General features: G+C 39.3%; 1 protein-coding gene across 1 annotated transcript; it reads left to right on the plus strand.

Annotated features, from left to right (window-relative positions):
- The first annotated feature begins 13,979 nt into the window (after positions 1 to 13,979).
- On the plus strand, positions 13,980 to 14,954 carry TASL (TLR adaptor interacting with endolysosomal SLC15A4). Its single transcript, XM_053935408.1, has one exon. It carries the CDS (start codon positions 13,980 to 13,982, stop codon positions 14,853 to 14,855), a length of 876 nt encoding a protein of 291 aa, XP_053791383.1. The 3' UTR covers positions 14,856 to 14,954.
- Positions 14,955 to 72,089: the final 57,135 nt, after the last annotated feature.

Raw genomic sequence — 72,089 nt, forward strand, 5'->3', positions numbered from 1 at the left:
GCAGTCTCCATCTGAAAAAGCTTCCCTGGTTCTCCATGCCTGTCTAATTGCTCAATTTCATGTTTTTCTGCCCCTTTCCAGTAACTATCTCTTTCAAAAAAATCAACTCAGTGACCTTTTGCTTTCAATCTGCTTTTCAGAAAGTTTTCCATTAAAACATTCCTCCCTCTCACTTTTTTTGGCAGGTCTTATGCCCATGGATAATGCTCAACAGCAGCAAACTGTGCTGAACATCATTTCTTAGCAGATGGAACTAGTGATTTGACCACTCTTGATCCAGACCCTCACATTTTCTGCTTTTCCTGCTTTTCTTTACTCATGGCATGGTTAGCCCAGATTACCTAACTCAAAAAAAAACCCTGGGCAATGACGGCTTCTGGTTTGCATGGACCAAAGTACAGGAGGGTTTTCTATAATTATTTCATTAAAAATACTCAGCAGATCAATTGCTTATTCTGTTGCTACTTTCTGACAAAATTTTCAAATGAATGTTACTGACACAGAAATTAGACTAGCTGTAAAAGTTGACTGCTGGAAAGATGGAAGAGTAAGAAAGTGAGGAATGTAGAAATCAGAGTCAAATTAAGAACCAGTACTTGAGGAAAAAAAACCCCATGAAAACCATCCAATTATCATGGGATGGCTCTACCTAGAAATTACAGTCATGTGCCAATGCACCTAAAGAACAGACTGCTCTAACACTTCTTGGATTTCTGCAATTTTTTGCAGTATTTGGATACACTAACAAAAAAAAAATCCCTTCTTAGTAGTCTGACTACTTTCAATTTTATTGTTACACAGATGTGTAGTAAACAAAACTAAAAAAGAAAGCCCTTATCTATTGCTCAGTCTTGTTTTACAGATAACAGCTCTTTGCTCGTAAAGCCTGACCACAAGTGAGTAATTGTCACTGAACCAAGAAGTACATTAACAGCTGGATGCATGATTTATTTTTAATAAAGACCCAATGCAAGCATTGGAATTAGGGTATGTATCAGATGACAGGAATCTGTACAGGTAGGCAGTCTTTCAAACAATCTTTATTGTTCTTCGAAATGGCATTTGAAACTTTTATAATATAATTAACCAGTTCTTCCTTAAGAATATCTTGTTTTATCCTAGAGGGTGTGTGTAGCCTCAGTGGGAATATGGCAGAAAGCCAGGAAGAACATTGCAAGTAGTGCACTTGTCCTGCAGAGATGAATAGTCTTCTTTGTCCTCAAGGTGCAGCCAGGTGAAAGAACAAGCTCCTCCTCTTATCAGCAGGGATTTGCTGAGGCTTAGAGCTTCTTAGAACTAGAGATCTTCTGAGAAGGGAATCATGAGCTCATCCAGAGGCAAGAAAGTAGAAAAAGATTCTTGTGAAAAGAAAGTCAAACTCTCTCAAAATTGGTAAAAATGCTTCAGCTCTGCTGCCCTCTCCCTAGGATGGTCTGGGCTGCTGGAATCTCTGCTTTAGACACTGCATCTGTAAAAACAGTCCTTCAATAAAAGGTGGAGGCAGAAAAAATATTTCCTTCCCAACCTACTGGTTAGTTTTATCAGTAGTCCAATGGTTTCCAAAGGTTTAACACCTTTCTGTCTGATAGGCAGGATGCAATTAGCTTCTACTTAATTAAGTGAGCATGAGTGAGTAATCATTTCAGACTTGTGAAGCCAAGAATGCAGTGTAACATACCCAGGGGTTTCCTGTGGTAGGAAGTGATCTGACATAGTTAGGAACTTAAGCCCTTTTTTATTCTGCAGGAGATGCCTTGGGTGCAGGGATTTGGGGTAGCTGTTTTATTTGTGTGATACCTGAAATACTAATTTTCATCATTTCTATTTGCTATACACACTCAGGTTTATAAAACTTTTATTTTACACTGCTGAAATGATTTATGTGAATTTCAAGCATTTATAGAAGTTTTAAATGTATGGAAACCATTAAATAAATCTAAAACTGAGACAAATTAAACCTTCAGTGCATATGGACATATTTTGAAAATTTAAATATTTACAGAGGAATGATACATCTTGAGCAAAAATCACCCCCCCCAAAAAAAAAGTAATTGTTAAACTTCCTGTCTAAAATTCGACTTTTGAAGGAATGATGAGGCCTACCATAACACAAATTCTGTGAAAGGATCAGAACTAATGTGTGCATCCTGGGAAGTTTAAAAATTATCCCAGAAGACTGTCTAACAAGATCCAGAAAGGTGCAAACATGAGAGTTATAGGTGCTGATAATGCCTTTTGCTGAGCTGGGTGGTGAGTTGGGGAAGAATATGCTTCCATTGCTTGAGGAGTAGTTGTGGTTTGCACTCTCTGCAGTGTGCTGAGAGTTAGGCTCCTCTCTGCTGCTGACTGAAGTGCATCAGACCCTGGGGTACTTCAGTCAGCAGCACAGAGCAAGCTGTGTACAGTATCTGTGGTGTGCATGAGGATTTCAGTAAATATATTTCTATGTATCTGCACACTCTAGACCACCTTTTATGCAGGTTGTTACTTGAGGGTGCTAAAAGTAGGTGGCATTTAGATACAGGTATTCTTGTTGGTTTAAAACCATCCATTTCTAAGTTATAATGGTACTAGTTAGGAGGCAAAAAAAGAAAAAAAAGATAAGAGAATAAAAAAAAAAGATAAGTTTTTGGCTTCTGGCCAGACACAGACAATGGAAAGAGAGCAGTTCACCCAGTCTGCTGCCTTCTGATGCTTTACAGGATGATTCATGATCTGCAGGGCTTAAAGGCTTATGTGCCCATGTGTGGTTATGCATGGAAACTTCAGGGTAGTGTCTGCCTTTAGAGGGATCACTTGTACAATAATGACTTTGTTTAGGATACATCAGTGACCATTTGTGATCACTGAAACAAAAACATATGGGCAGAACAGTTTGACTACTAAAGGAAAATAAGGGCTATGAATTAAGAGAGGTTGAGACTGAAGGAAAAGATTTCTGAACTATGTCAAGATCAATTTCCTAGTTAGTGTAAATTAGTGAGAGAAGAAAAGAACATGAACTAAAAAAAGACTTCACTAATTGGCTACTTGTTACTACAAAAGACCAGTGCTGGGAACATAATGTAGATCAGCTTCAATATGCTATATACAATACTGTTATCTCTTCCCAAAGCAAACTCCCCTTGTCCTTGGAGATTTTATCAGAAGGTGCAATGTTCTTGCTTATAATTTTCTGATATCAAAGGCCTTGCTTTTGTTTCCTTGATTTGTACATAGATTGAACCTGTAGCAATACCTGCACATAACTAAATATTTATGTGATGCACAAAGGAGAAAAGCAATTTAACACAGGAATAAATTGTATATTTAATGGACTAGAAGGAGCATGAAAAGCAGCAAATGTTCCTTATTATTACCCTATTTGTACTTCAATTACAAATGCCTCTGTAGTTAATGAAAAGATTTAGTGATCACTTTTGTGTGATGAAACAATTGCTTCACTTTGAAGTATCATACTCTGGGTGCAGACCTTGATGGATATAACTACATGGAAGGTGCTGTGCTCCTTGAGTTAAGGCTCTGGGCCCCAAGGACAGCCAGACTTCTCATTGCTGCATGGGCAATCACTGGCCATGGACAGCTGGAAACAGCAAATATGGGTGAGCATCAAAACTCCTTCACCTTTGCTAGAATGGGAGGGCTCTCTGTGTATCCATGGTCTTTTTCTCCTCCTTGGAAATGCATGGCCAAGAGAATGATGTCACAACTGCATTTTTTCCCACACAGCAAGTAAAGGGCTGGAGTAATTAATCCAGGAGACTCTCTTTGGCCTGAGATATCTCAAAACCAGACTTGCCTGGTACTCATTTGGAAGATGGGAATCCTCACATTTTACATTGAGAATTCTACTGATGTATTTTCTACTACCAGCAATGAAGGAAGAGGAAAAATAACTATGTATAATGAAGGTTCTTCCCTGTTTAAAGACTGCTGATTTACTCAAATAATTGATTGTACTGGTGTAATGAATGCATTGAAAACTGGGTGTTCAGTTCAAATCAAATTAAATTTCTACATATACTGGAAAGCTTGAAATGTATCTGATTTTGCTGCTGTAAGGAATATAAATCATTCATTATTGTTTTTATGATGGAGTACTGGATAACATGCTTATCTCCTTCCCATAAAATTTTTCCTTCCAAAGATCAAAAGGTTTGAAAATATCCCCTTTGTCCTATTGCACAAATAGGACCTACTTATAAACTAGGTCATAATCTTAAGGTGGTATCTTTAACCTTTTAAATTTCAAAATTCATGGTTAAAGGTACAGACATACCAAATAAGAATAGAGCTAAAATAATTTGATAACCAGAGAGAGCTTACTGTGTACATACCTGTTTGAGTACATGTACAGGCAAATTGATTTATTTTATGCACTTATTCCTACTATTAAATTTAACAAAAAGCTACAGAATATTGTCTTATCAAAAGATCCCAATTCATCATTTCTAGAATATAAACATTTCACCTGCAAATGACAGGTAGCTGCCTTTGCACTCTTGGACCTAACAGGCCCAGGCTAAGCAGAGGCCATCCAAAGCAGAGTTAGGGCAAACAACAGGCACATTTGTCTTGAAGATAAACTCTTGAACTGAAATAGAAAACTATGGATCAGAACTACTTAGGATCAAAATTAAAGCAATTTCCTCAAGGAAATTCCTTGTGAGTATAATAATGTAGTAGAGAAGGAAACATGGTAATTTACTTGATTTTTTTTTTTCAGGGGGGAGCAGGGAGTGGATAGGGATACACAGTCTTGATATATTGGGTTTGCTGTAGTGAATTACACTGACAAAAATAATTTGGCCTCACAATCTAAGCTACATTTGCAGATTAAGAGATTGACTGAAAGATTCCCTCAGGTGCTGAAGCTTTCTTCTCTCTCACATCTGTTTCACTGGGCATGGGAGGCCCAGCCCACGTGGGGATCTTTGCAAAAGGGGTCAGGTGCTGGTATGTTGTACCCAGATCATTCAGATCTGGATCTGGCCCTCAGAGTGCTGCACTCAGAGCACTTTATAAGCCACATGGCAAAAATTTATATAGGACAGTGCTTGTTAGCTGAGGATAACTCTTCCAAGGTCAGGAGTGAATGTGGAAAAGGTCACTAGAATAAGTGGTTGTTGTAAGAGCCTAGACTGTCAGGATGTTAATGTGCAATTTCAGTGACAAGAAATTACAGTTTTATATCTCCCTTCCATAGGTACACAAAGCTACTGTGCAGAAATGCAGACAGTGTTTGAGTTCTTCTAGAGAACTGAAAACATTCCACATGCATGACAAAAAAAGTTCACTTATTTTATGCAAATCTAGGTGCCTGAAGATAAGTCTTAAATCCATACTTAGATAAATCTATGATGGTGGATTGATTTTACACTGCTTCTGGATAGCTGTGCTATTCTGGCAGTAGAAGCACTTTAAAATACCTGTCCATTTGTATCTTCCTGGTTTTGCATGGATTTAGAATATTAAAATAATGTTTTTAAAACTCTCTGAGGACCTTTACAGAAATACTTTTTTTATACTACCAAAGTTTTTTTTTTTCCCAACAGTCTAACTAGAAATATTGAGCTTTGGTGATGTAGAGCTCTCTAGACCTACAGAAGAGGTAAAACCTCACAGAGATTTATTTCTTGCTTTCCTCAATGCAGTTTATCCAGGTAAGGAAACATGGAAAAAAAGTGTTAGGCCAGTATGAACGTGACAAGGCCTGAGATTGGTCCATAGTACAAATGAGAGATCAGAGAAAAAATTACAATAATGTTAATGTTAAGCATAAAAGAGTTGCTCTATTATGACAGTGGCTTTGTTTCCACAGGGAGAACTTATACAGGAAAGGTATCTGGTGAGACTTGCATTAAACTGCCAGTGTTGTCCAATTTTTGTGCAGTTTAAATGCTGTTGATCCTAGAATGGCATATGACTGGGTACAATATCACTTGTTAAACTGCTGTATGAATTAGCCACAAATGCGTAGGTAGGGACAGAATGACACTTGTACTTTTTTCATGCCTGTGTCTAAGAAGACTTTGGAAGAAGTATTTGATATTAGTCCAATCATATGTTGCATCATAGTGAATATTTAGGAAAATGACATTAACAGAATTATTGTTTCTGGCTGGCAGAGTTGGAGGCTTCTGAGAAGAACACATGGTACTGAATAAGGAAGTTAAAATTCACTGAGAATTAAAATATATTTTTAATATATTTATCTTATTATTGCAATGTATGGATGCATAATGATGTCTTTTAAAGCAAATTCTGTATATCCTGTTGGGATCAATTCAAACAGTCCAGTTACATGTTTCAAACAGTATTTGTCTTCTGCCCTTAAGGAATACTAGAACACCAATCTCAAAGCCATATTCACTGCTCTCACACCTCACACTTGGTAGATGAATTCCTGCTTGCCCCAGGTATTTTCATCCACTGCCCCTCCTAAGACAAACTTCCTGAGTATGGTACTGAGTGCTAAAACAGATGAGGCTTAACTTTCAGGTCTAGCTTTTGTCCTGACAAGTGTTGTCAAGTCTGACAAAGCAAAACCTGAGAAAGCAGCTGTGCTGTGCTGCTTGATGGAAAATTATATGTACAAGGGTCTGCAGACAACAAAGTAGGCCTGCTGTGCAATGCATTTCTGCTTTGGAACCTCACTCTTCCAACCTATTTGCCCTGCAATCTTGACCTGTCAGGATGTCTTGCCATGTCAGCTAAAAGGAGAGTGATGGCTGAAATGGGATGCACTGTAAGCTGCCAACAGATGAACAGTTTCTCTAAGATTGTTCTGAGCGTTTGATTCACCAGGGCTTTTTTTCTTACAACAGTCCAGCTGCCTCGACTGAGTGTGTTGCAATCAGCTATTTTAACAGTACACAGTTTCACAATGAAGTTTCATTTGGACATAAAAGAGGAAGCAAGTTCAGCGTGTTGCAGTTCAGTCAGTTATAAAACCCCCTCATTTCCTATGGGACTTTCTTTCTATACTTCTTTGCTATAGAGGATTAGAAGTAAAACAGATGTTATCTTAGAAGTGTAATTAAAAAGGAAATAAAAACAGAACATTGCATTTTGGGGTAGGAAGGACTCACAGGAAGTTTCAAACTAGTTAGAAGACATCAATTTTTCTGTACCTGGTCAGCGGCTGTATCTTTGGAGGTAAGAACTAAAATACACTGCACATTATAGAAATGTATGAAAAAGCGGCTTGGTTCTGTTTGTGTGGCACCACAGCTGATAGCTGGTAGAACGAGAATGCACTTTTTGTGTTTTGAATGCATATGTGTTTGCAGAGTCTCAGCTTCTGCCCACAGACACTTTCTGCTGCCTTAAGAAGTGATGAGAACATTTCTAAGGTGCCATCTTCATAACCATGACCAACTGTGGTTGCAATAAGACTTCAAATGAAAACACGATTTTTCCTCTGGTACTTCTGAAGACTTTCATAAAATCAGACTAAACAGGTTTTTCAGAATATTTTTAAAGTGAGCCTTACTAGCTGTGTTGCTTTTATCATAATTAAGATATTGTTATTGAAATTTCTGTGCATGTTACTGTACTGTCTAAGTAATGTCCTCCAACTGGAGTACTCTATTTGTAGATTATAAATAAAAATAGGCAGCAAAATAGATTAATATGGTCATCATATTAAAAAAAAGTTCATAAGAAGAAAGATGAGATTTCTCTGAGAACATGATGATGTTAAAAATTATAAACAAAGAAACTTTATTATTGCATTTTTTCCAATTCTTAGTGAATTTCCTGGTTTGCTGAAAATTCACAGCTCAACAAGGGTATACATGCACAACATGCCTCCTCTCCCTGCTTTTTTATGCTCTACAACATGACTAACATTTCAATGCCTTTTCGTGGACCATTTCCTTCACTCCTTCTGGGAAACACCTTCAGCCTTTTTTGTCTTTCTTCCTTTACCATTTATGCTTGCTTTTCATTTCTAGAAAGTGTATTCTCTTCTGTAAGAGTTCACATGGATTTATTGCCTCTTTACTTCAAATGCTTAGATTCAAAATGTTGCAGTACACGTAGTTTAGTCGTAACACCTAAAAACTCATTAAAATTAACACAGACATCCAGAGACATGAAATGATTTCAACCCCAGGAAGAAAATTATAAAAGCACAGGGTAGAAATATTAAGTAGTCAAGTCTTCCTTATGAATGTGCAGCCTGATTCTTTCCTGCCTCAGATTTCCTCAGATGCTGTTGTTTACAGCTGTGGATATGAGATGTAAAATGCTATCCAACCAGATTGATGGGGTCCTAAACGAACTTTGTATAGGCATAGATGATGAAGAAAAGTATATAAAATGATGAACCAGGCTTGGTCTGTATGATGTTTCAAGGAACTTGAACTGGGTGGAAAACAAACATGGGTGGAAAACTTTGAGACCTCAAGAAGCTATATTTTACCAACAGTTTTCATTGTATTTTTATGGAAATATGTCCCCCCCCAACTCGATTTAAAGATAAAAATACACTGAGACTGTATTTGTTCCTAAATTAAAGAAGCTGAATGCTCCTGAAACCCATTGCCATCCATTCCACATGATCAAAAATTGGTAGGCGTTTGTATAACAAGAGCATTCAACAGTATGGTAGACTTCTTGGGGAAGATGTCTCCTCTCTTGCTTCCTTTAGTCTGTCCTTCCAGCAGATTCCCTCATACTCTCAATATACGGGATTATTATTCTCTCAAACTTACTTGTTCCCCTTGAACCAGCCCACACTCCCCCATGGGTGAGGTACTCCAGTTTTTCTGCATCTCTTCAACTGTTGACAAGTGAATAAAGAGCTTGACATGTGAATAAAGGGCTTATGTTTTCTCCCGTGGGAAGAAAAAAGATCAGAGTCAAGAGAGATGTGGGGAGGACACAAGCATGGTTTGGCTCACAGTGACTGCTTAAAGAGCCTCTAGGTGCATCTCTTGGGCCCCAGGTCTTCCAGAGCAGCAGCAGGGAGAGGACGTGACAAATGTCGCGGGCAGCATTCAGATGCTTGTGCAAAGCCACCCTCTGGCTATTCATCTTCTCCTCTGCTGTGGGCAAAGTGAGCCATTCCTACAACAAACAGCAGCCACTGCTATTGTAGAATTATAGTTGGAGAGAAACATAAGTTAGAAAGGACCTCCAAATATCATCTGGTCCAATGTTTCATGGGAGAGGAAGCCTAGATGAGATTATGTAGAACCTTGTCCAATTCCACCTTGAAAACATCCAATGAAGGGGACTCCACCATTTCTCTAGTGAGGTTGTTCCAGTCATTGATTGTTCTTCATTGATTGTCATTGTAAAAAAAATTCCTTCTCTTTCCTCTTATCCCTGGGAGCACTGGTGACATGGTTTAGCAGTGAACATGGTGTCACTGGATTAATGATTGGACTTAATGATCTTAGAGGCCTTTTCCAACCTATGTGATTCTGTGATTCTATCCCAATGCAACTTGTGCTCTTTGCCACTGGTTGTCTCCATGTGGCTGCTTGTGAAGAGAGAGGCTCTGTTTTCTTTGAAGCTGCAGACACTGGAATACTATGATGAGCTGTCCCCTTCCCCCTGTCTTCTCTACTCCAGGGAGAAGAGTCCTAACTCCTTTAAGTTAGGATCAAAGGCAGCTTTTCCAGCCCTTTGATCAACTTCTTGGCCCTCCATTGGACCCTTTCCAGTCTGTCCACAACTTGTTTGAATTTTTTGGGACCAGAATAGGATGCTTCAAGGACAGCCTGACAAATGCTGAGAGGGATGCTCCCAACTCTATCTCAGCCAGCTGTGCCCCTGTGGGTGAAACCCAGAATCTGATTTTCCTCATTGCTGTAGCCCTGCTCTGCTGGCTCAGGGACCCCTTGTTGTGCACCAGGGTCCCCAGGTCCCTCTCAGCAAGGCTCCCCAGGCACACGGGGCCTGTGCTGGGCTCTTTGGTTGTGTCATCCAGTGCAGGAGCTGCTACTTGCCTTTGTTAAACCTGATGCTGTTATTGCTGGCCCACCTTCCAGCCTGTGCAGGTCTCCCTGTAAAATGTGTCCATCTCACCACACAATTTGGTGTCATTAGCATTTATCCAAGCCAAATGAAGTTCAGATACCAAAGATCTGTAGGTTTCAGGCATTAAGGAGAGGCTCTACTTACCCATGTGCACAGCTCATTATACTGCCTTCTTCACTATCCTAGTTTCCCCATGCTGGCTGCACTGAGGCTTCCTGGGAGCTGTTCCACACCAGCCCCAGGGGAAGGTGAGATATGGATCCTGGAATATTTGTAAGCTTGCTCTACACACTATCCTGCTTGCCAGAACTATTGCATGTGTGTCTGGCAATCTGAGGTGGATCCCACACCTCACTGAGGGGATCTGTCTGTATCTCCACAAACTGGAAAAATGTCTCTTAAAATAGGGAAAAATTACTACAGACAGATCCATAGGATTTGAGTTCCTTCAAGACAGGGAGACTGTCATCTGGGATCCCATCTAGTAAATCAGCTAGAACTCAAGGTATACCCTGTGACAAGAGCTGAGCTCCAGTCCTCAGCAGCATACCTTTAATGCTATTCAGAGCCCTGGTCAGGGATCTGAAAGCCAGTCATATCCAAGCTTGTCTCTTCTATGAGTTTCCATCCCCTTCTTTTGCAATGCAGAAGAATGTCCCTTTCCCCACTGAGCTGTGATCCCAGCTGGCACCATGTTCTTTCCATTCTCTCTAGCAACTTTTCATCTTGCTTAGGTTTTTGAACAGGACACAATTTATCATATCTCTTTGTGCACACTTCTCAGGCTTTCCATAAGTGTTTTGCTTATCCTGAGCCAAGAACTCCCATTCTGTTTTCCTGCTCTCAGACTGTAATCTGAGGTCTTTATGCAAACACTGGCACTATCTACAAGCATTACAACCTAGCAAATTTGCTGCCACACACTGGTAATTCTCCTGGATTCTCCATGTGACCTTAAACATTCATCCTGCTTTCAGGCTTTTCTTCTGCTGAAGAACTGAACAAAAACCTCAAGCAAGACATCAGAGTTTTTAAGATAATCTGACTGTAATAAAGACTATGTCAGATAGAAAAGAGAGTGTAAACCAGGCAGTCTTCTCCTCTATCTCCAGTAGGCTTAGACGGAATGTAGTCAGTGCCCATTGCTAGGGCAGTAGCAACACAAGAAAAATTCTTTTTGTTCACCTTACATGCAAAATGTGTCAGATCAGAATTGTAAAAGGGACTGGTTTTCCTTGTGCAACAAATGTTAGGCAATTATTTTCAGGCAGATATAAGTGAAATCTGGATTTAAGGAGCATGAAACCCAAATATTGAAATACATCAGATATAATCTCTGTGCCCTTGGAATCCTGGTGTATGTCTGTCTGTGGCATGGAGAGGGGATTAAGAGAAGAGGCGTGAGAAAGCAGAATTAATGAAAACTGCGATCCTTATCAGATTTAAAATGCAAAAATTAAAAGTGGCACAGTTGCGTGACATTTGGAGTGATGGGATAATAACTTGTCAGAGGTATATATTATACTAAGTACTAGGACAAGAAACACCAGAGATACATGCACCTCCCTTTTGCATTCATGCTCTCAGCACTGCCTATCAAAACTTCTGTCAGATTTCCTTGCAGAGCTGGGAAGCGCCAGATTAGTCTGGCAGCCTTTGCCAGCTTCAGTGGGTAATCCTGTAACTCAATCAAAACACACAACTCTGAGCACAATGAGACCCTAATATTTCTGAATTTGCCAATTCTTTTGTTTCCACTCCTGTCTCAGGAGTGGAAATAAGCAAAGCAGAATGCAGTGCAAAGAAATGAAACCAATGGTTTCATTTCCCTCATGTAGCACCTTATGGCAGAAACAACTCACATCTGGGGAGCAGGAAAGACCAAAGTGTCACATGCTGCCTGAACAAAACTGCCTTTGCTTATGTTGGTTGAGCAGTGGACAGGCTATATGTTACATTTCCACTCATTTCTCCAAATCCATCTTAAAAATAACATACATGTAAATGTACAACAGTTCCAGATTCAAGTTAGTCACAGTTAGTAGTGACTTTGCAATAAAGACATCTGGGCCATGGATGGTGGAGGGAAGGGAAAGCCTTTGTAAAAGGGGGGAACAGAAGCAGAAGAGAGAGTTGATAACCTGAGCAGCTCTAACATTTGGCTAAGATTTCTATGGGGGCACCTTAATTACAGCTAAAAGCCAAAGCAAGACAACAGCATACTACAACTGCCAAGCCCCAAACAAGATTTTCCCCCTTTCTATGTAAATAGGTCACTTTTAATTAAATGTTACTGCCTGTGGGAAATCTCACACAACTAGCAGCAACAGAGAGAATCCAGGGTCACCAAAGCAAGTGTTTGGACACATCTAATTCCCATTAATATTTCTGCCTGAAGGAAGGTAATTTTCTCTTCACCTTTCTCTTCAACCTTCTTCATGGTGTGGAAGAGATTCCCTCCCCCCAAGGAAAGTATTTTCTCACACTGTCTCCTCCATAACATTTATAGGGAGTCTATGTCTATCATTTATAGGGAGTCTATATCTATTATGCGAAGTCTATCTCCATGCTTAGACAGGATTTAGCCAACAATTATTAGTGCAGCATTTTGCACTAGCAACTATGACACATTAAAATTTTACTAAGAAATGAGAGTCCCTTCACTCTTAGAAAAGACCATTTGTAGTATATAAAGAAAGAAATTATTTAAATAATTTAAATTTTAATTTATTTTTACTTTAAATCTACTTTCTCTTTGCTGGACCAAACAATTTCTTTAGAACATCTTTCCCATTGATTGTATCCTTGACATCTGTTGAAAAAGAAAAGACAGAGGTGGATTTAAAACAATTTTTTTTGTAGTGGAGCTGCCAAAGCTTGGGCAGAACATTTACTGATGTGCAGCATGTGTGTCCTTGCTGGCAAATCCTGTCTTTAATTACCAACATTTCTGTGCAGCTTTTGGGTCTGAGCTGCCTGCTCAGAGAGTGGAGAGAGTCAGTGACTGCTGGAACCCGAGTGTGCCTTTGCAGAATGCAATGAAAACTGATTCCAGAGCTGTGGTATGGCTAATCCCACAGTGAAAGAGCGAGCTGGAGTACTTCTGAAATGTGTACTTTCCTATGCATTGCACTGAAATCAGTCTCTTCAAAAGTACCCTGCAGATATCTATATCTAGGATCTAGTTTAAGATCCTGTTATAGCAACTGGAGAGTGATAAGCAAATCTAGGACACAATTCATTTAATTTTGATTTAGGTGTCTAAACCAGGCCAGATGAATCGTGCCTCCAAAACATTTTGCTTTTTCCACTAACATTTTCATGTATAAAAGGTAGAGACAATTAATTCTATCCTGATTGCAGTGCAGAAGTGCAAAGTGCAAATTTAATGATCTGAGATTTTTTAATGAAAAAGGAACCACACCTACAGTTGTTGATTAGTCTGTAACAGAAAGGGTGATACTCTCAATATGAATCTCAAATCATCATAATTCAGAGGCAGCTGACAAACCACACACAACAAAAGTTACTTCAAATCATATGAAAGAAAGGGGGAAACCCCAGGCTTCTTACAAGCATATAAGAAAAAGGGTGAAACCCCTGGCTTCTTAATGCAGGGCAAAATTAGATGTGTTTTAGTGTAAGCTATTACAGCAGCTATTCCACAACAAAAGACTTCTTGTCCCTCTCTCCACAACTCACTTGCCATTGGATGCACTGGACGTGCCATATATTGTGTTATACAAGATATGCTTTGGTGAGATTCAGCACAACAGGGACGCTGGCTGATCACTTCTCTCACTGGCTCCAGTCCACTAGTAAGGCAGAGACATTCTTGTTCATGTCCAGATTGGAGACATCTCTCTGCAGCTAGTAACAGACTGGTGAGTCTAATCACAGCTCAGGGAGTTTAAAATGAACTTTTTGTAACTAACTTCTTTTTATCATTTTTGTGTCTGCTGGTGGTTCCCTTCCCTTGGAGAAGGATGCTGTCGGAAGGTTACCTTCATAGAATCACCTACCTGTGGGAAGACCCGAACCCTGCGCTCTACGAGAGTTTGCCTGATGAAGGGGTGTATGAAATGAGGCCCATTAGTTATTCTTCCATAGGTGAAGCCCAAGGAAAAAGCCTCCTTCAGAGATGCAGATCTGCTGGCAAGTGCATTTCCTCAGTCTGCTCTAGAGGTAGCAAGCACAGCAGAAGGCAGAAGGATAATCTCCCACAACCTGTCCAGCACCCAACACCCACAGGGCAGCCACCTCCAGCTACGCATGTCTGTGAGGAGCTGACAAGAAAAGTCACCTACCTGGTTCCACCTTCCTGCAAGAGCATTTGCAAGAACTACAACGATTTGCATATAGCTGGGGACTACGTGGTTCCAATTAGCTCCGTCACGACAGATTTTGCTTGTGACAGTGGCATAGGCCCCTTCTTGGAGTCCTCAGAGATTCCTCCCGCCATGGAGTCTGTGAAGGCTCCCCCCACGAGTGACACCATCCGCAGGCCGGGCCAAGGCCACTCCTCGTGCTGGCGGCTGGCCAGCCTCGGGCCCCACCAGCAGCCCCTCTCCGACTCTGCCCTGAACGACTACCTGGAGCAGAAGCTGGTGGAACTGTACAAGCAGTACATCATGGACAGCACGGCAAACAGGGCATCCCCCACCCAGATCCTGGCCTCGGAGCTAATCATGACTAACGTGGATCAAATCAGCATGCAGATATCACGGGAGAGGAACATGGAGACTGTCAAGGCCAAAGACATTGTCATTAGCCGCTTCTTACAAATAGCCAGTGGGAAAGTTTCCTCAGAAATGAGCACACCTACTCTGCATATTTCCCAGTATAGTCACATTAATGCTTAGTTTTTGAATGTTAGAAAGTTTTTATGTTCTTCAAAGTCGGTTTTTAGTTTTAAGATACTTTCTGCTTAATAGAAATGCATTTACCATCCAACACTTAAATAAAACCTTACAGTATATATTAAATAAGTTAAACTACCTATACTCCTGTGCTGTGCAGCTCCTATTGTGGACCAGTAAGTTATTTTTATCTTTTAAGTTTTTTTTAATGAACCTCAGACATTAAAAAAGTTTAACAGAAAAAATTACTAAGAGCATATGAAACTCTTCCAGGTGCTCAGGTGTTTGCTTTCTTCCCCACATACTTGATGTATCATTTCAAATTTCCTCTCTCTGGCATCTGCCATCCTACCTCTGGGTCTGTGCTTGTGCAGGCTTACACTCATGTGAGGACAAGCAAGCACAGTGATGGCACAGCCACAGAAATATAGAATTTAGGATGCCATCCAGTCCACCTCCCTGCCCTTAAGGACTTTACTTGAGGACATCCCTCACAGAAGGTTTTATAATTCGTTCTAAAAGATATTAAGGGATAGTCAGTTAACAGCTCTTTCTATGCTAACCCTAATTATATAATTGGTGTCTTCCTGTTCAAGAGTTACCATCCCTTTTTGTGAAGCACAAGCTCTGTTTCCAAACAAACAGCATCCTCCTGAATGTTGTGCAAACCTGTGTGCTTTGCACTGACTTCAACCCTCACAATGAGCACTGGGGACCTGTGATCACAGACAGACGCCACCTTTGGCAGGTGCTTACACACCTGATACTGTGGAGGGGTCATGTGGGGACAGCAGTAGTAATAAAGGCAGAAGAGGAAGGAAAATTTCCCTTTGTTATGAGAATTGCACGTTGCTGAAAAAAGGCTACTCCAAAGCCCATTGGATTAAAGTGAACAGTGCCCTGGAATGCAGAAGAAAAGCTGAAATGGAGCATTTGACACCGTGACTGAACACTCCTTTTGTTAGGATTGTTGTATCATAGGTCAAGGTCATTTGAACTCGATGTATTTCTAATAGAAGATCCTAGTTTGTAAAATTTCACCAAGTCTTAAAAAAGAAGACAAAAACAATAACCAGAGATGCCTCATGGCAAGGGTTGGTACCTATTCTGAGTGTTCATAATGTATAATATATTGACAATGCCAATCCATCACTGGTTGAAGTTCTGAGTATCGGTATAGCATAAATACTAATTTATACTAAATATTCATAAAATTATGTCATGTTATTGTTTCCACAGTGTTGTTGTGGCCTTTGTGTGCTTTTCCTCCATGTTTTATTTATTTATGTATTTTATTCAAGGCAAGTTTATATGTATATTTCAAAAACAAATGTAAGGTGATAAACATGTCCATTTATTCTGTTGCTGTCAGTTTATGCTGTTTTCACAGAGATTACTGGGATAGCCGAGCATATTTTCCTGCATGTGCATGTATTTAAAAAAAAAGTTTCCATGAGAACCTGTGATGCTTAAATCCAGAGGGTGTACCTCTGTTGCCATGACAGTCTACCCAAATACTATTATTCAGCAATTCAAGACAGATAATTTCTGTCATGCAATATTTCTAGACTGTGATCAAATGCTATTTACAAATAATAAAGAAAGGCTATTTTTAGGGGAAAATAACAATCATGGTAATGCATAGGAACACCCATGCATTCTGCATGCAACATCCATTACCAACAACCTGGAAAAATTACTTCCAGAGGAGAGCAAAAGCACAGAAATGTAATAGCTTCTATAACCTACAGATACAGATTCAGGCTTTTAAAAACACGAGGCTTTTGTTCATGCCTATTGACTTTCACATCACTGAGTTTCAGTTGCAAAAGATGTAGTGGAAAGCAACTTGCAGAGTTGAATGCAGAAATCAATACCCTTGCTGAAAGATCTGACTCCTTCATCAGAGGACACAATCGATTCTTGCACTCAGCTCTCCCCACTCCACAGACCTCGTCCTGCGCAAACAAAACAGCATTTTATCGTCTCTGACTCAGAAATCCCAACCTTCATTTCCCCCCCAGACACGTGGGCAGCACCTGGTCACCATGTCCTCTTTCTCAGAACCGAAGCAGCAAGGAGGGAGGGCAGCTGGAGAGCAGGGACCAAGAGCTCTGCCCAAACCCGGGTGGAAACCTCCCACAGCTGCTGTGTCAGGAGCTGCAGCCAGAGCCAGGGGCAGTGCTCAGAGAACAGCAGTGGAGAAGAAGAAATCTTAAATATACAAAAGCAGGCTCATGCATATGAAGGGCCTGTTTGATATTTATCAATCAACTACAAACCATTACATTCTCAGGCAGTTTTCTTCCAAGCAAATCACTTACTGCAGTCATACTGACTTTCAAGGAAAGATCTTACTTTGTATTGTCAGAGTGACATTACTAATTTTATTTTATTTTATAAAAAGGTCATAATCAGTGCAGAAGTTGATTTATTCTGGAAAGATAGCATCAGCCACTTTTCCCCCCACATACAGTTATTTTCTTTTCTCTGCCTAAATATAAATGCTCATTTCACTTTGAGCCCTGTAGTGTGCCTGTTTCTTACATGAATTACATATCAGCCACATCCCATTATTTGAAGCAGCTCGTGGATTTCAGACAGTTTCTACATAAACAACTACTTCCTCCTTTCCACTATACTCAGATGAAAGTACATTTATATCTCTATCCTTCTTCCATTTAAACCGAATCTTGCTCTGCACAGGTGCCTCTCTAGGTGTGCCCGTTTCCTGCTGAAAGCACTCGGATAGCAATTAGGCTGCTATTACCATGACTCAGGTTGTTATCTAAAGCGATTATCGTTTTCTCTCTCCTTCTCTCTCTCTCCCCCACCTCCTCTTCTGCCTCAGGGTCAAGCATTTAAAGAGACAGATCCCAATTTTTTTAGTAGCTCTCTTAAATAACTAATTTTTAGTCAGGGGCACAGAATTTCTTGACATGAGCTTGTCAAAATGCTGATAGGAACCCTGGTGTCTGGGGAGTGTGTGTTGGAGAGGAGAGTTTGAATTCTGCCCTCTCAATGGATCGTAACAGTATGGCTATTTTAATATGACTAACGTAATTTAAGAAGGCAAAGAAAAGTGACGAATATTTCACTAACTCTTTGGTTGAAATTTTGACCAGCTGTCAAGAAACTGTTCTCAGAAGGATAGTTTATAGCCACCTTCAGCATACTCCAGCAGCTTCCTTAGGCATTTTTTGCAGAACATATTACTCATTGCTGAAAACATGATTATAGCAGCTAGGAATTTTATTGTTTATAGATGTTGTGACTGTGCCTCCAAGAGTCTGAGCCCATCACTGTGGCAGATGAACATTACCCATGGACTCCAGGAAGGCTGGGTCTGTAGTGTGACAAGAAAAACCCTTGGCAGAGGGAGAAAAGAGAGGGAAAAGGAGTTTGTCAAATCTGTTGGAACCTGTAGGTCCTGCCTTTGCTTTCAACCCCTTTGCTGGCTCTGATTTCTTGTCTGTACCAAGAAACACTGGAGGGAAGAAAAATGGATATAAAGTGAAGACTGGGCTTTGAGCTGAATGTGAAAGCGAGCATTTCATACTCTGGTTGTTAGGTTCAGGTGAAGGCAAAAAGCCAAACATCTAAAACTGAAGTAAATTAAGTTTTACAGTGCTGACTCCAGCCAGGCATATTGCTGGTATTTCACCCTGGGGAAGCTGGGACCTCCCAGCACCCCAAGGTTCATCTCATTCCCCTTCTACTGTCCTTTCAAAGATTGAAGCAGTGGGGATTTATTTAGGACTATCCCTTCCCTGAGCTTCTTCCTACCACAGGCTTCTCTCTGAGGTAGGACCTGCTGGGATGTAACCAGCTGCCAGTATAAATGGCTTGGACAGGAGGGGGTAAAGGGGACTGCAGGTTTTGTTTCCTTGATTATCAGAATTGCTGTAATCTAACTTGCTGGTATGGACAGCATGGGCTGGGAGACATCTCTTGTTCTCCCAGATTCAGGAGGGATAATTATCAATTTAGGGAGATCAACCACCATGTTGCCGTGACATCTCACTGCATTCTTTAAACCAATACTGACATATGAAACGACTGCTACACTTTTGGTAACTGTTGAAGTTACTAACTTGCCACACACCTCATTAAATGCAACCTGCATGTCTAGGACAGCTGGTGTGTGTCTGCTTGGCACCTCTCTGTTCACAGCAACCCCCTCTCTGACAGACTCATACAATGGCTATGGACAGTGCTCAGAAGGGACATGAATTTCTCCATCTGCATTAATTACAGAGAGTGTGAGCACAACAGCAGCTTAAATCAATACATTGGCATCCAAATTGACAGGGCTGGTCTCTAGCTGGTGGAGCCATGCCAGCTAACATGGACTGAGACCTGCTCACCAATCTGTGTTATGCTGGGTAAAACCATCACTGTCTTTGAAGAGCATTTGCAGTTTAGAAATATGTAGCAGAATATGACTAACATGTAAAGGAACAGAAGTTTAAGTCAAGCCAGAATTATTCTGAGCACTGCAGCGTTACTTCTGCTTCTGCTGCACTGGGAAGAGCTGGTTTGCTGTCTCTCAGGCATTTCTGCTGACAGGATTAGGATGGCTGTTCAGAACATTAAGCAGGTTTTCTGAGGGCTGAAGGGAACAATGTTCCCAAGGCTCATTCTCAAACCTTCTTCCATCTCTTTCAGGGCAAATGTTGAATGAACTACCTTGCTTGAAATGGAAATCCCCTCTAGGAGTATTAACAGTGCCTCATTTTGTTAACATCTGGTTATTACTGAACTCTGCTGCTGTCCTTCACAATGTGACGCCCCTGCTTTAGCTTTCCACAAAGCTGGTCACTGAGGGCTCCTGCATTTCTGTCATGTCAAAACCTCCAGGACTGCCCCAGCATTTCCCTCAATCCTCCTACCATGCAACCCTACGTTTGGTGGTTTTGCAAGATGTGCTACTGTGCTCTCTAACTTCCCCTTGCCCCTATAATCCCCCCTCACAGAAGATGATCCCGGCTCTCCTAACAACCAGAACAACCAGTCCGATGGCAGAGTCAGATACTGAACATCTGGAGGGAACCACTGGCAAAGGGAGATGGGGCAGTGATGGCCTGAGCTCCTGTGGGAGAAGTGAGGGACTCCTGTGAAGGTGGAGGAAGCCCTTGCAGAGCTGAGTTTGTGAAACATACTGGGAAATGGTGGGCAGCTGAGGAAAGAGGTTTCACAATTTTCCCAGTGAAGACAAGCCTGAGGGATGGCAGCATTTCCAGCCGCTCCCTGGATGGAAGGAGTGTCTCTGTACTTAAAAGACAGCAATCTCCCCGGCTCCACCCATGGCATTTTTCAAGCAGAAAGAGTTGTAGGATCCCGCGTGGGGTTTTGTTCCTTCCCTCTGCAGCCACACCTGGGCAGGACATACCAGGGGCCTCTGGCCACAGCAGGGCCCATCAGCTCTGCTGGACAGACGTGTTCCAGCCTCCACTCCTGCTCCTGGGGGTGACAGTGGGCACTGGGGGCTGCAGCAGCTGCTGATGCTGCTGCTGGAGCAGTGACCTCTCCACAGCCTCCTCCAGACTCCACACTGGCTGCCTCAGCTCTGACCTATTTTCCTCCTTTACTGAACTTTGCTTGCTAAACACAAACTGGGATATAGGAGACCTTTCCTAAGAACAAGCAATGGGAATGAGAAAGACAGGAATTACAGAGTCAGGCCATGCAGTGGCTTTTTTACAAATTAATTTTTCTGTAACCAGAGCTAAAGTATAAGAATAAAATCATAGTTGGCAGAGCTGACTTTGGTATTTTCATTGATGCAGTTATCGAATGTTCATCTTTACACACAAGCTCCCTTGCCTGAAAATGGATCCTGTTTGGAGGGTAGGGATGGAACAGGATAGAAACCAACCAGTAATAATTTGATCAGTACCATTTTAATACAGGTGACATATTCCTATGCATTTCTACATAGAAAGCATATCAAAAGAAAAAAAGAAAGATCTTAACAAAGGTAGGCTCACCAATTTTAAGAAAAAAAGGTTAGGGGTTTTCAGTTACAGCACTTTTAAACCAATTAATCTCAAGGTTTAGGTGACCTATTTAGCAAAAGCTGGCCAAACTGTCACTTCAGAAGCCCAGTGCTTGACTAAAGTACATTCAAAGCCATAAAAGTCTGCAACTCAAATTGCTACTAAGACATTCAATTTTATATAAAGCTTCACAGTTCATTATAGATAGATGTGACACTTGGATTGGGTGCAATTGTAGAAAGAAATTTATTACTAATTAGTTAATTATTTTTAATTCACAGAACTAATTTTTGCTTCAAATTTTGTTCTTCAAACCCATAGCATCAAATTTACAGTTTTAACTCCAATGAGGCTACCAGCTCTTTGTATACAATTTGCTTTATCATCTTATCTTAGCAACCCTGACCTGTGTGCGCTTAATTTAATTTCCTTTCCTCTGGTCTTGCTATTTTCTTCTTCTGTTACTTTGTCCTTTGGATGCACCCCTTTGGTCCAGGTGACTTGCAAAGTGCTCTCCATTGGCATAAGGATGTCACAGGTACATTACCCAACTGAACCACTGGTGATGTACAGAGCAGATCTAAGGTAGCTTTTTTTTTCCCTTCATCCTACTTTTAGTTCAAGCCTTGACCAGCTAAACTTAGATAAGAAGCTAGAGGTTTAGTCATTGGAAAAACTATTAAAATGAATCAATTACAACAACATAAGCTTCTTAAAACAAGTATAGTAAAGTTTCTTATTTCTGTTAGCCTATGACCTATTGCCAAAAAAAAAAAAAAAATCCAGACTGAACACAGAGTCCAGAGCACTCCTGTGGAAAACAGAAGATCTATTAATAAGTGTACTTTTGAAGACTGGAGCAAAGCAGAATGGTGCCTAATAGAATCCCATAATCCCATTCATTAAATCAATTTGAAATTATTAAAATGATAGATTCATCCCTTTGTAAAATAATATATTGCCTTTCAGTCAGGAACATGATTATTTACTAATTATTTCATCATATTTCTAAGGTACTTGTGTAAAGATCAATTAATCTGATGTCAGCTGTCATTGCATACACTATAAAGGTTATTGAACCATTGATGTATAGAAATATGCAATTGAAGATCAAAGGCAGTCGTAAGAAGATGAACCAGTTTGAGATTGCATTTGGTTTGCATGCCAGTTGTCATGTACTGTGAAATGAAATTCACCAGTGACCTGTTTCCTTATTCTGGTCACATGAACAACAGCATATGGGAAAATTCCATGAATTGTATTTTTATCTAATGAAGTCACACAGCCTCTGATCCTTGACTGTTAGATGTGATTGACATATTTTAAAAAACAGTAAAGCAAAATAAGAGGAAAAAAAGTATAATCTTTCAAATACTAATTTAAAAATAATATTTAAAAAACAAGTTTTGTTATAGGCAAGTTGCATAATCTTGGCTCCAATTAAATAGCACTTTTCTTTGCAAGTCATGACCTCAGTGGACTAAGTCATGAAACAAAGTACTACTCAGTAAGGTACCAGATGCAAACCTTTAATACAAAGAAGGAAAACTTATCCAAAATATATGAACAGTAACTTCAGTGATGTGACTGGGAGAGAAGCTTTCTGTTAGGTGTACCAAGTTAGATGCATGTTTTCACAATGAGTCATTCCAATCTCATAATCTTGGAGGTTGTGTGTTTCCATGCACGATTTGTTATTGCTATTATTATTTATTTATTTATCTTGCTTTTGATAGATAGAATAAGGTAAGGCTGTAAGGAGATATAACATTTCATTTTTATTCATGTTTGATGATATGAAAGCAGAATAGCAGTGGAGGAATTAAGAGAGAACAATGATGGGCTCAAAACAAGGAAATAGTAAAACAGTTTTTTGTAGAAGGGTGGGGAAGGCAGGACTGAATTAGTCAAGGATGTTGTAGTGCTTGAGAATGCAGAAGCTGAGAACTTGGACAAGAGCCATCTGTGTCTGTTGATGGACACAGCAACAGATTTGTATTTGGCATGTGGAATAAACTTAAGGTAAAAAGGACAACTGAAGATATAATTATTGTGAAACCAAATAGAATTAAAGAGTTTTTTAAATTGTTGTTTAGACAGAATAGAATAAAACATTTTTGTGAAGATAAAAAAGAATTCAGGAGAAATGCAAAAGAAATTATACTGGGGACATGAAGATGTGGAGACAAACAGAGGACATTAAATTTAAAAAGGAGGGCAAAATTGTACAAGAAAAATGAGGACATGAAAAGGTAAAGTGTAATGGAATCAAAAGGTTAAAATGTAATTTTAATTTGGCATTCTCAACAGTTATTTTATCAAGAAAAATAATGAAGGGGAAAATAGGAAAAAATGTGAAAGGATCTAGAGCTGCGGTCAATAGAGTTGCAAAAGTCATTTGTCTAGGCAGACTTAGAAGTCATGGCTGAAACAGGGAAAATCAGCAATTATGCTCATAGAAGAAAGGAAAGGGAATCGAAAGGAGATATCTTAAGATGAAAAAATGTCATTGAACTGGAAGAAGTGGGTGGCCATATAAAGGTTTGCAGTACTGTTGGCGGGGGACAAGTAGGAAAGAAGCAGAGGAAATTACAAGATTGGTAAAACACAAACAGTAAGCAATCAGAAGAGGCCAGTGTTTGGTGAAAACAGCCCTGGAGAGCTGACTGGGGCTGCCCAGTGTGTGGTGAAATGTACAGCACAGGGCTTGTGTCAACACCTGCCACAGGAACAGAGACCAGAGAGAAAAAAGGTGAAAGTAGAATGAAACTGGGGAAAAAGACTCATGGGTTCAGATCACAGGATTTAGGAGGCATGAGGAGAGAAGACCTTAAAAAATTGCATTTAGATGAGAAGAAAGAGAGCAAAGGGAGAGAACTGAAATGTTGAATAAGAAAGAAACCTGAGACTTCCAGGAAGTGCTTTGATTGAGGATGCACAATGACAATTTGCAAGGAAAGGCAGTTACTTGAGTGTTGAAATAAATCAGCTGAGACTCCATTTTCTTTATGCAGAAAGCCAATTCTTTATTCACAAAGCTCATATTTGTAGGAAATATCAGAAGGCACTGTGTTAAACCTAATTGGTCAGCAATACAGTGAAACTCAGTTCATTGGTCAGTAAGGGCTGTATATCTCTATAAAATTTTCTGTCTAGATATGTTTACATTTTTCCTTTGTGGGTTCTCATGGGGCAAATCTTATTGTTTACACAGGTGATTTTGTTTTTCACCCTCAGAATAGATTGTTGTGTTAAACAACTTCTCATTCTCAAAATAGCTTCACATGGGAACTTGCAAATTTCTTGTTAGCTGTACTTAGAAGAATGGATTCTGACCAGCTCAGAGTGAGTTATCAGCTAAAATTCAGGCTGTGCCTGCTGATTTACCATGTCAATGGAGTCAGGGAACATTGATTTCTCATCCTAATTGGAGGCTTTCCATAAGTTAGAAGGACATCAGATCACCCAGAAAGATGCTGGATTGGATTAGGCAAGTTTAGAAGAGCTGAAACCTCTCCTGGCCACACAAGCCTTTTGTGCAGCATCTTTCCTAGAAATAAACAAATTAGAGTCAAAATTTATAGGTTGGATGCAGAGTTTAGGTTTAAATTTCCCCCTGATCCTTCCATGCAAAGTAAAGGAATTCCCCCAACAGTGTCTGGGCTGTTCCAGGAGCAGATGCTTCCCCTTGGGGCTCTCCAGCTTCAACATCACCTTAAACTAAGTGAGCCCACTCATCACTTTCAGTGATACAGGCATGCAAGGCTGGGATAAATGAAAGTGATTAAATTATCTGGTGTCTGGGGTCACAAAACTGTCCTAAGCACTGATCTTATCTTTCTGGTGACCAGTTTCGGGATTTCATTTGTTCAACCTCTTCTGCTTCCTTTTTATTGCATTTGGTATCTTTGTGGAGCAAATCTTCACCTGCATGCACCTACTCCACCTGTGAGTAAAAAAATTCCTAAATTTGCATTAAAAAGCTAGCTTTGAGTCAAGTATTAATTCAGTATGCACACTGTTGCAATGTTAGATGTATCACTGCACAAAAGACAAAGTGACTGAGTTCTGGCTGAGCTAAATCTAAGTAACAATCACTAAAAAACATGCAAAAGCAAACCAGACAAAGTTATTTATCTTTTCCTTTTTATGAATGACTGAAGAACTAGTGAGCATTTAGTTTGCGGAAGATTTAAGGCTGAGCAAAGAAAAATGAGAAATGTTTTCATCAGAGTATTTATAACAGTTTGGTTTTATTCAGTTTTGGGGGATTTCTATACTTAATCTTTTCACTTTTGGGCCCGGAGAACACATTGGACAAAGGGTATTAGTATTAAGAAGAAGAAGAGGTTTTTGTCTGCTTCTCAGAAGTGGAAAAATATATTTAAAGGATTTTAGCATTAATACATGCAACAGCCTCAATTGAGTTTAAGAACCAAATGACTAATTCTGAGGAAATATGTAAATAATCTTCCTCACATAAACAGTCTGATTTAATATTGTGGTTATATTTAGGGTAGTGAAATTGCATCTCTATGCATAGCTAAAAATGTATGAGTGCATGATTCAAGCAATTTTGTTTTAAATTCTTTTTATAAGGTTTAGGCCATAATACATTTAGGAACATGTTAGCTAAATTGACATGTGCAGTGGTAATGTTATTCCAGAACTCCTGTAATTGAAACACATTGCACAATAGGGTTTTAAAGAAGGAATATTTTTTTTGGCTTAGACATGTCTTGATTGTAAGATCCAACTCAGAGCAATTTCCTTCTGGAACTTTAATTGCAGATCACAGCTTTAAAACAAGTCTCTTGTCCTCCCCAAAAGTTGTGTGAATTTAACATCCCTTTTTCTTATGCAGAAGATCATAAAGTAGAGCAGTGGGCATGCTTCTATGATTTATTTATCAACTAAAGTGCAAGTTTGACTAAGGCTAACAAAAAACTTTGAAAATGAGCAGTGAATGATTAAAATGAACATAGGGCTGGAGCCATGGGAACATGTCTTAGCCTCTGGTGTGGTCATTCAAGAATTGCAGCCAGCTAATTGAAAAAAGTAATTTTTTTTTTTTTTTTTGGTAGGAAAAAATTATGAAGGAGAGTGAAACTGGATGAGATTGTACTCAGAATTTTCTTATCTCTCTGAGTCTGCTGAGAGTCTGAAATAACTGCTCTGAGAAAAGAAGCAAAGTATAAGCCATTTTTAAAAGTTTTTGATGTGAAGAACAGAAAAGGAGAGGAAGAAAACGTCCAGCAAAATTCCTCTGCTGCTGTTCCACACGTGGGGAATGCAGCCCTGCTTCAGAGCTGCAGGTGCTCTGTGCGGGTTCAGATGGCACCTCCCTCAGCTGCCCTAGTCGACATTTAAATGTCTTCATCCTTGTACCCACTTTCATTTCCCCCCAGCAAGGGCTGAGGGAGTCACTGAAGTTCACATTTCACCACCAGCAGAGGGGTGTTGGAGCAGCACAAGCTCAGTGGCTGGGCTGCAGTGGCAGGCAAGGTGTGAACAGGAATGACTGGTTGAATGCAAGGGTGGGGAAATGGAGGCAAAGAAAAGGTGCTCATTACGTTTTGGACAATATCTCTACTCCACTTCAAGTTGGAAAAACTGAGCCTGTGCCATCTGATTACCTGCCAGATATTAGCTCAACCCTGGATAATTTTCTGGAGCTTTTCCTGTGGCTGTATTTTGAGGGGAGGAATTCTGAGTTCTAGCAGCTCTTAATTCTAGCTCAAATATTAGTGCCAGGCAGCCCAAGGTGAAGAAAGATCTCATTATTTTTTTGTCAGGGTTCCACATGTGGCAGGGGCTATAGCCAGTGAACTGTAGGAGGCTGGTGAAAGGTGCATCATCATCACCCTGACATGCAGTTCACATGTGGCTTATGTTAAAATGCCATTGCTTCTCAAAGGAGATTTTATCAGACAGATTTTGGAGGCCTTTTGAGGGGATGACACACAGTCTTACTGATGCCCAAAGCTTTCAGCCTCCAGGTATTCCCAAAATCAGACCTCTTTGAACCCTTGGTTTATCTGGTGGAGCAATGCTGCCCTGAGAATTGAAATGGCTGCAAATCAGAAGATTGGTAACCCAAGGAAGCAAAAGGTCAGAAGAAAGAGAGGCATTTGGGCACTTTTCAGAAACAAAAAATAAAAATGTATTTAAGGGATTTTAGAAGATTTAGGATTTCATTATCTACTTTTCTTGTTTAAGGTGGTAAAACATTAAAAATGCCACAGGTGTGGTTCACAAGAGGGCCAAAGGAGGTTAAATCAATCTTCAAACTTGCAATAAGGATGGTTAATTCTCATTTGTGAGCTGTGAAAGTGACAGTCTTTATTAATTCCTTGAACTTTACAAACAGAAGGTGAGAACAAAGGAATAAAGGAAGACTAATTTGTTGGGTTTTTTTTCTGATGTAAAAATAATGTTCATCAACTCACTTTAATGAGTCAATGAGACAGCAAGCAAATAAAAGCATCTAATTTGCTCTGCACATCAGGACATAGATATTCTACCTCCATCACACCGTAACAAGGAGTAAAAATCACATCCCCTTTTTTTGGAGTTGTCTGGCTATTTTACTGTGCATAAGCATAATAACTGTTATTTTCTGTCATTTTCCAGCATTTTCATGTTCTTAAAAACAGACAGTTGAGCTACCTCATCTCTACTGAAGGTGCAAACCCAGAAATAGTCCCTGGAGTCAGTGACTGATGAAAACTGAGTGAATACAGAACATGTAAGAGGATGCTACATGAGGGCAATAAAACATGTATACAATGGTCACGGAAAAACTCTCTCACCTGTGAGCTTTGTAGCACTGCTGGGTGCAAGAAATATTCCAGCATCTGGGTGAGCTGGGATTCAGGTGGGGTGAGAGGCATAAATAAATGAGTGAGGAGTGAATTGTCTGTCATGAACTTGCTCTTGGCCCTTCTGCAGCTACAGCAGAGCTGGCAAAGCCCGGCTGTAACTGAGGGCTGGTTTAGTCTCTGCCTGCAGAACAAGTTTACAGGGACTGAAAATGGGAGGTGTGAATTGTCATCTTTGCCCTGCTGACCACCAGTAGCCTTCAGAGAAGAGCTCTACTGGCAGCACTTCACCTGCCAGCCCCACGTGGGTGAGGAGGTGCAGGATGCCCCGTGTCAGGCTGTGGCCTTTGAAGGGTGGGAGATGCATCTGAGCACATGCCAAGACCTGCACTGCAGTCCTGAGGTAGCACCAGGGTGGGAATTTTGGTTTAATTTTTGGTTTAACGTGTGATAGAGAGGCTCTGGGATTTTTTGGGTATGCACTGCCTACAGCAGCAATCGCTCAATGCACCTTTAGATCTTGCAATAATTGGTGAGTACAGGCTCCTTTACAAGAGAAGTGATTTCCACATTTTATCTAAGTGCACTATTAGTCACCTGCCATTGCTGATATATTTGACTTATTTGTTGTCTAATGTTGAGGTGAATACTATTTAAGATTTATTGTGTAATTTCCACTATGCCAATGTAAAACATATAGTTAGTTGCCAACAGGTTGGAAAAAAAAAACTACCTCTTGATGCAAAAAGGGTGCCAAGATTTGAAACTCCCCAGTGACAAATGACAGAGGCACCAAATATACCTTGTTCCTGTATATCACTTCTTTGATGATGATGTGCTTTTTATATAACAATGTGGGTTTCATTCCTGTCCACAGAATACCCTTGGAACTGAGTAGTGCTGTCCCAGCAATGTTATTATGCTGACAAAAAGATATTAATTTTTAGACAGTTATAAAATATATGAATGCAGGCATAATGTTTTAGTTGCATAATATAATACCAGGAATAGCTCACCAGTCATCTTAATCAGGTCATAATTCACTCAAAATCTCGATAATTTGCAGTATACCTTGTCTAAATGGAGGTCAGAGAAGATACTGGTAAGGTCAGTAATCACTGCTGGTACTGAAAGCTGGTACTTGGCAGATAGGAAAATAATTGTGAACTGTATAAAGTTTGAAATGTTTTACTTGTGAGGCTGCAGCTATCTTGGGCTCTTTTTCAGTTTGTAGGAATTCTCACCCACTCACAGTCATTAATGCTTTCTGTTTTGAACAGATCCACAAATTAAAGGAAGAGCTGTATTCAAATCATTAACTCTCCAGTCTTTTGGAATTAATAGGGTTGATATAAAATCACCATTATCAAACCTTCTAAAATCTGATAAGAACTCTAAAATGACATTGCACCACATCTGTTCCATTCAGTTACGCCCATTTAAAATAATTACAACAGAAAATCCTCATTGCTGAGAAAACTCTGGACAGCTGGAGTCTTCCCTTTAACCTACATGAAACTAACAGGCATCACATCTTTCTTGTTAGCAATTCTGCACAACATTTCTCCTGCCAGCCAGTGCAATTTAAATCATCTGGTTGCCTGAAGTAAGGTCAGGGACATTTAAAAGATGAACAATTACTCTGAGTGTTTTTTTAACAACATGAATATATTAGATAAGTGAAAAAAAAATTATTATTCACTGCAAGAATAGTTACAGAACTTTCTTGGAAATTTGCTGTATTCCTGAATAGCAAGTTTCTAAATTATTCCCATCATTAGAAGGATGCTTTCAAACGTTGTAAACATCAAGAACAATTTTACATTAAAGATCTAAGCAAAAACTTGTAGCTGAAAACTTAGCTCATCAATAATTCAAAGTAGTTCTGGGAAATGTAATCCATTTCTTGGCAATGCTTTATCTAAACCTGTGGCTGTGTGGGTTTGATTGCTCCTCTGTACCACAAGGTGTCATTGTTTTACCGTGATCAACTTTTAAAATCCACACTAGGAAAATCTGCAAAAAATTTCCTTCATCTGGCATTTTAAGAACTTGGAAAGAGACACAGATAATTATCTAGGTTTTAGTTGCTTGAGAAATGTAGAAGATAGCAACCTGTCAAAGATTAAATCAGAAAGATCTCTTTGACACCTACTAATGTACCAGCAGGCCTTCAAGGTCTTCAGGCTTGTTGGTGTTCCCCTTCCGAATAGAGAAGGATTTTGTGTGGCCATTTGATCCCCTTACCTCGGCAGGAGCTAAGGAACTCTAGTTCTGTGTGGAAGGCTCGGAGGATGGCCGTGCCATGTGGCAAAGCCAGGTTTCTGTGCCCCCAGGCCAAGGGCAGGTTCCCTCCCGCTGCAGCCCCTGCCCGCTGCTTGCCCTGGGAAGGCTGCCCCAGTGCCTGCTTGATCGTGGAATGATTTGGGTTGGAAGGGACCTTTAAGGGTCATCCAACCCCTCTGCCATGGGCTGGGACACCTTCTGCTAGGCCAGGCTGCTCACAGCCCCACCCAAAGGGCCTTGAGTATTTCCAGGGATGGAGCTTCTATTGCTTTTCGGGGCAACCTGTTCCAGTGCCTCATTACTCCCTTTGTAAAAAATTTCTTCCTAACATCTAATCGAAACCTCTTTCCATTTAAAGCCATCCTCCCTTGTCTTGTCACTGCAATCCTTGTAAAAACCCCTTCTTTGTCTCTCTTGTAGCCCCTCTAAGGTACTGGAAGGGGCTCTAAGGTCTCTCAGGAGCCTTGTCCTCTCCAGGCAGCACAGCCCCAGCTCTCAGCCTGTGCAGCTGTGCTGGTATTACCAAAGCAGAGCTCCGTGTGACACTGAGCCCGTGACACAGACAACAGGCAGGACTGCCAAGAAGAAATTCCACTGTTAAGCACATACAGGAAGAGAATGGACTCGAGCATTAGCACTAGTAAACCCCAGGAATATTTATGCATTCAGGAGATTTTCCAGATAGATGCCTAGTTGCCAAAAACATGGCTAAATTTCTCAGGGAAAGCCTGGGGGAGAGCAGGTATCCATCACTTTTACAAGTCTTGCCTGGGGTACTGCTGGGAGCTGGCTGCTCAGCGAGGATCTCTCTGTTCTGAATGGGAACCACGTCGGGAGCCCCCTGGGCTGTTTGCTCTGTGCTCAGGGCAGCCAGAAACACTATCTCCAAAGAAGTCATGATGCAAAATCCTTGAGAAAAGATTGGTGGTGAGAGAGAGGGAAAAGGAGGGAGTAAGATGAGCTGGCTCACAAATACAGCAGGAGAGATCCAACATCCAATTGCATGACTGGAAGAAATGCTGGGAAAGAGGACATAACAAAAGAGTTGTAAAGGAATGTTGTGCAGTGAATGAGGAGCTATTACATGGAATTTTTTGCCCAGGCACTTATGACCTTGGGGAGGACATTTGAGGTTCCCACCATGGGATGATTTAATAGGAAATGTTGATGTGTTAATAGGAACCTGTTGGTGTATTACACAGGCATTCAGTGTTGAGACAAAGACTGTGGGTTAAGAAGTCCAAATACAGCCATCTTATATGTATCCATAAGTTATAAGTCTAGCAACATATTGCTTAAATAAAATAAAATAAAAACTAAACTAAAAAAAACATACACAGATATCTTAGGCATTGAATCATATCACTCTGAGCTGAAAATGGAGGTTTAAAGTAGTGAGTAGGTATTTCATTTTGTAATTGGTCTTAGAAATCTCAGTGGACCTTCCAAAACTTCAAAACCATTGGAAATGTTTCTTCATCCTGGAATGAAGGTTACTGACAGAATGGCATGTGAAAAGTTTTCTGGAAATTGCTGTCTAAATAATTATCTTTTCTGTGCACAAAGAGCGACACTCTGAAGAGTGTTGAAGTGAGGAAAAGAGGGGATTTATCCACAGGAGTTTGCTGGATGTCAGAAAGACATTAGGCTGTGTAATTGCCTCAGTCAGTTTGCTGTAGGGAGAGGAAATTATGTCATTGTTGCATCAACTTTTCTTCTGAATTTTATCACTGGTAAGTTAGAGATACATTTTTTGAGCCAGATAGCTGTCATTCAGTATTGATACTAAAAAAGTAGTAAAAAACCACACAGATTATTCTCTCTGGGCCTTCTGCTTTTCTTTTCTTACCAACGAATGTACCAAACATATCTTTTTGTCTTTGATTTAATACACAAAACAAGTCCCACTATTTGTGCAATATCTCTTACCAGAAGTTCCTGGAGGTGCTGGCAGCAGAGGTGAGCAGTGTGGCATCCACTGCACTGTGTGCTGCTGTCTCACCTCGCCCTGCTTCCAGCTCACACTGCTGCACATCTTCTCTGATACGTTTCTCTGTGCTTAGCTATTTCACCCTGCTTTTATTTCTGCCTTCATTAGGCTTCCCTAGCCAACATCTGCATGCTTTTAAGCACCTAAACTGAAAATCAGTCTTCACAGAACCAGAGATAAATCTTGTACTGTCAGTCAGAGTATGACTTGTGTCACTGGGACAGAAGGTCTTTATGATCTTTATGAGGAACGCCTTTATGCTCTGTATAAAATCTTTCCCCAGGCTGCCAAGGGTACCTGTCACCTTTGCTAATGATTCCACAAATGTCACCATGTTAATGATCTCCTTGCAACTCAAACTGTAAGCCATGGATGTCTATTTCTCTTGAGAGAGATAACTTGTGCATAAACTGCACCTCAAACCAAATGGAAAATAATAAATAGTAATAACATTTCTGATGGAAAAGACTTTCCACAGAAGGGCTCAAAATGTCACGTAACTGTTCCAAAGATAATGTTTCATCTCTCATAAAAAATTCCCATCAAGCCAGGAGCTTTTACTGTGCACTTTATTTGTTGGTCCTAGGAAGAGGTGAGGCTTCAGCCTTCTCTTTTCCCTCCTTGTGTGCTAGTGCAGATGCAGCAGTGGAGGCTCTGGTCACCACTTGTGGCTGTGGCTGTGATGGCATTTGGGGATTTCTGGAGCTGGACCTCAGTCCACTGCTGACCAAAGGTCTCTGCATGGCCCTTCTTCCTCTGCTACCCTGGGAGAAACAGCTCAAGGGCCCCAGTGCTGCTTCAGCCTCACTGAAAACATTTCTCTGGCCTCCAGAGCAGCAAGGCAAAGAAATGCCCTGACTCTTTTCAGGGCATGACAAGACTAATTTCATAAAAGCTTTTTGCATTTGCCAGATTTTCAGCAGCTGCTCAGGAGCTGCCTATGAAGGCACAGCTTGGTCCTTGAACACCTTCCAGGCAGGGGGTTACCATGTACCCTGTTTGTGTGTCCTGCTTGATGCACAGTGGGGTATGTGTAGATTCACTGAGAACACTCAAGCTGTCATGAATCAAAGAAAAAGATAAAAATCAAAGTATTTGTCTTTTCAGAGCCCTTCCAAGCTAAACAGGCTACCCCTGCAACCCCTTGGTAAAAACACTCGATGCTTGGTCAGATATTGCTCCCGAAATATGTATTCATGTAGGATAACCACTGACCACAGTGAAGGAGTCATGGTGACATGATGACAGAAGTGTCAGTCAGACTGCCAAATTCTGGCACTCCCTTTGTCACATCATGCCAAACATTAGAATAGAGCTGTGTGGATGCAGGTAAGATCAAAATTATCTTCAACATGAGGAAGAGAAAATCAGTGAAATTAGAGGGGGCCTTCCTTATAGCCAAGTATTACACTCACCAGGTTTAACCTGCATTTTCAGCTCCAAACCAGACTGTAATGATTAACTGAACAAGTGAGTCAAGTGCATGATTTTCCTCTGTGGGAAAATTAAGAGAAAAATGATGCGATCCCTTAGAACATCTCGTCTCAGTATCAAGAGGTACTGAAGACTGTGTAAGAAACAGGTTTCTAGTGACCAAATTATTTTCTATTCTTTCCCACTCTCATTATGTTAATCGAGGATACGGGTGCTCATCTACCAATTAATGTTCAAAGGCACTTCATTCCTATTTTTGCCTTTGAAATTCTCCCCTCACGGTACCGAACACATTTCCAGCAGTCTGTCATATTCAGCATTTATCACATACTCAGTAATCCCTATTTCTTCAGCTTCTGTGCTGAAAAACATTAGCCCTATATTTCAAAAAAATTAATAACCACAGGGACACATTTCAACTTCGCAGAAGCTCAGGATTGTCTTGGTTTCCCACAGCAACCATCAGGAATACTGGAAGAAAATAGGTCAAATGAAAACATTATTTCATGACAAAATCAGAGGCAGAGTTATAGTGTTATTTCTGAAAGCTGGTTGCACTATTGTTAAAATGATGTGCATTACACACCAATTCCTCTAAATTATTCTAACTAAAAAAAAAAAAAAAAAAGATTATACTGTAGGAATGTTTGACCCATTTGGATAGAGAACAAAATTAAGGGTCAAAGAAAAGCAACACTTTCTCCTTTGTATGGCATTTTACTGATACATTTTGAACTTATGGATAGAGTTAATTCTGTGTTTCCCGTTTGGGATATTGTTATAATGATTATAAATTTGACAGCTACAACTATCTATAGTACAGATAACAACAAAATATTGATCTTGGATCAACAGGAATTTAATTTTGGCTACCTTTCTTTTACAGTTTCCTTGGTTAGTAACATGTGAATATATCACAATTTGGTTTTGCTTTTTATGCTGCTATTTGTTATTTCATCCCAGAAACATTTGGGAGAGTCTGTGATACTCTAGAGAATTACTGTATAGAACACAGAGAGCAGAGAAGACTTTAAGATGGTTATGATCCTTCCACAAAGACAATCTGTTCTTCACAAAGGATAAACAAAATATGTTAGCAAATGAGGTGAATCTCGAGAAAGTGTGAAGCCATACAAACAGGGTTTAAATAGATCATGTACTTGCATAGAAAATAAAGTAGGATTGAATTTAGAAACACTTTGGTTAATAAATAGAGAGAAAATCCCAAATTTTCAATCAAGTGGATCAATTTTGAGAAAATATATGTGTTTAACATCATCACCTTATTTTGAGTAGGAATTGATTGCAATGAGGAAAGTAAATGTTCCTCTTGATAAGCAGACAAATTGAATTTCAGAACCTAGATGCCATCTTTATAAGCTCAGGAGAGCAAACCATTTCTCTGAATATCATATATTGCTTAGTTTTCCTCAAAACACTTTCTAAGGGAGATCAGAATTCTGTGTTCACTGGACTGAATAGTGTGAAATGTTGATGAATGGTAAGGGTGTTGGTTGGGATTTTGCCTTTTTTTTTTTCCCACCTGGAAGGCATAGCACAAAAGTCTCCTATTTCTAGCTACATGCATTGTGGAACCAAGTTAAAGGTTACCTCTTTCTTCTGCTGGTTCTGTTCAAAATCGCTGCACGATGAAATGTGGCATTTTGATTTTGCTAAGTGTTATCTCCATCCTTATACTTTTCTGTCCTCTGGTCACAAATGCTAATTACTCTCTACAGAGTTATTCCTCCTCCCCTTTCACCAGGTCTTGGCTTAAAACCTATTTCCCACCAAGAAGCAGTCTGGACTGAGTGGTCTTCTCTTATGGCACCAATCAGCTTGTGCCACAAGACATGTCCCCCTCCATCACTGGGAGCTGCTCAGCCTCCATCCCAGCTGCACAGAAACCCTGCCATACCCCCGAATACAGGTGAGTGAAACCTCTTGCTTGTCACAGACTCTCACCTGGGCTGTCATATCCTTTATCACAAACAGGAGTCTTTGTGCTGATCCGTGTCTTTCAGGCATATGATTTTGAGATTGTTCTTTATGTATAATTTTATACAAAGAGCATGATATTCTGCTTTTCCAAATAAGCAGGAAGGAAATTAAGCATTAGATACCAGCTGTTGAGCTTACTGTCAGCTAATTTGGAGCAAATTGTGACTAAATCTATGTAACAAAGGGGACTTGCATAATAGAATTTACTTTATTCTTCATTATAATGCGAACCTCTATGTCCTATTACTCCAACTACAGTATTTTATACCAAAATAGCTGATGATGCAAACTGGATTTCACTAGCACTGAGACCTTGCTCTCTGACATTTCTTCATTCATTTAGGGAAAAAGCCCACAATTTCCTTCCACATATATTCCCCAAAAGCTTTCAAGAGATAAGCATTTTTCCCCTGCTTTATTCTAATGTAAACTTGAACCCATAAAGTTTCATCGAAAGAGTGTAAATCTTTTCCCTCCAGAAGTTATCTGCCATGTTTCTTCTTATCCTTTGGATGACTGCAGTAATTTTTACGCTGTGCTGTCGGGAGTGTAATGTTAAGTGCTTCATTAATGATGATTTGTGCCATTGAAAAGTTTAAAATGGGCAGATCATGGCAAGGACCTGACATTATTTATTTTCACTCTTTGTATTAAACTCTGCAAAGAACATTTTAAGAGCAGTTTTGCTTCTACTTGGGGATGCCATAAGCAGTATTTCATATGCCATTGCCTCAGAGACAGCATTAACCAGGACAACAATAATAATGGCTGCACACATTGCTAATAAATATTTGCATTTATTTGTAATAAAAGGGATATGTTTCACTGTGTGAAAGGAAGGAGATAAGTAAAGATGCTTGTCTGAATTTGGAATAAATGATAATTCCAGAAATTTTCTGCTTGAAGGGTTAAGAAATAATAATGATAACCCAAGGATCCAGGCCCTGCAGAGTGTGGTACAGCAGAGCAGCTGAGAGCAAATACAAACTAGGAGCTGGGAATTGCCCTAGGGAACAGGCTGGGGCTCCCTGGGTTTCCCTTCAAGTGAAAACAAGGGGATCTCACTTTAATTGGAGGTGGGGAGGGATAGGAAGGAGCAGGAGGAAGGAGGAGATGCCTCAACACTTGGATGTGTTGATGGATTTACCTCCTCACGTGGCTCTTGGTTTGGGACCTGGTCCTGGGCTTGGGGTCCTGTCCAGCTGTTACTTGCCTGGAGAGTGAACCAGGGGACAGAACTTGTGCTAAAATCCAGGTGCGATAAAATAGTGACAGCATAAATTAATACAGGAAAACAGAAAGATCTTTTTAACATTTCACAATCTATTTTTTTAATCCCCACATTATATTAGAATACAAGAGAGAGGCTCATTTGCTAAGCAAAATTCTTTTTTGCTAAGACCAGCACAGGGTGGTATAATATGGTTTCTTTGCTTAACTACAATTTTTGCAACATGTCAAAAAAACATTAATTTGAAACAAATTAAAGGAAGTGTAATTTTTTGCTATTGGAAATATAAATGGGCATTTTACTACAGCTAAAATTTCATGTGACCTCATTTAAACACCAGGCACAGGTAATGCCAAATGGTAGGTAATTTCATTAGTGTGTTTTGGCTCATTAGGATTGTATTTCTCTAGGGAGACTGAAGTTTAAGAATGTACATTAGGAAACTGAAGATAATTACTTCTGAAGAATCTAAGCCCTTGTCTGTGGACTCCAAGGTGGCTTTCAGATACAAATAATGAGAATAAGCTCCATTTCACAGTAAAAAAAAGTTAAAAATACAGTATCCCAAAAATCACTTTTAGGAGCAGTATTAAATGAATTTGTAGGAAAGGAAAGGTCAAACACGGTATTGAAGGGCTCTGAATTAAATACCCTAGGGAAATTAAATTGTTAATAAAGACTCTTAGAACCCCTTTACGATTAATGTTTCTTGGAACTTCGAAGAGGCCAGATTGCCTGTGCAATGTAAAATGTCACTGGAAAAATTTTCATTTAATCAACATGGATTAAAATATATGAATCTTTGCTTGGTTCAACTCAGATACAATAATTTTCCAGCACACATCTGTAGCAGTCAGATATCAGCCTGGATGAGTTTGTGCTTAATAGTTCAATCATCCTTTGGTGTTCTTATATGGGAAAAATCCAGAAATTAGTTTTATAAAGTGAAATTTTTCAGAAATTACAATTGCCACAATAGAAATGAAAACACAAATTAGATATTAGGGGACATCACCAGTTTCAGTGACCAGACTGCTGCTTATTTTGATGTGTCTGGGAAAAAACCCCACACAAATGGGTTTATGACACAGGAATTATTTAGTACTGATTGTATTTAATTTTACACTTGATCAACAAGCATAATTTAATTTGGTGGTAGAGAAAGAGAGCAAACAAGGAGGTGCTTACCACGTGGGGAGGGACCTCATGAGGAGCAGAGTCACCAGAATGGAAAAGGAAGGAGGGAAGTCTAGCTGGAAGAGCATGCCAGTGCTGGTGCCTGCTGGGATCCCTCTCATCTACCACACGTCTTCTGAGAAGAAATAGATCAATTTCTCACTCTCTCTGCAGGATGCAGCAACCTTGACACACTGCTACTCTGTGGGATGATGTGAAAGACAATAAAGGAAAGGAATATGTTCACTCTAATTGGCAGGAGGAAAAAATAATGAAGAAGCAAAGATATTGTTGTGAACTAAACCTTGTTAGGGTGCAGGCTCACTTTAAGAGTTGTCCAAGTGGTGCTATTCCCAACAAATCAAATTAATCTGAAGTCTTGATGTTTATATCCAGGATTATGATGACCTCGCGTGAGCAACAATTTGCTGGCAGCATTAGCAATGGAAGAACTAATACTCAGAAACTCCCAACACATTAAAGCAACACAGATGTCATATGTCTACTCCCAGTTAGCAGTACAAGACATTAGCAAGCTCAGTGGTCAATTTAAAAAAGTTTTATAAATCCTGTATACAGCCATTTGCCTTCTGAATAACGAAACTGGCTTGTGGGTTCATTTTGCCCTCCCATTTTCTCCACCTAAAAGCAGCAGTTTGGGAGGCTCATTTCCATTACAGATGCTGAATGTGCATAAAGGGAGAGTGCCTGTGGAGAAAGCTCCGTTTTAGATGTGCTCCCTGTGGAGTGCATTTTCTATCAAAACCCATTTCTAATAAAACATGCTATTTGAGCTGTTTTTCAGTTGTGAAGAATCTCATGCAAAACTGCTGCAGCTGGGCTGTAGTGTGCAAAGTCTGGGGTGCCCAGGACTTGGTGTATGAAATGAAGCTGTAGCAGTGCTGGGTAAAGGTATGGGGTCCAGTCAGGACACTGGAAATCACAAATGCAGCTACATGGAAATTTTCAAATTACTACATTACTCTCCTGAAATATATTTTTAGAGAAATCAAAATAATTTGTCAATATATGCTGAGTTTCATAAACAGTTCAGCCTTCCCACTCCTTCCCTTCTCCCCAAGCAAAAAATGAAAATATTTTTGGTTCTACCTAGTTCTTCCACCATAAACCTGTATCTGTTTGCAGATTTCAGGTTCCACCAACCTGTGGAAATCCCAACTGTTATATTTTCACATATGAGGGAGTTGGGTAGATAAGGAAAATGCTTTCCCAGCCCACTTTGAAAAAAGGCTGAAGGAAATATCCAGCTCATGTGAAGTATCTGAGGCTCCACACACAGAGAAAAGTGGATGCCTGTCCCAGAGGAAACATTTCAGGGACAGTTAATGCCTCATCACCTTAGTCATCAGAAACTCAACAAAACTTATAAGCAATTAATCCTGTGGAAGCCACAGTTCATTAGTTCCTGTTCTCATGACGGTAGAAACTAAACAAAACTTCCTGACTTCTATGTCAAGTGATCATAGAATCACAGAATGTTTTGGCTTGGAGGAGACCTTGAAGATCATCTGCATCCAACCCTCCTGCTGGGGGCAGGGCAACCTTCCAATAGACCAGACACAAGGCTCCATCTAACCTGGCCTGGAACACCTCTAGGGATGGGGCATCCACAGCTTCTCTGGGCAACCTCTGCCAGTGCCCCACAACCCTCTCAGTAAAGAATTTCTTCCTAATATCTAATCTAAATCTACTCTCCTTCTGCTTAAGACCATTCCCCCATGTCCTTGTAAAAAACCCTGTCTCTCTGTCTCTCTTGTAGGCTCCCTTTAGATTCTGGAAGGAGCTCTAAGGTCTCCCTGGAGCCTTCTCTTCTTCAAGATGAGCAACCTCAACTCTCTCAGCCCAGCTTCATAGGAGACGTGCTCTGTTCCTCTCTTCATGGCCTTTCTCAGGACCCACTTCAAGTGGTCCATGTTCTTCCTGTGCCGGGATCCCAGAGCTGCATGGATGACTCCAGGAGGGTCTCACCAGAGCAGAGGGGCTGAATCACCTCCCTTGACCTGCTGCCCACTGCTGATGTGACACAGTCCAGGATGCATTTGCCCTTCTGGGTTGTGAGTGCACATTGCTGGGTCATGTTGAGCTCCTTGTGAACCTTTGTCACCTTCATGCAGGCAGTAATTATTATTAGTCTTAAAAATAACTAGGGTTTCTTTGTTCTTACCAGTGAGAGAAGTGTTACTCCAGTGTCTCACCACTCTGGATGAGTGGGAAGAAAGCAAGCAGCAGACAAGGCAGACAAAATTGGAAGCAATCATGAAAATATAGGGGATTTGAGGGGATGGAAGGGAGGGAGAAAATGTCATCCTCATTTGAGATGAAGAACTTGAAGAAACTGAGAAAGATGTTAAAGCATGACACAGTACTAATGGTCAGCAAATGTAAGTGTTGGTGCTTCTTCTATAAAAGGAGAAATTCTGTGAGCTGATCTTTATCTCACAGAATTGTTTAGAGAGGACAAGGCAATCAAGGAAGGAAAAGCAGTGTGATGTGCTGTGGCCTAAATTGAGCATATATTTTTTTTCCTTAAATTAAGACAGGGTATTTTTGAATTTTTATTTCCTAATAAGGGAATGTCATGGTTCCCTGGCAAATCTGTGAAATATGAGTTTGTTAACATCAGTGATAATTTTGATAGATAGACTGAAACATTTTCAGTCATACATTAAAGAAAAGGAAGTTTATTAAAGGAATTTTTCTTCCAACTTTTTTATTAAGTCAACATAAATTCAGCAGTTTTTGGCAGTTTGAATAAAAAAGCCATATACTGTGTGAATCAAACTCATGTCCTCTTTCAAACACTGGGGGTTTTTCTTATAAAAAATATCTATATTGGTGAAGCCTGAATATTTTTGCATACTTTGCCTACAGAAAATGCAGGAAGTCATACAGGTGCAGTAAATCAATATGCCACATCCATGAAATGACCGTGTGTGGTATTTTAGTTTGAACCAGGATTGCATTTTTGTCTCTGCTTACTGCGTCTCACATCAGAGATTTGTTGTGGAGGATGCAAACAGATTCCTTGATGAAAGTGAACTGGCAGACACTGCCCTGGTGGCTGCGTAAGGCACTTCAGCTGCTAATAAGCAATTAATGCACAAAGCCAAAGTAAAGCTGCTCTGGCACAGCCCCCCCCCCCCCCCCCCCCAGATTCCTGCGGTGTGTTTGACCTGTGCTCAGCTTCCACTGCTACAATCAACAGATCTGCATCAACAGTCTTGGTAATGGAAACAGCTCAAAAGTTTAAAACAGCTCAAAAGTGCCAGCACTCAGTGCTCCAGGCAGCACCCAGCCCACAAGGGGCCAAAATGCATTTCCCAGTCCTGGCTCTGGATGCCCAGCCTGTCCTGTGACATCGGGACCCACAGCCAGGGGCTGAGCTAAGATGCACCTCCAGAGCTCCCTGGCCTGGACAACTTGGGGTCAGGATGGTTGGGTCTATTATCCTGATAGAGACTGCTTGTCCAGGAGTGTAGGCACAGCTGGAGAGGAAAAACTGCCCCTACGCTTGGACACTCAGAGGATGAGTTATCTGGGGTTTGTTTTTTATGTCTCCTGAGAGCCCAGTGTGTCAGCCCGCATGGTGTCTGTCTGACAAATAGAAAGCCTTGCTTCTGCTGCTTTTCAGAAGTCACATCTGTCTTAGAAAAATAGGATGTCTTCCCTGAATTAACATTAAACATTCCTATAAACTCTGCTTTAAATTCAGGTTAAACAGATAAAGCATGAGAAGCCATAAGTTACTGGTAATGTGTACAAGGATGTTATACCTTCTTCAAGGCAAACACAAAATTAAGGAAAAACAGAGCTAGGAATACAGAGAAGGCCCCAGTTTATTAAAGTAATATTTTCCTTTTTTTTTTTTTTTTTTCACTAAAAAAAATGTCTGCTTTCTCAGGTGTATGCCCTCATTCCAAGGGCTTTATTTTTAATGAGAAGAAACCATCTTGAAAAAATGCACAGTAGTATATAACCATACTAGGCAGGCAGCTTTGTTAAATTATTTTTCCTTTCATAGATTTCTCAGGCATCTTAGACCATATGTATGAGCAATATAGCACATACAGGAAAAAAATTCATTCTGGACACAGAGGTTGGAACACTCTCACCATATAGACATCTGCATTTACTAATAAATGTACATATATACTCACATGCGCAGCCAAATAATCTTAAGCTTCTGCCTTTTGCTATTCTGATTTGTGTACAGCTATAGAAGTATCAGTATCTATATCATTTTGCCCATCTATATTTCTTTTTATGAATGATAAATAATTAGTGGTGTAGCTATAAAGCTTATGTATTTCTAGCCAATGACACCTTCAAGGTTCCTCTGCTGCCTACTGCTTGACCTTGGTTTAAAAGCACACAGAATGGAAACCTTGAAACCAAGATCAGCAGGATTCATTCTGACAGAAAACAGATGCAGCACAATGGAGAAAAATACACATTTAATTTTAATCCTTCTTTTTATATTTTTTTTTAACAGCCTGACTATTATCAGTTCTTTAAAAAAATCCTAAGGTACAGACTGTCCTTCACACAAGTATCATGCATTTAATACTCCAATCAAGTTTTGATTGGATAACGTTGTAACTACAGTCACTAGCAATGTCTACATTATTCCTCCTTTTGGACACGGTAGCAGGAGAACAATGTGGAAGTAACATAACAAAGGGCTGTGGCCTTAAGATGACCCTTCTTAATGGAAGATTCCTGACTTCATAGAAGTACAATAAGAGGCATTTTATTTCATAATATTTGGACAGGAAGGTTACAAGACTGCAATATAGATAGATGACACACAGCGATGTGACCTTAAGGATACTGCTTTTGTCTTACATTACTTTTCAATTTTATGTTCTGTCTCAAGCCACCTAATCTTAGGTAGGGCTTAATAGGCTTCTTGTTTTCTGAAAAGGAATGAAAACAATTATCTTTACAAAGTGGGGAACAGTGTTTGAGATCATGTCACATGTCACTGGTGTAGGTCCATGAAATGGACAAAGCCATGCCTGGCTCTCCAGCTGCACTTGTCCATGGCAAATGACTGTTTGGCACTGCATTATTTGGTGCTTTTATAGACAAGAAAATATAAACCTTTGCTGATACTGGTTGTTAATTTGATACTTTTATTAGGAAGAAAAGATAAACCTTTGCTGCTGTTTTTGGCAAAAAAAAAAATGAAGGGGTGCTTGAATAATGAAAACAGGCAGATCATGTATTCTGGATTGCTCAAGCTGATGGTGACCAAAGAAGGAATGTCTTAATACTGCTAAAGCATAGGGGAAAAGAATATAGGACAATGTTCATAAGGAAAGCAGCAATACTTAAAAGAATTGACTTAGAATAATGCTAAAAAGGACTGGCATTATATTTGAGTGGAAAAAGGAGGGCATTCTAAAAGCGTAGAAAAAGATACTTATAATTGTTGTGGGAACACTGGCAGACAGCGCAACTATCCAGAGTCCATTTTTCATCACAGTATGTGGGTATGGTTTGTAAAGACAGGAAAGTCTTGAAGATGTTTCTAGTGATGTTTGTAATTTAAAGAATCACAATGTGAATATTTGAATTTTGGAAGCACGTGAAAATTAATTACATTCCACAAATGCTTGAAGACCCAGTATAACAACGACTCTTGATCCAACTTTGACAAAGCAAAAGATGGCTAACAAGTTAGAAAAGTGGAAGGAATGAATTGTTCTGATAATTGAATCTTTCTGTCATGCCACAAGACATTTCTGCAGCAGAAAGGACTATTCCTTTCTTTTTCATGAGCATTCTAAAATCTAGTAACACATGACTCAGATTTCCTCAATTTGTGAAAATAGAACTGTTTCCCAGTGCACATGCACAGACTTTTAATAGTTTCACATAGAAGCGTAAAGATTGTTAGAGAATTTCTGCAATGGTTCAATTCTGTAAATTACATAAAGGCAGCAAGCAGGCATCCAGAGGTTTCTTCATCACATGTTAAGTATCACACCATCCTCTTTTCTGTAATGGGCATCTTTATGGACCTCAAATCACCAATGTGGTCTCTTCCCAAACCCTTTTCCAATGTTTCTATTTATCCAATTTAGTTCTAGTTTGATGATGCTCTTAAGTCCTGTAATTAGGCCCTGCAAAGGCAGGAATTGCCTGATGTTTCAAATTTCCTTCTGCTGTTTTCAGGCATCACCATGTCATGGCTGGCCTCACAGTTCAGCACAGAACAAACTTTTCTTTTTCACTTTTAATAGGAGATTTATTCTTCATTTCTTTAGGGATCAGTGCCCTCAGGTATAGCTAGAGAGTCTTTGTCATGCTGATTTAGTAAACTCTTTTTAATCTTTGCTTCCATTTCTATGTGCACACATACTCAACTCATTCATATCCATACCTGGATTCATCAGAAGCTCCAAAACATTTGATTGTAAAGCTAAGTAAAATATAGGAAAGAAAGTGCTTTATTTATTCTGGGAATACAATTATGTATAGTTGAATAGGAGACTCTGCTGTATAACTACATGCAGCATTTTTTCCCTTTTCTATTTTCTTCTTCATAAAATTGAATTTTTCTGTGGGAAAATGTTCTGATAATAACGAGAGCTCTAAGCACAAAATGTCTGATAATTACAAGAGCAATGAGAAGAGAAGCAAGATGCATAGAAGAATAAAGGCACCGAAAGAAAGGCAGAAAAAAATCCTGGAAACTTGCACATAGGCCTGGGAGCATATTATTGAATCTGAACCATAGACTTTATTTATGTAATTTTATCAATTACACATAATTACAAGAGTGAATGCTGGCAGAGACAGAAAATACTTCACTGAATTTTCATGCTTATATTTCTCTCTCCTTATTTCTTTTTATTGTTAAACAATTTAAATTAATGTTAAGAACATTTAATCTGTAAAATCATAAATGCCCTATAGCATGTTTTGGAAGGCAAAATAAGCTCCTAACCTGAGAGATGAGTAAGAGGAGCCTGAGGTATTTTTATCAAAGCAGCCTAAGAACTGGTGCATTGCAGACCTCAGCTGAGGTAGTGCAATTAAAGGGAAAGTCAATTGATCACAGGAAGAGAAGGACAAATATCAACAGTCTTTTGTCAATTAGATTTCTAAATTATTGTGTGGGATACATAGTTTTAGGGAAAGGTTAAAGCAAAGACTTTGTAATGCAAGAAAAAATATCTCTTGGGGAATGCATTGCTGATCCTCTGACCAGTTTTCCACCCTTAGGTAGGATGTGTCATTGCTTCTGACTGTACTAAACTACTATTAGTTAGCTAGGGATGCATTTCAGTCTTCAAAACAATTAAACCAGTTAGAAATTATGTTTTGGGGTTTTTTACATGAACTGACCTTCACAGGCTCATGTACTTGGCAAAACCTTTGTTTTATATTTCAGTTTTAGAATGATTCTTTAAGCTGCTTGCTCACAAGTAGAAATTTCCCGTTGGAAGCTTCTGTTCTTTTTGAAGAACTATTCATGAATGGGGCAGGTGTCATTTTCTTATCTTTTGAAGTGGTGTATCTCAAGGAGTCTGGTTCAGGCTTAAATTAACCTAAAGTTCTTATAGGCAAATACAAAGCATTGACAGTTCTACGAATAAAGAGAACTCTATAAATAAAGAGAGGACAATTATTCATATACTCTGAAATGTATACTGATCACTGAGAAATAAGAAATGGACTTCAGAATATTGAAATACATAGAAGACACTGTCTTAATTAGATTCCTGTATCAATTTAGAGCTTAGAAGAACATCAAAAGGCTTCATCCAAAAGGAAAAAAACCCAATACCTTGATTTTCTAAGTAACAGCTGACAGTTTAATTTTACTGCCAACTTTTAGATTGTAATTTGGCAGCATTTTTTTTTTCTATTTTAAATGATGTTCTATATGTCCTACATTACACTGAAATAAATAAGATTTTAACTTTGTCTTTGTTCAAGATCTCAGAAATCAAAATTTTTTGTGATTTATCTTGAAATTAATATATCCAAGCTACTGTTTAAACATTAAAACTATCTTTCCTTCCAAAATAATGTGATTTATGTAATATCTGAAAATATGGAGCAAAGCGTGAGGTTCCTGCTTATCAGCTGAGTTAAGCAGTTCAGCAAGTTAGACTTCAAGCATTTAGAAAATTTTAAGAAATGGACAACTCGAATCTACACTTCCTGGTCAATATGTATATCTGGATTTGGCCATACTTTACTGACAGTGCAGGCAGCTGCCTCCCTTGTCAGTGCTCACCTCCAACCAGTTAATAGAATGACCTGAGTCTGGGAATCCATAGATAACCATAGCATTACAGGTATTCTACATTTATACAATAATCATAAGTCACTTTGGGCAGTCCACTTTCAGAAGGTGACTGCCTTGCTCTCCAGACTGAAATCTCTATTCTCTCAGCCTTGTGACTCATAATGCACCTTTAGTCATATTTTAACCTTCAGCATTGCATTCTCTGTCATATTTTATTGCTTAATACATGCTGTTAAGCACAGCAACATCACAGCACCAGATAAATCCCAGTGACTTCTGCATGAAAAACAACTTCACTTGGCTTTTTAATAAGAGTTCCTTTAAATTTGAATGCTTAATATGCATGTTCCCCTTTGATATGAATGTTGCATTCATGCCCTTGACATACTTGCTCAATAATAATAGCAACTAATACTGTCTGTATACAAAGGGGTAAAACAGGATTTTTTTCCCATATTATAGACCCATGTTGGTTCACTGGACTACATCCCATTAGACTTAATACTTTTTTTTTTTTTTTTTTTTTTTTTTTTTTTTTGATCAATTGAGCTATAAAACACAATTGATTTGGGGATATTTCAGGAATGACTTGAATCTCTTTATATTAGAAGATGCCTTCTCTACCTTTGTATATTTTATTTGGAATTTAATGAAGTAACAGTATCTGAGGAGAGGTAAAGGAGATCTGAAATGCAGTTGGTATTTCAGATGTGGCAATAATTTATTCTATGGCTTTGCAAACCATATGGATTTACAAACCTACATTCTGTGGCAAACAAAAAGTTCTGAGCTTTTTCAAAAAAGAGAAGCTATTGAGCAATATGATATGGAGTTCATAATCCTTACCAGTCAAACATCACATTAATAAAAATAATGGGATTTTACCTGATATAATCATTAGAGGCAATTTTTTTTCAATTTGTCTTTCAGTTGTTTTCACCTTTCTCTCAGTGTTCACCTCAACCATGATTCCACTCAGATTTCAGAACCTGCTTGTAAGGATTTAGGGAAATTAATTGGAAAACGTCCTTTATGGAGAAGTTATGGAAGTTTATGGAAGTGAAGAGGTAATAAGCTTTACTCATATCCTAGTGAGGGACAGTGAGAGACTGAGTGGGATACTAGCAAACAGACTGATCTCTGCAACTGTGGCCAATGAAAAGCATCATTAAATTCTCTAGCTTTTGCTTCATTAATAGTTACTACTTGCTGTGTCCTTATTTTCACACCACAGTAAGCAGGACTGAGAGCTTGGCCAAAGCTCTGGAAAAGTGGGCTGTGGTGTGGGGGCACGGACCACACTGATTCCCCTTGGCTCACCAGGCAGAGGCAGCTCCCTTACCTGCATTTCTTTGCACTGCTGTTTCCTGCAACTCCAAATGAGGGGATTCAGAGGAAAAGAGTGGTGGACATGAAGAATTTATTTCCTGCTGTCATTCCAGTTGCATGGTAGCTTAAGGCACAGTCCCCAGCCATTAGAGTGAAAATGCAGTGGCTGACAAACACTGCTCCTTCCCTCTTAACATGGGCTACAGCACCACTACATGTGCCCAACCTGAGTTCTTATAACTGCCTTGGTAGCCCTTCAATTAACTAGAAAATTTACAAACAGCTTTCTAAGCTTTAATCTGCTTGTTTTCATCCTTTTCCTGCCACTTTGATGAATTGCCAGACAGGATAAGCAAGTGGCAAGACAAATACTTTCAGAGGTGGGAAAGTATCAGGTTCCCAGTGCAGAAAATGCATGTACTCCAGTGATGGAGTCTAAATTTTAATTTAGCAACTCTTATTTCTGAGAAAGAGTAAAAGGATATCACATTTCATCCAGTCTACTAGATGTATTTAAATAAGCATAATTTGGATCTGGAGTAAACTCTTGAGATTCTGCACTCAGAGGATCAGTGCCAAGTCTCCAGCTGGAATGGCTTCACTCTAGGGACTGGTTTCTGTTGCCCTGTCTGACCTGCTGTGTGGCTGTAATCAGGCACAACAGCTGAGAATCCCTCAAAGCTCAGACAGAGCAAGCAGTTCTTGCTGATGCTGCAAGAGACCTGCTCAGCTCTGTTTATGTATATATCATATATGTTTATGCATATATTATATATCCTCAGGCTGGAGCTGCTTTTAGCAAAGGCAGACTTTAGTAAGACAAAGAAAATTCCAAACCACAGGGATAAGTCAAGATTCCTGCATGGGGAAAGCAAATCTGCTTTGCTTTCCACATTTGGAACCAGCAGCATTGCTACCAGTGGGACAGAAGGTCCCTGTGCTGTTTTCTAGCTGTGTCCAAAGACTGCACATAGGCACCACCAAAAATTTCACTGGTAGTGCCAAGAGTAGCTTCTCCTTTCTCACTAACCTTGGAAGACTCTTTAGTGAAATCTGAGTTAATTCTGGGCTGCCTTTTTTAATTTTTATTTTTGTTTTATCTTCAATCAAAATAATGCAAAGAAATTTACAGCAGAAACTACAAAATATCAGCTTCCTCTGAGTATGTTTAGTGAGGCAAATGGCTACTCTATGCAAGAATTTTATTTTCATGCATCCTGAGAAGGTGGTAACAAAGTCAGCCTGCATGTCTTGAGCCATGAAGGAAGAGATTGCACAAAGTATGCCCAGTTCCTTTTTAGATCCACAAGATGTGAGTGCTAAGCACTTTCTGAAATCCAGAGGGGATATATCAGTGTGCAGCAGACTTCTATCTACTTTACTAATATGTAAAGTAACTCTGAAATTCTTTCCAAAATCTGCTTTTGCAGGCTTAATATTCAAGGCTGAAAAGAACTTGGGTTTTTTTTTTTTTAAATCTGACATTCATTAAGATGAAAAATAGTAAAACAAACAATAAACATTAAATGAGGATGTAGTAAATGTTATTTTATTCAAAGTTTCACCTTGGAGAAAAGCAACAATCTCCTCAAATCACATAGGACGTGCAAATATTGGAAAATATAATAAGAGAGAACTTGTAAAAATCATGCAGATATACTGTTTCACCACATGTACCCCTAATTAAAAAAAGGGAGGTAGAAATTAAGAGACTTTTTTCCTCTTCTAGTGTTAAATGAAGACAGATGACAAATAATATTGAACTGGATAAGAAATAATACTCTCTGTAATCTTAAAAATATCTACTACAATGCCATCAGACATTGTAGCTCTAATAAAGAATTATTTGGAAATATAAACTTCTTTTCTTTTAATTCTATGGGATTTTTCTAAAAAGTGGATGTATTTTGATACTATTTAATACAGTTCAGTGAAGAGTTATTCTTTCTTAATAGAAGTTTCAGGGGAATTAAAGCTATCCAAACATTAATCTTTCATATGATGCATCATTAGCAGAACTAGAATTTCTCATATTCTACAAGGTTTTGGAACACAGTAGCAGAAATGAAGCAGCTGGTTGTATGGTTTCAGATAGACCCCATCTCTATTATTCATAAATTTGCTTGCTGGAACAGAAATTTTATCCTTTCTGGTGAAGTGGATAACACTCACTTTAAACCCATACTTACATTGTTTGCTGGATCAAGACTGTCACTGGCATTTTTGATTTTCAGCAAAAGATTATTTTTTAGAGGCACATGGGTATTCAGTGAAACAGTATTGACTTTGTAGCAGCTGTATTTATTTAAAAAAAATGCTGCTAAATTATTTTGTGATCTTTGAAAAATCAAATCAAGAAACTTCCCCCAAAAGCCTTTTTCTCAGTAGCCCCAAGTTCTGTGATTTGAAGCAGGGCTTCAATAATGTACTCAGCACAGAAAATTCTGAGTATTCCACTGAAAACTGATAAAAGGATTTAAAGATTCCTGTTCAACAATGAGATTTTTAAAGATGCAAAGAGCATTCAGGCCCAGTTTATGAAGGAAAATGCTTACTACGTAACTGTCTTTTTGTATTTGGAATAATCTCCTGGCTCTTAAATAATTTCTTGCACATCACCCTGCTCATGACAGAGGAGAGAGGAAGGAGAGGGAACTAGCTGATTCCTTCATTTCTCTAGAGCTGTCTCACTGCACAATCCTAAAATAAACTAAGATGCAAGGGATCTCTGGAGACCACCTGGCCCAGGCTCTGGACTGAAGCAGGCTGAGTTTGATGTCAGACCAGGCTGCCCTGGCCTTATCCACCCCCCATGCCCCTGGCTACCAGCAGCACCAGAGAGGGGCTGGCCACTTGCCCTCTCCTAACAACACACCCAGGCTGTGTCTGAAGAAGACTCTCACAAAATTTATATCCTCTTGCCCCAGAGGATCAGAGAAATCTGAGCCCACTTCTCTCCCTAACAGCTCCATATGGGATATTTCTCCTGGCTCTCTGGTCAGGTGAAACAGAGATTTGGAGCTCCCCCTCCCCTTTCCATCCAATGCACCCTGTCCTGCCATCACACACAGACACATTCTTGCAAGCTCAGGTAGCACAGTTCGAAGAGGCAAAAACTGCAATTTTCAAGGCAGTTGTGTCAGCAGGACATCCCAGGGAGTTACACTTCTACTACAAAAAATACATTTTAAAAATATAGCTACTTTTCCCCAAAATTTGTGGCTTTACTTGCTGCTTTTCTAAGCCACAGACCTACCAATATAACTGCAACTGCCTTCTGCCAGGGAAAGCAGAACCCAAAATAGCTTCTCTAAGGTAAACAAGACAATTTCTTCTACAAAAATAATGCCTACACCAAAAATTACACCGATGCAACTGTACAGATGGAGCAGTAAGATTCCTCAAGATTGATTCTTCCCTTTCAAGTCTGGCTGCCTGAAGTTAGATCTCTCAATCTATTTTCTGGCATGTAGACAAGCAATCTGATTTTCATGAGTGCTCAGCACTAGGCAGATTCCCAGAAAACATTTTACTTTTCAGTAACTAATGTCACTTTTAGAAACAGACAAATCTGGGTTGAAGTGTTTCCTCCAACTATTTATATATTGTAGGGGTTTTTTTTCTGCTCATTTTGCCTAAAATAGAACAAATGCTACCAATTTAATTAATTTTAATTCCCTGAATGAAAAAAAAAAATAAAGGATCCCTTGCTTAAACAGCATCTCACATTATGACTCTTCACTAGCCCTGGGAAATGGTGCAAGCAAAATGACATTCCTATCCCATGTGATATATGATTCCTCCAAGGGAAGAAAGTGGAGGCCACAGATAACACATTCTCTCTTTCTAGTTTTTGTAGACATTATTTAGCACCGCATACAACTTTTTGTTCAAGTATTTATAAATGTCTTCAATGATCTTTAAGGCAGAATGCTTTGAAATGAAAGATATGATTACTGTGGTTAGGTAATGGAGAAAAAAACCAACAATCACAGAAGAAGAAAAGTGGGATTTATGAATTGCTGGTTGTTAATTAACTAGAACACAAATGTGTGCACACCCTGTCTCAGGAAGCACAGCCCAGGAGGAGCAGTGGTGGGGGGTGTGCTGCCTTCTGGCTTCTCTCCTGCTGTGGGGCACCAGCCAGATCAGGGTTGCTACTGTGGGAAGGGAAGCTCAGGCTGTTTTCTGAGAGGAGCAAGGGGTGATGGATGTGGCTGGGATCACCAATTTGCTCTTCACTTGCTAATGGGACACTGTTAATACACATTGCCCTTCATTTAGGATTTCTGGCACTGTCACAGCCTAGTGCTAATAAAATATGAAACAGCTCATTGTAGATTGTTACTTCACAGGGATTTTTGGAAAGGCACATCCATATCTTTTAATGTCATTTTACTTGCTGATATTTGAACACAATGAAGAAATCTGCCTGTCTGCTGTAGTTAGTATTTGTAGTCGGGGTTTTTTAAAGTAATTTCTGTCTTTGTTACTGTTGTTTAGTGTCCTTGAGCTTAGCTTTAATCTTAAATAAAAGCACAATAAATGTTTTTTTCAAAGGCACAGCTGAAAAGCCATTGACAACAAATATTTGTAACATTTTTATTCCACTTTACTAAACTCTTCTACTTGCTAGGAGCTCGGATTCGACCAAATTAACAAGGTTATCAATTATATGTCTGTTGTCTTGTTAGGGCTTCCTTGGCTGAGGTGCTGCAGCAAGCAGTGCAGGAGTGATGCTTTGTGCAAGCAGCAGGATGGAGGGAGCAGGGAGGGCTCAGGGGCTGCCAAGGCCCCTGCGGCAGCGCTGGCTCCACCTGCAGCCAGGATTAATCAGCCTCTGGCCCCGAGGCTCTGTGACAGCCCCGAGGGTCCGTGCCGGCCCGGGATTCACCTCTGGGAATCTGCAAAGCATCCTCACACCATGGCACAAGCAGGCAGGACACTGCAGGCATGAGTTATCCAAGCTGACATGTGCTAAAGACCTTGGAAGAGAGGTAATTAAAAGCATTTTAAGGGATTAAATCTATGCATTTAGCTTAAAAATACATTTCCACTCATCTCAACCTACGGCAGAGTGCCTAAGTTATAAGAATAACTGTTTAAATTGCCAGTAAAAAGGCAAGATCATTGCTTGCTCCCTTTTCTGCTCTTCTGTGTAAATGCCAGGTGCATTCAGCTTTCCCCTAAGCACTGTCATAAATTTGCTGTCTCCCTGCTGGCATAATTAATATATGCAACTGTTGCTATCTAAAGAACAGAGGGTGCCAGGGCAGCAGCTGCACAGTTGGAGAGCTCACATTAGCATCATGCCAACTGGCTGGCAATTCTAATCACTTTTGTACTGTCATGATACTTTGAGAAGCAGAAAAAATATTAGCTCCTTCTACAGAATCAGTTGGTCAAATGGAAGGAACAGGAGTACCTCATGTGGCTGCTGCAGGATTTACAGCACAGTTCAGTATTGAGTTTTTTTCTGGAATGGTATATGGAAAGTAATAAGATATCATAAAAAACTTTGACACTCTTTTCCCTTCTCCTTCCTGCTCCCAGCAACTTTCAGTGTTACTGTTTATACTCCTGTCAATAACTAGTGATTAGGTGAAGACATCAGTGGATGCCTTGAAAAATTTTAGAGGTTTTATTCAACACCAGTAAAGAATAAAATCTGAGATGTTTCTTTGAACTTTTAAAAACTGAATGATAAGAAAACTCACTTTACTCAGTTCTCTACTGACAATTAAGTTGAGGCCAGCATCCTGCTTCTGGACAGGATGGTTCAAAAATTGTATTCAAACATGATCTCAGCTATAACATATCCAAATTACTGCTGCCTGTGTGAAAACATCGTGCTGGCCAGGGCTAACAGCAGCATAACTCAAACTGTGTGTGAAACCATCACTTCCAGCAGTGTTTTAGCAGGTGTGAGCACAATGCCAGCTCCCAGAATCTTCTCCCATAAGGGTGTGTGCCTCCAGCCATGTCTCCCCTCTGCCTACATCCCCTATTTCTTCTCGTCCTGTGGCTGCCACTCGCCCTTATAAGTCTGCCCAGCCCTGTGTGCTCCTCAGCTCCTCTAGCACTTTCTTATGCACGTGCTGATTGCCCACAAGTTACCAGCATGTTTCTTCACTGTCCTCATTTTCTAAATGATCTCTATACTTTTCGTAAATGCTTTTTCCAAGGGATGCTGCCTCAGTTTCAACTTGTGGCTGCTGAATTCTTTGCATGCACTGTGTGTTCCTTACCCTTTTAACTCAATCAGATCACACTGTCTCTCATGTCACTGTAGCTCCTGGCTTCACTTAGGAGAAAATTCCAAATCAATGCAACAAAAACACCCTGATGTTTTATTTCAGTGGGGTGCCTTCAGAAGGATGTAACCGGGGAGGGACAGGGAGTGTGGAACAGCATTGCTTCCTGCAGCTCTCTGCATGTGCCAATGCACATCAGAGCTGCTGTCACAGCATCCAAACTCACAACTACCAGTGATTTGCCAAAATAAAACACTCAATTGCCTTCAAATCCAGGGGCAGATTGGGGTACTCAACATCCTTTATACTCCTCTGTTGTGTGGAGCCAATGTTGGAAGCCAAAGGTGGAGAGAAGCCAAGAGAAGGATGATGGATTCCTGCCTATCCCCGTCTCTCCCCACACCTAAGAAAGAGGCAGCTGCTCTGAAACAGTTCATGTCCTCTCCAGGTGTGCCCCTTGTTAGGACAAAAGCTTGTGCAATTGGTATTTTAAAAAAAGCCTACTGTAAATGCTAACGAAGGCACTTCCAGACTGCTTTTTTGGGTAGCAAAAAATACTGTGTGTGTGTACCATGGAAAAAAACAGATTTATAATTTCAAAAAACAGATTTATAATTTCAAAAAACAGATTTGTAATTTCAAAAAACAGATTTATAATTTCCTTTGCTCCAGACAAAACCTTGCTGGGTCACATTCATTTCAGGTCACTGCAGTGAGATATTTAACTGAGGATATTTGATGTTGCTTGCTTCCTAATACTTCAAAATCAGTCTAACTTTCAGGTTAAATACAAACAGGGCATGCATTGTTCATTACAACAAAGCATATGTTACTAGAATTCATAGAGAGTCAAATGTGACTCTTTCAAAGGGAAATGTCAGAGGATCCAGAAGGTTTGTCTGTATTTTTCTTCTAAATGCTGGTTTTCATCAGAACTTCACTCTTGGCAGTTTTCTTTGTGTCAGTAAAATTTCAGTGGATAGAGCTGAAAACAACTCACATGGGGACTTCACTAAAATGTCTCATCCCTATAGGAGTAGGTAACCAGGTCCAGTCTTTGTGGTTCAGGAAACAGTGATCTACACAAAGGGCACCAGATGCCTCAGCAGAGCCTTTGAGCCTCCAGATCCTTTGAGGATTTTATTTTCAAAATGTTGTTGTGAGAGAAACATTTCAGTAACAGAGAGACAGGTGACTAATTCTGTGCTGTACAGAGACATCTCAGTCTTCTGGGTTCCACAGGCTGAAATCCCTCTTGAATAGCTGCACTTATAACCTTTAAAATCAAACACTGTGGCATCCCCTACAACCCCTGAGGCATGTCCCCACACCGTCCCTCCCCACCTCCTAAAAGAAAAAAACAACCAAAAAGCTAACTCAAAACACCAAAGGACAAAAAACCCAAAGTCTACAAAACAGAGAAAGAGAGGGAGAATTAATATTTCACATGGGGAACTCCTGGCTAGCACCAGACCATCAAAAATGTTCTGGGGACTACAGTGGGGGACAAATTCAGTGTGAGTCAGGAATGCCATGCTGTGAAAAAGGCATACTACAAATTAGGATGCATAAGCAAGGCTATTGTTTTTTAAGGCTTGTCAAAGACTGTTCCACCTTTGTTCAACATAGTGGAGGCTTGGCTGTATCCAACTCTGGACACTGTGCTCAAAGTATAGAGAGTGTGCACAGAAGGGTAACAGGATGATCAAAGTGATTCTTACATTCCTGGTAGCAAGTGTGTGTAGTATTCTCCTTGCTGGAAACAACAAGTCACTGTCTTAAACTTTCATAAAAGAAGATGAAAGCAAAGGATGGAGAACTGTGTACCAATAAAACAAATTGTTTTGGCAAGTCAAGGGAATTCTATCCATTTAGTGTTTTAAGAGCAAGATAGCTCTGGTAGAAATTATATATACAGCTTTGGTTTCCTCAGGCAGAAGAGGAAATCTGTGTAATTCCCATTTTGCATATGTTTTACTCAACAAACTTCCAGGTGAAAAGGAACAAGTCATGATTTGTGAAGTCTGCTTCACATGTTCAGCTGAGTCTGGAAAGGGAAGTGGCTGGGACTTTATACTGGAGTGAGTTTTCAGTTTTCAGCTAGACACTGTCCCACATAGGGTTTTTTTGAGCATGCCCTCAAGTAGCTTCTATGTTCCTGTGAATAAGTATCTGTGAAAGCTCCTAGGTCCAGGTGCTCTCAGAGGTGAGTTGGAAGCAAGCAGGATTTTTGGAGGTATGAATTTTGGATGCTGTTAGTTAGCAGAATTTTAGTTTCCCTGCATCCTTTAGAGGAACGACTTTCTTGGAAAGATGATGGGAAAGAAGGAAGATCCAGGGAACCACAGGCTGCTCAGCCTGTCCTCGGTCTCTGGGGTAGCAATATTTTTGGAAGTCACTTCCAGCCACATGAAACATGAGGGTCGATTGCTAAGGGTTGCGGCGTGGGTTTTTGCTCTCCCCGGCTGCACGCGGCTCTTGGGAGCCCGGCTGTGGCGTAGCTTCCACGTGCTGCCGGGGTTTGCTGCCGCGGGTTCCCGGACACGGCTCCGTGTCTCAGGCGCATGGGCTGACCAGTCTCTGTTACCGTGCGCTAGGGACCCGGCAAAGAGGAAGGAATTTGTCCATTTACTCCGTGCTTGGCAGGAACGGTTTATTGGTCACGTGGCGCGGTTCGATGGAAAGACGCGACCGCTCCCGGCACTCGCATGGGAGCAAATGGCGCCTGACTGCCGGCGGGATAGGGCTTTATAGAGGGGCGGGGCGAGAGGATCCACGGCCTGCCGGCCAATAGGGGCGGCTGCCGTGGCGGTGACGCCAGCAACAGCGACCAACCAGAGAACCCCGCAGGGGCGGGCACCGAGCCAGAGCGGGCTGAGCGGGACCGTGTGGCTCAGGGCGGCCAGCACGGGGTTTCCCGGGGCCGGACGGCAGGGTGCTTACAGGAGCGGCAGAGGGGGAAGATCCGGCAGCGTGGGGGCAGAAACCGTGGGGGGAAACAACGCGGGGGAAACGCGGGATTGCAGCACTTGACTTATTTTAACATAAATTAAAAACCCTAATCTAAACCCAAACTCCGGGATGCAACAAAGGGTAGGTTATGCCTGATCTGATTTCTCTGAGGGGCTGAGAGTGTGGATGAATAGAGGATGTTTACCTTGCCTTTAGCAAGACCTTTGTCAGGATCTCCTATAATATCCTTAAACTGGTGAGTCATAGGTTGGATAGTAAGTTGCAAATTATCTGGACTGTTGGGCTAAAACTGGGATGATCAGCAATGCAGAGTCCAACCAGTAGGAGGGTAGTAGCTGTGACCCTTGAGGTTCATAATCTCCATCCTTGGAAAGATTTAAAAGTGCAACAGGACACAGCCCAGAGCCACCTGCTGTAACCAGACCTCCTTCAAGCAGCAGGTTGGGGCCAGATGGCCTCTAGTGGTCCCTTCCAACTTGCAGGGCCGTGTGCAAAACCCTGGACTGGAGTTTCCTCAGACGGTGTGCTGAATACAGAGGGTTCTTTTGTAGATCAGGATGAGTAAAGGACAGTTATAGCTATGTAATCCTTCTATTTGAATGAAAACTGAATTTACATGAAAACTACATGTCCAAGCTATTGGGGATTGAGATGTTTTCCAGTGTCAAGACTGTGGTTGTGTAGTGTAAGTGAGCAGGGAAGCTACAGCAAATCCTGGGGGTGCATCAATCTCACTGGCAGCTCACCCTCCTATCTGCTCCCTAGCTGTTCGCCTGGGAGGTGTGAGAAGAGAGAAAAGATCTCTTTGACAGTAGGTGTTTTCCTTTGATGCTTGATCAGGTCTGCTTGAATTTCTTAGCCTTTTCTATCCTGGGAGCATGTTGTTGTGCATCCTGTTTTGCAGGAGGCAGTATAAGCCTGCTGAATGTGAACCTCAGCCTGCTTTCCTTCCATTATGGAACCAGGAATGTATGAGTCTATAATTTATTTAATACTATTACATATGTTTCACAAAAAAGTCTGGCAGACTTGTCACAGCCAAACTACCTTTCTTCAGGATTCAGCAATGATAAAGTGTATCTTGTTCTTGAAAGCAGTTTTAATTTGAATCACAAATTCTTTTGTGCCTGATTTATCAGAAGTGTGTAGTATGGTACGGGTATCTGAGAGAGAATCACTTGCCAATCCAAGCTCTGCAGTACTACTGGCCTATTGAAATTATCTATAGAATACCCTTCAGGCATTTTAAGTCTACTGCTAAAAATTCAATGGACAATTCCATACGATGCCATAGTGTTAAATGAGCTGGTGCTTTATTTGAAGTTCATGCCTATCAGCCAGAAGGCATATGGCTCTGAATGTAAAAAGAATTTTGAAATAATCTTAAAAAAAAAAAAACTTTTTGAAGGATTACAGCTAAGTCCTTTGTGTCTGGACATAGCTATCATGCCACAACCTGATCAGAGAAGGTAACATCTTCATGTACACACTACAGAGCCCAGCATCTCAGCTGGGATATCCAAACCTTCAGGACTCAACACAGGCAGGACTTATAAACTGATTAGGACTAATCTAACAGATTCAGGTGAGATCTCAGCTCCTGACACATCTTAATTCAAAACTCAAACCAAAGGGAAAAATAACCATCCTTCAAGATACTAGAGTTTGGTAAATTTTTAAAATTTTTCAGCATAGATTCCTAGCCAAACATAGCCTTTGTGACTTTGCCATCTGTTGTTCCTCCTTAAACATTTTTAAAATTCCAATAACAGTGATAGACATGTCATGGCCTCAGAGACATTGTGTTTATGTCTATGGCCCACATATGTTATAATTCCAAGCTATTATTTTTGAATGTGCTCATGCAGGATGTGCTCCTTGGGCCAAGAAATGCAAGAGCAGCAATTCCACGAGACATGACATTTGAAAAACACCCCCAGCAAGTCCCACACGCTATTCTGTAAGACTCAGCCTGTTTTAATGTATTTCATGCATACACACACAAACAAAAATTTTAGTTTTTTCTCAGTGTTCAGTGAAATCTCAAATGCAAGATTTAGTCATTACTGTTCCTGGTTTTAGAACAGAGCTGCTGTTGGGATTAGATACAAATAAATATAATAATTAAACAATATAAAAAATTCTGCAAAACTCTGGGTAATGTCTCTATTGTCAGACCTCCCCTTCTAATTTCTCTCTTTTCTACTTAAATTGTAATTTTTACAAGAAAGGAACTTTCTCAAAATACATTTTTGTAAAACCCTTGCCAGCTTGGTCCTTTGAGCATGAAAATAATAATGAAAAAACTTTAGTAATAATATCTTTTTTTGGACTATTATGTGGGAAAAAACACAAATCCCTTATATGCGTAGGATTAATGTTCTGTTAGGGTGGTAGACTCACAGCTCTATCTTGTGTGTACCCAAGTCTCTTGAGTAATGTGTTTGCTGTACTGAACATAAACAGACTTTTGTAAAATGAACAAAACAGAAATCTTAATTTAAACTTCAGGGGAAAAAAAAAAGTTCGTATTCCACCCACTGCTCTCCAATCTTATTACAACTCAAGTCCTTAGGAAAACAAAATAAATCTAGGTAGTCCAGATTGTTTTGCTTCATGCTATTACAAAATATTAAAAATGTAGAAAATAAGAAAATGAAGGAGAAAATAATTAAATGAATATTATCCCTTAGAAATCAAAGGGGTTTAATGAATATTTTTAAACTCCTTAAGTAATTACCTATAAAAGCAGTGAGGTTTTTTTCCTTTTGTGAGAATTATGAATTTAATTATAACAATGTCATAGGTTTGACCCAATTTTCTTGTATTTTTGTTTGTTTGTTTTTTGTTGCTTTTTTAGAAATAAATTGCTCTTAGCCAGCAAACTCTTTGGGATGAGAACTCTCTTGGAGTCCAGTGTTTGCAGAGCCTACCAATAGGCAGTACAAATAATCATAATTTAGCCTAATTTATACAGCTAGAAATAAGGGTGGTTGTTGGGTCATCTTGTCCCAGGAACGTATTCCTTACCAGTGCTGATTTGAAGCATTTTTGGCATTTCATTATTACTTTTGTTTCTGGTTTTCTTGTGAGTCATTTGCCTGGGAAAGATTTCTTGAGGGGATTTGGCAGCAAGCTTCACTTCTGGGCTTTAGGAATGACTTATTTTTCCTGTCAGGGATATAAAGGAACAGAGCAATATGATTTCATGTCATCTCAGTTTTTTGGGACCCGAGCTTGGAAGTGTAATATGCAGGTGAGCTTCCACAACATTACATACAGAAGTTATATAATGAAAAATCCATGTTCTTTTATTCTCTCAAGTGTATGATAAATGTTCTCTAACTTTGTGTAAGGTACTGAGAAATCTTTGTCAGCTATGATGAGTTAGATATAGTACCCATGTACACCTTCTGACATTGGCCCTTTTTCTTTGGAATTTCACAAGGTGAACCAGCTTAAAGTTGTTTAACTTCATCCCTTTTGCCTCCCATGGAAATCTGAAACGTGTTCAATGTAGTCCTGGATTTGAAGGTCTTCCCTTCAGCCTTCTGGAAAAGTCTGTGAAGTGACTCCCTGATTTCAAGGTATACACAATAGAAACAAGAAAGAAGAAACAAGCAAGAACCCAGGAAGAGGCACATTTTTATATCTGTCTCCTTCCTGGCAGCACACCAAGGCAAAATCCTTGCACATTCCAAAAGGTGCTGTACATGCCCATGATGTCACTGAGCCAGTGAGGTGCATTTTTCTGAGATATGACACTGGGTTATCCCCTCCCAGATGTGTGCTGTCCCCTCTGTGACACACTCTGTGTGTCCTGTCTCGTCCTTTCTCAACCTGGTTGCCATGCTGGCCAGCACAGGCAGGTGGGAGGGTAAGAATATAGTCAGACAGCAACAAAGTGTACTTGCTAATTTTTCAGTGTGCCCAGTCTTTCTCTGGTGATGAAAATATAGTGATTAATTAAAGTTTTTGGTTTGGTTGTGCTTGGTTTGTTGTTGGTGGTTTTTTTTTTTTTGTTTTGTTTTGTTTTGTTTTTTTTTTTTTTTTTTTTCTGTTTGTTTTTGGTTTTTTGTTTTGTTTTGTTTTCTTTTGCTTGTCTAGCTATGTCTTTTTGAGAGGTATAGTCAAAGGCAGAACTGAAACTGCTTCCCTTTTTCCAAGGTCCAAAGCTCCTGAATTCTGTGCATGTTTAAAATTAAAGCTGTACCTAAGAGTGAAAACAATTCAAATTGTCCAAATAATAAAATAAATAAAGTTTTATTGAAAAAAAATTCCTTAAGCTGGAACTTACTGGTGGCACACTACTGATGTTGGAAATGTTGGAGCTGGGGTGAGAAAAGCTGCCTTATGGTATCTGAGGACCTTGATCCCATGCTGAAATCCATCAGATTATGACTTGAAATGCAGATTAAATATGGTTGCTTGCATTTATCTTCCACTTTCCATGAGTAGAATCTTTAAACAGTAAAATATTACTTGACTATCTACACCACAAGTTTCTTTAGTTTCTTGCCTGTTATTAAACTGAACTCCAATGCTGATTTTGTGAGCTGCAAAAAAAATCCTAGTCTTACAATTCTATCCTGAAAGAAGCTGAACAGAAGCACACACAGACTGTTGGTGTTCTTCATGTCAATAGTTACACATCTTATGGTAGATTAATGGCAGCTTCTGAGTGTCTTAGTACTGGAAGAGAAATGACATTGAAGTTAGTTTGTCTTTCCTTTCCTTTATTTATTTATTTACATTGAAGTTCCTTCAGAATAACATTTGCATTTATTTAAACTGAGAGCAAAATACAAAAGCTTAATGCACTATTAGCCCATTCTACCATTTATGCTAAGATTTTCAGTTTTCACTATCTCTTTTCACCTGCTTCTTACAAGATTAACCAGAAAAGAATTAATAGAAATACCAAAGCTGAATAGATAACAGTGTTAATCCACTGATTTTTTTATTTGCTCTGCTTCACAATTTTTATTAATCTTAAGAGAGGACAAAAATTCATAGAGAGACAAATATTTAAGGCTCTGAGCTAGCCTGTGGTTTGGAGGCTCTTTCAGTTGCTTGCTTTGAAACACACTTCTATGACCTGAGGCTCTTGCAAAATGGAAATAATAGCACTCTGTAGCTCACAGAATGTTGTGAGATTTAATACATAAATATTTTGAGATATTTCAAATGGATAGGGATTAGATGGGTAATAAAGGTAAACCAGCAGGTGAATTTATATTTTTTTCTAAGGAGTAAATCAACTCTTTTAAAAGCATTGAGGGCATTATTTCAGGAACCCTCAATTTTACAGTTTTAAGTTCTTGTAAAGAAATTGGGAGCAAAAATTACATAAAAACACAATTATAAGTTTTCAAACCTGTGGAAAAATAACCTCTTTTTCCCCCCTTTTCATATAAAATATGAAAGAGGGCTTTATTGCAATGTAAAAATAATTATTGAGATTGTTGAGATGCTTAATACAATTTCAGATTTCTCAAGCAAATTTTTCTGTAGCACCACAAGTAATTTAAAATATATTTAGACTTGTGTCTAGGTACACCCTAGGTTGGATGACTTTGAAAATTGGAATACAAAGGTCAGTTTATTTGTTCCTTCAAGCACTAAACAGCAAAGTTGGGAAGATGAGAGGAGACTAACAAACAACAGATTGCATAAAACTAAGAGTTCAGTGCAGAAGCATAAAACAAATGCCAAAATATACTGAAGAATCACAATTTGTTTCAGAGACGATTTCATTTGAAAGAGTCCTGTTAGTACTTGTCATTGATTCAGTAATGGCCTCAGCATATTTGTCAGGGGGAAAAATAATAAGCTTGTTTTCATGGTATCTAGGTGAACAAGGTCAAAATGAAGTGTGAAATAAGATAATACCAATCCTAGTGTAAATATGAGAACACTGTAGAGACCAGTCAAAATACTATGGTGACTTTTCCAAAATGCACCTCTCCTAGAGGAGGTTTGAATGGTATTTCTCTGCTGTCTTCAGGAGTATGTGTTATCCATAATAAATCCCCAAAATGATCCATAATAAAATGAAGAAGTTATAGATCCAAGAATAATCAATATTTATGGTTTCAGCAGTCAAACCTAGCTGTTCTCTCTTGCAAAGGGGAAGTGCTGTTTATTTCAAACCCTTTGAATTCTTTACCAAGCAATGCAGCTGATGATAGAGTAGCAGGATGTGCCTACTGTTACAAAGAAAGGAAATAAGAAAGGAGATGTTGTTCCCTAAAATTTACTGTTGAGTATTGCTGTCTCTGAGGGTGGCAGCTGAGGGAGAGGAGCTGCAAAGCAAGGCAGGGCACAGCTCTCCCCATCCTCACCAGGGTGCTGCCTCAGCCCACAGCGAGCTTCATGTGAAGCTCCAGTGCTTTGTTCTGTAGCACAACTAATATGAGCTTATAATATATCCTGGTGAAAAGAGTGACTGTTTGGCTCATGGTGCTTATTTTAGTCTCCAAATTATTAAGATGAATAATTACTGTAATTGTCATCCCAGCTATGGCAATGGCAAATGCTGTCCTTTGTATGTTGGAGTCTTTTAAAAATCTAAGTAATTAATTGAATTACATTCTACTTTGGGTTTATTACCTTGTGTTTTCATAAAGGGCCCTCTTGTCCTTCAAAGCAAGAAGGCCTAGTTGGCCCCCCTCTGTTTTCCTCATTCTGTTGTATAACTGGACCCTACATTTTATTTTTTTTATTTTTAAATCAATTTTATAAGTCCTTTTTTTAAAAAGGAAAACTGTGCTCCCTTCATTTCTGTTCATCATTCCACTGTCTCACTTTTTATTTTATGTTTTTAGCTTGGTTTCCTAAGGCTTGCACGTGAACTCACCTTCTTTGTAGATGCCTCTATACCCTCATATGTCAATTTATAATGATGTTCAGTTCATTGACCAATTTTATTGAAATTTGTCAGGGGACAGAGATCTCAAAGACAATTAGTTTCCTATAAATAACTTCTGAAGAAGTGTTAAGAGAAGAGAGCAATGTGACCTCACTTTAGCAGACAGCAGAGAACTCACACCTGACAGGGCCTGAGGGTGCTCCTGGGCAAAGGCTCCTTCAGAGGAGCTCTGATGCCCACTGGCAGACAGCTACCAGGACACCACGGAAGCACCTGTTTTGATCAGGGGACTAAAGGTGAAAAAAGGAGAAATTGAGGAGCTTCCAGCATGTACTGGAAAAATACTTGCAGTTTCCCTCTTCTTCACTTTAAATAGCTGGTGAAATTTTGTGCAGCAAGGGGCTAAACCCACCAACCATCCTGTTCCTCGTGGGTTCCTTCCATCTTACAGGAGGACCCACCCGTAGGATCCCCACTCGTTGCTGTGGGGAGCAGCAGGTGAGCCCAGAGCAGCTCTGGGGGCACTGGGGGGCTCTGCAGCCTGGCACAGCAGTGATGGAGCTGGGAGGAGCAAACAGCCCTGCAGCCACCCTGGCTGTTCCTGCTCCGTGTGAGTGCTGGAAACACGAATCTGCTCCCAGTCACAAAACGGCCCTGGCTGCAGGGGCTGTGTCCGTGAGCAGGAGCACTGAGCTGGGAGATCAGGGTGTGTTTGTTGTGTGCTGGGAGGTGTTGAACCCCAGAAATGAGCACTACCTCATAAGCATATATTTATTTTAGATCAAACCAGGTCACATTTAATTTTCACACTCAATATATTCTACTCTGTTAATCCTGTAATAATGATATTAATTCCATTTTGTGTGTTCAGAAGGGGCAAATAGTGTTTGAATTGGAAATGTATATTGTTCAACTGCAGCCAAACTGGAAATAGCAGGGGAGGTCAAAGAGGATGATAATGGTCTCTGCTTTGCTTGTGTGCATCCTTAGGGAATATTTTGCCTTTTTTTTCTTTTTTTCTTTTCACCTTTAGTCTGTTATTAGCATTACTATGAAATTTCAGCTTAGGGAATATGCTTGATCATTCCTAGTACTGTTAAATGCTTCTTTGTTTTAATCTCCTACAAGAGATGACTCCAGTGAAAAATAATTCAAGGACAGGGCCTGTGAAATTGATTAATCCTCACTCATGTGAGTGGTGTCAGGGAAGAGAATTTTCCTCACAGATGACTATTCAAGTATTATTTACTTTGTATAAAAAGAAATTATTTTGTTTGCTTTCTCTTCTTCATACTTAAAACCAGTTCTAACTGCATATCCTGGCTGATAAGTAACTTGATGCTTATTGAGAGAGGCTGATCCCCACCATACCAGCTGATCAGAGTAAAGAAGATTCCATTTTCATATAATTGGAAAAAAAGTTGTCTATTTCCCCTTGAACACACAAACTGCTTTCACCTTTCCAGTCACTAATACTCATAAAGTGATGTTATCAGTTACTAAGGGTAACAGGGATCAAGAAAACTATTTTCTTACCTTTCAAGGCCAGAAGGCTTTATCATAGTTAGGAGACAATGTTACATGAACCTAAACTTTCTGCTGTAACAGAAAACAATCTGAACCGTGTTTGGAATGTTTACTATTAGTTGTACAAAACAATACAGCTTTAATTCTAATGACATCAGCTGTGATAAAAACTTCTAGCATGCACTGTATTTAAAACTATTCCACCCATTTGTAGATATATTTATAATTTATTTTTATTTAAAGTTAAACATCTTTTAAAACCACATAATTCTCATGTTCATTAAATTCCGATAGTGCAAAATTTGCTAGGTGGGCCCCTCCTCAATTGCCAAAGGACGTTTAGGATTGTTCTGGTACCCTAAACATGAGTAGGGTAGAGCTGTAAGCCACAGCATCAATTTGTGCAGAGGATCTGCTGTTTTCAGGGGCTCTGCTGAAATCTGAAGTCAGTCTTACCAGCCTGTTTAACTAGGCAAGACTGGCTCTTCTAGGAAAAACAAGTCAGATTGACTTCTCTAGCAATAGAATTGAATTTTCATCATGATTTTTTATTTTGACAATTCCAATAAATATCTTGCCTTGCTTACAGAGATGCTTCTGGAGCCACATGCCCTTGAGGAACCATTGACTAAACCCGTCAAAGTACCCTGTAAATCTTCCCAACAGAAAGTAGCATTCATAGGAATAAATATAATAATCATGTTAACATTTTCACTTGGGTAAATAAAAAAATCAAAGACATTTTATTTGAAAAATAAGATTAGGATCATAGTTGCTATTGAAGCAATACTTTCACAACTAGAGAAATTTGAATGTGGGGGTTCTTTTCTATAACTCAAACAATTTAAGTGATTCTATCTAATCTCCACAGAATTTAATAGAATAACATACAAAATCCATCACACAGCAAAGTTTTCTGTTTCCATAACTCAGCATCATTTAGTGCAGTTTTGTAGAGACAAATGCCCTGCTGCTGCAATGTCAAAGCTGTCCTAAAGCCAGTGCTTTTGTAGTTGAGTCCAGTTGAGGAAATCCTTTATAGCGTAGAATTCTGAATTAAACATTAGATTTTTCAGTGTTAGTACAGAAGTCTGGGAAGAAAACAGCATTCTGTTATGCCTATGTTAAAATAATTTTACAACTGTCGACTTGGGAAGATTTATTGCTTGGGTCTTAGAAGAGTGACTTTAAACAGGGCTGGAGGGCAGCTCTTCTGCCAAAGCTCTGCTACCATGTATAGCATTCCTGAATTTGGAAAAGTTTAAGCAAAGAAGAAATCACATGTGTATGTGTTTCAAAGATCCAAACTGGCTTAGTTAGAGATTATCAGTCAGGAAATCAATTTAATTTGAGGTTTCTTTGTACAATTGGACACTTTGCTGTCAGGAGGTTCAAGAAGAGGTCTTCCTGATAGTGCTGGTCTTTGGCTTCAAGTATTCCTTTTCTCTGGATAGAAAATCTGGAAAAAGGGTGTATTATGCACTCATCCTTCTCCCTGGCAGGCCTCGAACAATACGAAGGAAACAAAGAGGAAGCAGTTTCTCATTTTGCAGCACTTGACTTTGATTTTTACAAATAGTAAAATCTCACATTTAAAGTAAGGAGCATTGAAAAGGATTACATTTATGAAAAGGTGTACTAGCACAATTCTTTCTTTTTCTTTTTGTATTTTGCCAGAAAACACCAGGAAAGTGCTTCTTGGCTGATGATATTGCTCATCAATTGCTATTGAAAGTCTGATCAGGTGGTGAAGATACCCTTCAGCCTGCAAGAAGGATTACAGTGACAGTGACTGCTTTTGGGACACAAAGTAAAATTAACTTCTAGGTTATCCCCGTCAAGGACCATTAAGTCCTGAACTTATGAGGGACACGGTGAACAAGTCATATTTTAACCTCCTCTGAGCACAAAAGCAGGCAGGTTCTTTTCCTCCCCCAACAAATCTGACCTTCGCTGAAATTTATGTGAAAATGAAAAGAAAAAAGAAAGCTGTAGCCCTGCCAAACTCTGATGATGTGACTCATTTTAATTACTGGTATTTGGAAATTAAATGGCCTGAGTTTCATTCGGTAGTTTGCTGCAGGAATAATGATTTAAGCAAGCTCTAGAATTGCAGCACATTTTACAGCAGGTGTGCAACAAGGCATTAATTTTTCTTTTAAGGGTGTCCTTGTAAACATAATAACAATTAGGAAGCTAGAGTCACATCAGAATCTCCTGTGCAGTCTGGCATTACCTTCTTGGGCTACTTCATCACTTCTAATTTTCTCAACAAGTTCCTCAAATCAGAACTTTGATAAAATGACATTGAACAACATTAGACGAAGACAATTTCCCTAAAAGCAAAACATGTATGAGACACAAAGAGCCAGAACATGTGCACTGCTAAAGGAAACTTCTTGCTTTCCCCTTATCAGCTTCATTAAGCCAGAATATCCACTGCACCCAAGCAGTGATTCTTCATTTTGGGTACAGAACTGCTGAGGAAACAAGAGCTGTCTTATGGCAGCAGTGGTGGGTTTCCTTGGTATTGCTGTTTTTTCACATATATTCATCTAACAGAAAAGGAAAAGCATCAGAGATGTATTATAGCAATAGTGACACTATCAGCTGTTTCTTACAAAAGTCACAACACACCTGTTCATTTCACATCTATCTGTATTTTAGCAGTGACTTTTCATGTATTTAGTCCATCTTTGAAAAGCACAAATCGATTTCAAAATACACATGAGTTTGCAGTGCTGTCTCTAAGAGAGATGGTGAACTCTCTTAAACAGAATTTTTCAATCCTGTTCAGTATTTTGGATAATTTTTTTCCAGAAATTTAAATTATCCTTTTGAGAATGAGTAAATGGTGCACAGTTTTCAGATGTAGGGGGTGAAGGGAAGCCTAAAATGCTAATTAATTTGTAATTCTTAAGTTTACTTAGGATCCTGGAATAATTTAAAATATTTCAAAATATGTTTTGACTATAATTTACACTGATCATTTTGAATATGATCGTAATTATTTATACTATTTTTATTAATGAGGAATATCTACTATTTTTATTGATGAGAAAAATGTACCATTTCAAACTATTTAGTGCATCTTGTTGTCAGCTTTTGAAACTGTATTCTATACATCATCCAACAACAGTAGAGAATAAGCAAGGTATTTAAATCTGGACTTTATAAAAAGAGACAGTGGAATAATTTCAGAAAGATGCTATTAGAGTGTACTAATATGTATGGTTTTAAACTTAAATTCTGAACACCAGTTAGGAATTATTTATTAAATTAAAACATTTATGAAAAATCCAACACATTTTACTGACAATACATAATTATCTCACCATAAAGAGGAAATTTCATCCTCAGTTCCACACATGATAAAATTCTTTTGTTTAAATGTTCCTCAATACTCTTGAACCATTTCAAGTTAAATTCTAAACAAAAGTTTATGAGGAACCTACTGGGCCAAGTAGAAGCCATGAAATAATAAGCACTGCAATAGACTGCAGAATCCTGAAAAGTCTTCTTTTAAGATAGTTTTTGTCCACATATTTTAAAAATACAATGCCTGGCTGAGATATTTACTGCCTTCCTTGGTGTTTCTTAATAGTTAGCAAAATTTCTACCATTATCTTTTCTTTGGGAGATCCTCCTTATAATACATCTATTTGAAGGCTGACACTACAGGAATACATTTAAAATGTTAGAGCTCTAGTCCCAGAAGTTGTGGTACAGAGAGCTTTGGAACGGAAGTGTCCTGTGCCATATCTCAGTTATGGAGCTATCTGGTAAGTCTATACCCAAATGAAAAATCCAGAATTATTGATGGTCTAGTTCATCAGAGCAAAGAATATCTGAAAAACAAATTACCCAGGAAGGGTATGCAGTATGTACAGATTAAGGGGAGGTACAAACAGCTGTGCTCTGGAATGAGTAAAGTACATGGTGAACTTTAAAATGGGGGATCAATTTCAAATGGTCAGCAAATATATAAACTGCCATTTTTTCACTGGTGCATTTCTGTCCACTAATATGAAAAAAAAAAAATGGAAGTGAAGATTATAATAGGAAAAGATGAGTGAAAGATGAGTAGAGCAGCAGTTGCAACTACTTTTTTCTGAATTTAAATTATTCTAAAACATTACCTCATTTTCAGTGAAGTAAAAGCTAGTAAATGAAGAACCAAAACTATGTTGCAATAGTTTCTAGAGGAGAAAAGATCTCTACTTCTGTGTAGAGTGGTTATTTCCACTGTTATAACTACATCCATATTTCCATACTTGCATTTTTGGAGGGCTTTTCCTGGTGTACAATATAAATTTTTGGGAAGGCTGGCAGATAAGCATAGAGGTGTATACAAACAAAATGAGGAGAGTCTGTTATATTTTATATTCTGGTAGACTTATTTTGTGTTAATGGCTCCTAGCTCTCAGTGAGCTCTTGGTCTGCTCCCCATCACTACTGGGACTGGGGGAAAATGCAGAGGGCATTATTTCATAATACCTTGGGATGGAAATTGATTAAGTAGCAGCTTAATTTCCTTTTTACAAAGGGCAGCTTAATCATTATTCTGATAACTCTGACAGCTACAGGCACCATTGATTTATAATTTACTTGAGTCTTTGGCAGGAAGAAGTTGATACTCAATTTTCAGCTGAGTCTATAGACTGGAAAAAGAGTACTAAGTCTGATGATTTTGTTGAGATCAAGATTCATTAGTGTCAGGCCTTATGATGCACACACCCATCCTCTAAAGCTGCAACTCTGTTCTGAAATCAAATAACTGCATCATTCACAAAAAAAACCACTATATGAGAATCAAAGGAGATGATTTTTCTTTTGGTGACATACAATTTAAGATTCCTGTTAAAAATCTTGCTACCGTGTATCCTAGCACTGGGAATGTCCAAAGGCTGATAAATGTAGCTTTTTCCACATTTTCTGTTGACTTTTAAAAAATACCTAATTCACTTATTGTTATGCAAATTGTATTGGGAAGAAAAAAGTAGGTTAGAGGACCCAGCCTGTGTTTATTGACAGAGTGCTGTGATGAGATACAGCCTGTCAATGCTAGGTGCAAAGTTATATGGCCATTCTGATGACATGCACATGAAAAGACTGATTTTGCACATGAGATAATCACCTTGAATTATTCAAAGTGCAGCTTCTTCCTTCCATATCTATCATATATTACTGCTGGGTCAGATAAGTTGGTGTTAGATGGTGGTGACATATTTCAGTCCAAAGTGGGCTTTTAAAGATGAATTATGAACCCCTAAAAATAAAATAGGAGTTTATCACAGGACCTTCAACTACAGAATCACTAGTAAGCATAATTAATACTGAGCTCAAAAATGGGCAATCTGCTGCAGTCCTCCACTGGAGAAGGAACATTACATGAATTAGAATGCTTCATGTAATGAAGAGAAAGAGATCTATTATTACCATAAACTTTCTGGTTACATGATCTTCACCTCCAAACCTTTATCAACTACCATACCTGTGGAAGGAATATGATCATTGCACTCATGGTTGTCTCAGGAGTTCTGAAATAAATACAATCTATGCAAAAGTTACATGAGACACCAGACTTTATTTAATGATTAAAAAAAAAAAAAAAAAAAAAAAACAAAAAAAAAAAAAAAAAAAAAAAAAACCAAAAAAAACCAAAAAAAAAAAACAACAAAAAAACCCAAACCAAACTCAAGAATCAGAAACTGATGAAAGGGTAACATCAGTGATGACATTGGGATAATTCTACCTGTGCTATATTTTTATGGAGGAATAAAATTGGACTGGCCTTGTCACTCAAGCTACAAGGACCCTGATTAGATGAGCTGAGAGCAGGTAACAGGAGAAGTGCTCTTAAGATCAGGCTGAATCAGAGTTCTTTGGAAAAAGCCCTTTTAACAAGGATTTATAAAAGGGGAGAGCATCTTTTGTTTGGCAACAGTGGAACACAATGTCAAACCTACCCTGGTCGTACTCCTTGGATTCCTGAACAGTGGATTCCACTTATACTTGACCCATCAAAACACAGCTCTGAGTTTTTCCACACAACTTGCATTATTCTTGTATTCATATTTATAGTTCTATGTGAACTGTCACTTATATTACAAAAAACATAAGCAATATTTTGCTGTATTTATGAAGAAATAGAAGCACAGCTCAAGTTTGCTGCCAATTTCATTTAAGTCACCTGTAGATCTTTATTACCATTCACAAATATTAGCACTAATATGCTAACTGAAATATCTGTGTGGAATATGAACATTTTTTCATTGAAAAATGACATTCATACAATATCAAATAATTATTTTTAAACATGTCTACATATTTTTCATCTTTTCTTTAGCTTCTCTTTAATAAATAAGGATGGGGAGAGAGAATAGGTGGTAAGTTTTACAATTTGGTAAAAAAGATAAGACAAAAAATCTTTCATTTATTTTCAAAAAATAGATCCCCACCAGCTTCTTCTTACATCTTCTGCAATCTCCACATTACATGGAGCATGTGGTGTAGGTGTCCCTCATTTTCAAGAATTTATCTGTTTTAAGTGTTCTTAACATTTTTTTTCCAGTTATTATTTGTATTTTCCCTGGCCACAAAACACCAGGGTTCTCTCCTGTGTTTCAAAAATAGAGTTGTTTAACGTAATATACCTGCAGAAAATTTCCTTAGATCATTAAGCTACAACAACATTGCAACTGCAAAATTGCAAAGATGGAAGTACAAGAATATGCATAAAGAACAAAGAATATCAAACAAGTATCTGATTTTTGAAGGACATGTTTTATATTCATTATATACTGGGTGGCAGGAAATACCATTGTGTATTAATTTTCCCTGGCATCCCAATGGTTTTAGTAAAATATTTTTCTTTAGCACTATGCATTGTTTTTATCCATCGTGGCTGTAGCACTGCCACGACTTTTGAATATAGCCTTCACCTTGACTGAGGTCCTTTTAATTCCTGATTTGTCTGTTCTCATTCTGTTATTGTGCTGTATGACAAGGAGGTTTGAGTAAGCATGGGGAAGCACATCCAGTTCTGCAGGGGGTAG

Source organism: Vidua chalybeata, chromosome 2 (assembly GCF_026979565.1).
Source record: "Vidua chalybeata isolate OUT-0048 chromosome 2, bVidCha1 merged haplotype, whole genome shotgun sequence".
Classification (NCBI taxonomy): domain Eukaryota; kingdom Metazoa; phylum Chordata; class Aves; order Passeriformes; family Viduidae; genus Vidua; species Vidua chalybeata.

Coding starts and splice junctions, on each gene's coding strand:
- TASL (XM_053935408.1), top strand. CDS start 13,980: ATGCTGTCGGAAGGTTACCTTCATAGAATCACCTACCTGTGGGAAGAC.